The 71446-nt window shown below is 43.5% G+C and overlaps 1 protein-coding gene and 1 long non-coding RNA gene across 4 annotated transcripts; one reads left to right on the forward strand and one right to left on the reverse strand.

Annotated features, from left to right (window-relative positions):
• Positions 1–10803: 10803 nt before the first annotated feature.
• LOC119620504 (uncharacterized) lies at positions 10804–16955 on the reverse strand. 2 transcript variants are annotated; one of them, XR_005236996.2, is made up of 3 exons: positions 16856–16955; positions 15827–16111; positions 10804–11822 (listed from the first exon to the last, which is right to left on the reverse strand). It is a non-coding gene; the product is annotated as an uncharacterized lncRNA (long non-coding RNA). The 2 variants fall into 2 exon arrangements; XR_012089371.1 differs by having other exon boundaries at positions 15827–16955.
• Positions 16956–17146: 191 nt separating this feature from the next.
• Positions 17147–54857, forward strand: CYB5A (cytochrome b5 type A). Of its 2 annotated transcripts, XR_012089282.1 has the most exons (6): positions 17176–17424; positions 44943–45071; positions 47497–47526; positions 51579–51602; positions 52662–52696; positions 54488–54583. XR_012089282.1 is itself a non-coding variant. In XM_037988008.2 (5 exons), the coding sequence occupies exons 1-5, from the start codon at positions 17296–17298 to the stop codon at positions 54567–54569; spliced, it is 405 nt and encodes a 134-aa protein (XP_037843936.1). In that variant the 5' UTR covers positions 17147–17295; the 3' UTR covers positions 54570–54857. The 2 variants fall into 2 exon arrangements, 1 of the variants encoding a protein (XP_037843936.1); XM_037988008.2 differs by lacking the exon at positions 51579–51602 and having other exon boundaries at positions 17147–17424; positions 54488–54857.
• Positions 54858–71446: the final 16589 nt, after the last annotated feature.

Below are 71446 nucleotides of genomic sequence, written 5' to 3' on the forward strand. Positions count from 1 at the left end.
TAAATGTTTTATTTTAAAATGAATAAAAACTTTAAAAATTTAGTAAAGTTTGGGAATTACTGCTAATAGATAGGGAATTGTTTAGAAATCAACTAAATATGGTGTATCTACTAGAAATAGAAATATTTTTGGAAGGAAAAAATTAACCTGTGCTAACATGATATTTAAAAGACATGGATATACTACAGATGATCTGTGTAGATATTTAAAGATTTCATTTGCATAGAAGTGCTCATTTGCTGAAGGAACCAGCTCTCTATTGTTAATATAACTATTTGCCTATGGGCAGGAAAGATCTGCTCAAGTAGGTCTTGTGGATGAGTGACAGAAGGAATTAGAAAAAATAATTTAAAAAGTAACAATGCTACTTTTTGCTATTATAATAGAGGAGAATAATGAGTGCTTTTTACTTTATATTTTTACCTGAGGAACTTTAGGAGTAGTATTGATTTTCTAAATATGTATAAAACTGTCTTTACTGCAGGAAAAGTCAGGAGGAGTTTATAAATATTTGTGTTCCTTTCTCTGTTGTGTTTGTCTCTAAATTTGCCCCTAGATTAACTTCACATCGGACTAACTGCCAAATAGGATGCTTCTTCATCTTTGAGAATAAGGAAATCTTTTGAGTAATAATAATAATAGCACAAGCTAAAATTTATTTTTTAATGTTTCATTTTTAATTTTGGGGGGTACATAGAAGATGTATATATTTATGGGTTCCATGAGATATTTTGATACAGGCTTGTAATGCGTAATAATCACGTCAGGGTGAATGGGTGTCTGTCCCCTCAGGTATTTACATTTTGTGTTACAAACAATTCAATTACACTCTTTTAGTTATTTTTAAATGTACAATTAAATTATTTTTTACTATAGTCACCCTGTTATGCTAACACATACTAGGTCTTATTCATTCTTTCTATTGTTTTTGTACCCATTAACCATCCCCACTTTCCCCTACTCCCTGTTATTACCCTTTCCAGCCTCTGGTAACCATCATTATCCTATCTGTCTCCATGAATTCAATTGTTCTAAATTTTTAGCTCCCGCGATTAACTAAGAACATGTGAAGTTTGTCTTTCTGTGACTGGCTTATTTCACTTAAGGACCTCCATTTTCATCCATGTTATTGCAAATGACAGGATCTCATTCTTTTTGTGGCTGAACAATACTCCATTGTGTATATGCACCACATTTTCTTTATTCATCTGTTGATGGACACTTAGGTTTTGTTAGACCCTTATTAGTGGTTCTGCTTTTTGCCCTTTGAAGCATGTGATCTTTGTACCTACTCCCTGTTCTTACACCCCTTCCCCTTTTGAAATCCTTAATAAAAACTTGCTGGTCTGAGACTCAGGTGGGCGGCATGGTCCTACCGACATGTGATGTCACCCCTGGCGGCCCAGCTGTAAAACTCCTCTCTTTGTACTGTCTCTCTTTATTTCTCAGCCAGCCGACACTTATGGAAAATAGAAAGAACGTACGTTGAAATACTGGGGGCGGGTTCCCCCAATATCTGGCACGCCAACGTGGTTTTCTTTTTCCTAAGTGCTTGTGGGAACCCGATTCCCTTTGGTAGGTGCGTAGAAATGTGCATCGGTTGGGTCTACAGAAACGCTTGTTCAGCTCCCTAACGACTGGTGAGTTGTCTGTGTATTGTCTGGGGTAACTATGGGTCACATGGAGTCTAAACATTATGCCATCTCTGGTATATTAAACTCCTGTTAAAACAGGGAAGAGTTCGGGTGCCCATGGAAAATAGGGTCACCCTATTCAGGGCAGTGGAAGAACACTGTCCTTGGTTTCCTGAAAAGGGAACGTTTGATGTGGAACTATGGGATCATGTTGAAGAATCTCAAATCAATAATCTAAACTCCTACTTCAAGAAACTAGAGAAAAAGAGAAAAGTAAACCCAAAGCAAGCAGAAGGAAGGAAGTAATAAAGAAAAAAGCAGAAAGTTAATGAAATTGAAGAAAGAAAAACAATAGAAAAAATCAGTGAAATGAAAAACTGTCCCTTTTAAAAGATCAGTAAATCTCCGGAAATGTTGACAAAGAAATAAAAAGACAAAAGTCACAAATTAAAAATATCAGGAATTAAGCTGAAGATACCATTACAGACCCTGCAGACATGAAGAGGATAATAAAGGACTACTACAAACAACTCCACACACATAGACTTGAGAACTTCAATGAAGCAGACCAATTCTCTGAAAGAGTATCAACTGTTACAACACACCCTATATGAAATGGGTAATTTGAATAGTCCTGTAACTATTAAAGAAACTTAATTGATAGCTTAAAATCTCAAAAAGAAATCTCTAGACTCATATGGTCTCACTGGAGAATTCTACCAAACCTTTAAAGAAGTCTAACATTAATTTCACAAATTCTTTTTCAGAAAAACAGAAAAAATAGAAAAGAAGGTCCCAATTTATTCTATGAAGTCACTATTAATCTAACATCAAAACCAGACCATTACAGTACATAAAAAGAAAACTATACACCAATATCTCTCGTAAGTATAGACACAAAAATTCTTAACAAAACATTAAAAATGGAATTTGGCAATATATGAAAAGAATTATACACCATAAACAAGTGGGCTTTATTCAAGAGAGGCAAGGCTGTTTGAATATTTGAAAATCAATAAATGTATTCCATCATATGAAAGTCTAGAAGAAACAACATTGAGTGATACAGAAAAATAATTAGATAAAATTCACACCCATTTATGATAAAAACTCTCAGAAAACTGAGTACAGTGGAGAGCTTCCTCAGTTTCATAAACAGCATCTAGAAAGACATACAACATTATACTTAATGGTGAGAGACTGAATACTTTCTGTTTAAGAACAAGAATAAGACAAGGGTGTACATTCACCAGTGCTCTTTAACCTAGTATTGGATGGTCTAGCCTGTGTGAAAAGACAAGAAAAGTAAACAAAAGGCACACATCATTTATAGGTGACGTAACGATCTATGTAGAAAATGCCAAGAAATTTACAAAAAAACTGAGTTCAGCAAGATTGCAGGGTATAAGACAAACATAAAAATCAATTATATTTTTATATATTATCAGTGAACTCATAGAAACAAAAACTACAATACCATTTACAGTTACTCAAAAAAAAGAAATGTTTAGCTGGAAGCCTAACAAAACATGTACAGGACTTATATGCTGAAATTACAGAATGCAAATAAAAATATTAAGAGAGATTTCTAAATAAGTAGAGAGAGATTCTGTATGCATGGATTGGAAAAGTCAATGTAGTAATGACAGCAGTTCTTCCCAAACTGGCATACAAGTTTAAAGCAATTCCTATCAAAATCTCCAATGCATCATTAGATACAGACAAGATTATTCTAAAATGTATATGGAAAGACAAACTAGAATAGCTAAAACAATTCTGGACAAAAAGTGGAAAGCATCATTCTACCTTATTTCAGGACTTATTGCCTAGTTACGCTAATGAAGACTAGATGATATTGGTGGAAGGATAGATATATAGATCAATGGAGCAGAATAGAGAACTCGGAAATAGCTTCATACAAGTACAATGAACTAATTTTTGACAGAGGTGCAGAAGCAATTCAATGAAGGAAAGATAGTCTTTTTAAACAAATGGTGCTTGAGCAACTAGATACAAGAAAAATGAACCCCAATGTAAGTGACTCAAAATAAATTATAGAATTAATGTAATACTATAAAATTTTTAGAAGATAGCATAGGAGAAAATATAGGGCTTGGTAAAGTTCTTAGACACGACGCCAAAAACACGATGCATACAAGAAAAAAAAGTGATAAATTGGACCTCTTTAAAAACTTTTGCTTTGAGGAAGAGTAAGAGGATGAAAATACAAGCTACAAACTGGGATAAAATGTTCCCAAACCACATATCTAACAATGGATCCATATCTAGTATAAAAAAGAGCTCTCAAAATTCAACATTTTAAAAATTTTAAATGGGCAAATTTTAAAATGGGCAAAAGACATGGAAAGACCTTTCACCGAAGAGGATATCCAGGTAACAAGTAAGTACAGGTATATGAAAAGATGTCCCAAGTTAAAACCACAATAAGATATCACTGCATACCTATTAGAAAATCGAAAATAAAAAATAGTGACAATACCGATGTTGGTGAGGATATGGAAAAATTGGATCTCTCATACACTGCTGGTAGGAATATAAAATGATACAACCACTCTGGAAGACTGTTTAGCAGTTTCCAAAAAAACTAAACATACGCTTACCATATGTCCCAACAGTTACACTTCTGGGCATTTATCCTAGAGAAAATAAAAACTTATGTTCACACAAAAACCTATACACTAATTGTTCATAGCAGCTTTGCTGTAATAGCCAAACACTGGAAACAACCAAAATATCTCTCAATAGGGGAATGGCCAAATAAACTGTGATACTCTTGTGCATCCATACTATGCAATAATACTCAGTAATGAAAAGGCACTGACTATCGATACATTTAAAAACTTGGATGGATGTCAGAGGCATTATGTTAAGTGAAAAAAGCCAATCTAAAAGGTCATATTTTATATGGTTCCATTCATATAACATTTTTAAAATGACAAAATTATACAGATGGGAAACATTGCTGGTTATGAGGGGCTAGGGGTGGTATGGGAAAGGCAGTGGGTATAATTATAAGGGGGTAGCAACAGGGAGATCTTTGTGGTGATAGAACAGTCTGTATCTTGTTTGTGGTGGTTGCCACAAATCTACATAAGTCCTAAGACAGGATGGAACTAACATAGTCCTCCTTATCCACAGTTTCATTTTCCATGATGTCACTTACCAACTGTCAATCCCAGTCCAAAAATATTAAGTAAAAATTTCTAGAAATAAATAATTCTTAGGTTTAAAATGGCGCAACATTCTGAGCAACATGATTAAATCTAGCACGTTCCTGCTTTGTCCTCACATCCCAGCATATGAATCATCCCTTCATCCAGAATGCCCACACTGTAGGTATTCCACGCCCATTACTTCGCCACTTGGTGGCCTTCTTGGCTATCAGATTGACTGTTGTGGTATTACACTGTGTGTTCCAGTGAACTTTGTTTTACTTAATAATGGCCCCAAAGTGCAAGAGTAGTGATGCTGGCAATTCAGATATGCCAATGAGAAGCTGTGAAGTGCTTCCTTTAAGTGAAAAAAATGAAGGTTCTCAACTTAATAAGGAAAGAAAAAAATAGGTTGAGACTTCTAAGATCTAAAGTAAGAAAGATCTTCAACCTGTGCAATTGTGAAGAAAGAAAAATTCATGTTAGTTTTGCCATTGCACCTAAGACTGCAAAAGTTATGGCCACAGTGTGCGATAAGTGCTTAGTTAAGATGCAAAAGGCATTATGTTTCTCAGTGGAAGGCATGAACAGAAACATGTTTTTATTGATAATGTTGAAGTCAAAATATAGAGATGAATCTCTAAATTTAAAACACTTTATTTGGGAAGCAAAAATTGCAATTCTGGCCACACACAGAACATTTTATTTTAGTCTTCAGTCTTTAGGATGTCTGAAGAACAAAGAAGGTTGGAGGTTTTATAAAAAGGAGAACTGTTACGTGTTATTCTGAAAGTTCATTGGCACCAGAAAGTTTGGTGAGTGACAGTGGTGTGTAAAACTGGTCTTAGAGTTGCAGCAGTTTGTTTCAGTAGTTAATAGATAAAACTGATTTCAGATTACAACAGGCAATGTCTGAAGCCAGCCTGGCAGATAATTACATTCTTAGTGCAATGTCATTATATTATGTGCTCTGAGTGCTTTTTCCCCCGGACTATCAACTTTGTTTTTGTTGAATATAAGAAATGACCCAATTTGTATGATCACCTTTCACAGTTCCCTTTTCTGATCAAGATTTTTCTCTGAGAACATCAGGGAGCAGCCATTATGCAGTAAGGCTTAACTGCTCCTCAGTGACAGGATGAATCTATCTAATATGTCCAACTTATTAGATTTCTGTGAATTTATGTAATTTTTGAAACGTGATTATCATGACATACCCATAAATGTAACTAAAAGATCTAGTATCACTTATTTGACAATGTTTCCTACACAGTTTACCAAATAAGCCTAACTAATATCTCTACAAGATGACATATATCTTTTGAGGCTTTCCATGGGCTCAACTGAAAAATTCTAAAGTTAATTCTAGGTCAAAAAGACTTAATTTAGGATTTGGTTTTAGGGAAGTTTTTCAAAGATATTAAAAAGCTCAAAACACTAGATCAAAACAGAATAACAGGTCACTGTAAAATAATAGTTATTAATTTAAAAAGAATGATAGTCAAAAGACTCTACAAGCAGTCCAGAAAGTTACATAGATATAAAAACCTTAACCCTTTTAAAGCTTAGTTTTCCTAAGTAATAAAAAATCTAATAAAGGCAACATAGAAAGTTATCTTGACAAAATGTAAAATCTTTCTTTCTTGGACCCACTACCAAAAAGGCAGAGAAAAACCTTCTGCAGGGTGAGTGTTTCTCCTTATGGAAGCTCATTTAGATAACCTGGAAGTCAAACCTGATGCAGACATATGAGGACTATGTCCAAAGTTATGAACGTAACAATTCATATACATCAAGAAAAGCTAAGAGTACAGAATCAAGTTATACTGAAGGAAAATATTGCTTTTCTAGGCCTTTAAGATAAATATTTTGGTGTCAGGCCAAAAAAGAAGAGTTAGAACCAGAAAAAAAAAAAGTTATAGAAGCTAATAACAAAGTTGGAGAAGAGCATTGTTACCCCAGGCCTTCACAAGGGGAGGAAAAAGGTGAAGGCAGGGATGTCGGACCTACAAGTCATGTGTAGTGAGATATAGCAAAAGCTGAATCTCTGAGATGTGAATCTGAGAAATGTCAAAAGGAAAACTACCTCAGGAAATGAAATTACCATTTTCAATGAAAAGGACAGCATTTTAAACCTGAAACTAGAGAAATTAAATAGATCTCAGGAAGAAATGGCAGAGACAAAAATTGTGCAGTTCAGAACATGGCTGTTAAACAGATTCTAGAATTAAAAATCAAAACCTCTTGCAGTTTTATTAAGGACAGATCAGTACTTCAGGAAGTATTTGTTATTTTAAATACAGAGGACTACACTCTGGTCCGGTATCAGCAACTCCTGAACCAGTGTTTAATTTTTAGAAAAACACATAAACAATTTCTTTCTAATCCCAGCCAATCCGATCGCAAATAAAACTTCCTTCACAAAGCCCACCTTCTATAAATCCTCTTCCACTTGTTTAGAACTTACATTATTTTCCCAAGCCCCCATTCTTAGTTCTGTAGTTTTTCTTTTTTGTAAATTTTGGAATAACTAATTATTGTATCTCAGGACAAAAATGTATCACTTAAGATTTTTTCTCATACAAAATTATTTTTCCCTAAATTCATATTGTGATTAATAGACCTAAATATATTTAGTATTTTTTATAAAATTTAAGAAGCCAAGAAAGAACTTTTATGTATTTGCCAGTTTGGCTCAGTTTTGGATATAACTTGGTCATTTAATATTTATTACTTAATACAACTTTAAAATTTTAAATTGCATGGAAGCTTCATTTATAAATGTTAATTTCTCTTCCGATTACCTAATTTATTTTTAAGTAATTATACCTAGATTACTTATGAAAATTAAAATATTAGAGCTAGTCACTATTTTACTTTTTATTAACCAATTTCATAGCCTGTTAATATCAAGTGTTTACCTAAGGTAGAACCTTAAAGTTTAATACATGGGTATCCCACTGATAACTCAGAAAATACAGCTGTTTTTATTAAATCAACAATATTAAACCTTATCAATCAAAGAACTGCATACACAAACATTATTTTGTTTTAGGCTGGGTTTATAGCTTTATAACCTTAAGAACTCTAGCAGAGGCAGATATATGACCAGTAAACCCAGCCAAAAATGTTGACAATTTTGAAGACTTTTCTAATTTTTTTATCAACAATTTAAAAACCAATTAATTTATCAAGGATTTGTTTAAGTAAGGCAAAGTAAAAATATTTGGAGTTGTTACATATTTCATATGAGTACATATTTTATCTAAATAGAATTCCTTAAGGGATTTCTGGCCGACTACACCAGGTTTTATCATGTAGATGCAACACATCACACAATACATGTATATATGCATAAACACATCTAAACACATACACATACATGTAAATAAAGATCTTGCAGATTTTATTTTAGAATTGTAGTCATAAGATAGTGAAACATACATACTGGTTTCTTAAAAAGCAGTTGAATTGAAATTATTTTCTGACAAAATGAGAGAAGGCTAAGCTTTTAACTTTTTGTTTGTACTCCTATAAAGGCTGTGAAACCAATTTTTAGTAAAGCAGTTTGAGGCAGTTACCAACATAGTGGACTGGACAAAGAATAACTGTGGAAATGTGTCTGATTTACGTGAGGGGGGGTAGGAGATAAGAGTTACTCTAATGAGGTCTGTACAGTGTTTTCTTGTTCTCAAATATTTGTCCTTGAAGATAAGAATGCTGCCACTCCTTATAGTATAGTGTTTTACATGAGAATTTAATCTTTAGCTTTTAAGAAACAGCACGAAGGTCAAAACAATTTGATTTTATATCTGCTGGTTTCAAGTGTTTTTACTTAAATAATTAGTATGCCAGAATAACTTAGGTGTTTTAGAAAAAGAGAGTTTAAATTACAAAAGGGTGAAGAGGAGGAATTGTAAGAAGGGGAGGGGAAGCTCCAGAGAGGAAAGCCTCCCAGCTAGCTTTGAGACAGTATTTTGCAGTTAGACAATCTTTGAGTGCTGATTTTTTTTTTTTGCCTCAAGGTATCAATTGAAATCTACGTCTTATTTGTGGTGTATGATTTTATAGCTGTGGTCTTTTAGTTTAGACTGTTTGAATGATCTCTGTGATGTTTAAACATGTTACCAGGTGGAATTAAAAAAAAAATCTTGCCATGCCGTTGAACTTTGAGAGCCCATTTGTAACTAAATTTATCTAGGTGATTTAGCACTCACCAATTAGATGCAAGTGCTAATAAACAAAGGCCAAGTAAATGCAAGAACTGATAGAAAACAAAGTACATATTTACCAAGAAAGATGACTGCCTTCTCTAAATGAAGAGGAAAATTCCCTCCTCCAAACCTTGAAGCCAAGATGAGTTAGCTTTGGAATCCCACTTCTGATACCAAGTATGTCCAAGTCCAATACAATCCAGAGGTGAATCTAAAACATTTGGGAAGCAAGAATTGCAAGTCCAAGCATACACGAGTGGTCTTTGCTATGTCCAAGGAACAAAGAGAAAGTTTGAGGTTTTATAAAAAGGAGTCACATGTATTGTTCTGAAAGTTCACTAGCACTAGGAAAGTTTTGGGGAGCTGGCAAGTTCTGATTGGTGAGTGTTGATGGTGGGTAGAAAGTCTTATAGTAGAAGCAGGTTGTTTCAATAGCTATTAGATAAAACTGGTTTTAAGTGAACAGTAGCCAGTTTCTGTGGGTAGGGTTGCAGAGAACTACATTCTTAGGATAATATATGATGTTTCCTGGGTGCTTTTCCCCCGGCCTCTTGACTTTATTTTAATTGGGCATGATAGGAATGACCCAATTTATATGATCAAATTTCACAGTGGCAATCAGGTTTTGTACTATTGGTGGGTTCCAACATCAACTGGAGTCTTAGAACTATTCCCTGAGGATAAGAGGGGCCTACTGTGGGCTCATACATTGTACCAATGCCAATTTCCTGGTTTTGATATTGTACTGCAGTTACAAAAAGATGTAACCATTGGGGGAAACTGGGTGAAGGGTACACAGCACCTCTACTATATTTGCAACTTCCTGTGAACCTACAATTATTTCACAATTAAAGACTGGAAATCATTTCAATATATTTTTGTTGGTTAACATGAAATAAAATATTTCTATATTGTATAGGAACCATGACTGATTAGTATAATACAAATAATTTACTTTCTTAACACTACTTAGTCCTTAAAACTATTTCTGAATAACAAAATGTTACACTTGGAAATGTTTGCTTGATATGAAAAAAAATGTGATCATTTTGGAATACTTAAAAAATGTGTGTGTATGTTGTCACATGCGTCTGTGTGAAGAGACCACCAACAGGCTTTGTGTGAGCAATAAAGCTTTTTAATCATATGGGTGCAGGTGGCCTGAGTCCGAAAAGGGAGTCAGCAAAGGGAGTTAGGGCAGGGGCAGTTTTATAGGATTTGGGTAGGTAGTGGAAAATTACAGTCAAAGGGGGTTTTTCTCTTGCGGGCAGGGGCGGGGGTCACAAGGTGCTCAGTCGGGGAGCTTCTGAGCCAGGAGGAGGAATTTCACAAGGTCATGTCATCAGTTAAGGCAGGAATCAGCCATTTTCACTTCTTTAGTGATTCTTCAGTTGCTTCAGGCCATCTGGATGTGTATGTGCAGGCTTGGGTTCAGAGGCCTGACATTCCTGTCTTCTTACAGCAATAAGAGAAACAAAACAAGATAGTGGTGAAGTGTCGGCGAGGGGAAAATTTTGGGGGGGTGGTAAGGAGAGAGAATGGGCGATGTTTCTCGGGGCTGCTTCGAGCAGGATTAGGGGTGGCGCGGGAACCTAGAGTGGGAGAGATGAAGCAGAGGAAGATTTTATGGAAACGCGTGATATTCTGGGGTTGTCAGAAGGAGCATTTGTCGTATAGGATGGTTGGTGATGGCCTGGATACGGTTTCGTATGGACTGAGAAACTAAACGGAAGACACAAGGTCTGAATAAGAGGAGAAAAACAAGTATTAAGCGACTAAGAATTGGGAGAACCCAGGACTTCAAATTGGAGAGTGCCTAACAGGGTTCAGCATGATTATTTGCTTGGTTGGCCAGTTTTGGGGCTCTATCCTTGAGTTTTTTTGTTGTCATATACCAGGCCAGATTGATTTAGGTAAAAACAACAATCTTCATTTAAAAATATACGGAGTCTTCCTTTTTCAGCAGTGAGTAAGTCAAGGCCTATTCCTGTCTTCTTATATTAATAATAAGAAAAACAAAATAAAATACTAGTGAAGTGTTGGTGTCATGAGGGGAACAGGAAGCTGTTCAGTCTTATTTGCAAATTGATTTTTGGGGGTAAGGAAAACTAGTGTACATGTGCCTGTCTAATTAACAGGCAGACACATGTAGGTGGAGGAGCCACAAAGGAAGACGAGACCTTGTGTAAGGCAAAACTGGAAATGTAAAGTGGGTGAAAGAATTGGAGTGTGCTTTTCCAGCAGAGGTCATGTATCCATTCCAAGAGGGAGTTAAGAGTGGTGGTTAGGGGGTAAGACCAGGACCAGCTATGATGGTTTGGAGAAAAAGTATAAGCCGGCAGTGTAGACAAGGGCAGGGCATTTATGGATAGGTGAAAACGAAGAATAGGAGTATGACTAGACAGAAGATAGCAGGGATGAGAAGTTTTTGGGATGTAGTCTAAGTAGTGGGGGTGACTGCGTAAAGCCCTGTTGCAGTAAGGAAGAATAGACCTAACAAAATGAAAGGAGGTATTAGGCTCATAAGGGTTACTATGTTCTTCAGAAATGTGGGTGAGTTTAAGGGAAGTAGGGGTGAGTACTTGTGACTTCTAAGAGGAAGAGATCAGGCTGGCTGTCCAATGGACACGGCTTTATTCTGGAACGGTGAACCCAATGGGGAGGGTCCCGCAGGAGGACGGCAGTTGGGGTATTACAGATGACTAAGTAGAGTCCAGTCCATCGAGGTTGTAGAGTTTGACGGGTCAGATTCTTAACAAGAACTGATCATCCAGCTAGGGTGTCTTCATATGGCTGGGAATCTGGAGGAGGCAAGAGAAGATTAGCAGCCTGGCAAATTTCCTGTCTAGCCTGCTGGAGGACTGGAAGATAGTCACCTAGAGGGCTGGGGTCTGGGATGAGGTTGGGGCCGAGCAAGAAAGTGCATCCATATAAAAGTTCAAATGGACTGTACTCCATAGCATCTCGAGGACAGGCTTTAATTCTGAGAAGGGCAAGAGGTAAAAGTACTGTCCAGTCCTTTTTAAGTTGGAGGCTGAGCTTAGTGAGGTGTGTCTTTAAAAGACCATTAGTCCGTTCTACCTTTCCTGAAGATTGAGGATGATAAAGGGTATGAAGGTTCCACTGAATACCAAGAGCCTGAGAAACTGCTTGGGTGATTTGACCAATAAAGGCTGGTCCGCTATCAGACTGTATAGGGGTGGGAAGGCCAAACTGAGGAATTACATCTGACAGAAGAGATGACCATGGTGGCCTTCTCAGACCCCGTGGGAAAGGCCTCTACCTATCCAGTGAAAGTATCTTCTCAGACCAAGAGGTATTTTAGTTTCCTGACTCAGCGCATGTGAGTAAAGTCAATTTGCCAGTCCTGTGCAGAGGCAAATCCCCGAGCTTGATGTGTAGGGAAGGGAGGGGGCGTGAACAATCCCTGAGGAGTAGAATAGCAGATGGAGCACTGAGAATCGATTTCCTTGAGGATAGATTTCCACGATGGAAAGCAAATGAGGGGTTCTAAGAGACAGGCTAGCAGCTTGTAACCTACATGGAAGAGGTTATGAAGTGATGACAGAATAGAATGGGGCTGTGAGGCTGGAAGGAGATATTTTCCTTGGTCCAAAAACCATTTACCTTGAGTGGGGAGGGATTGATAGGGGGAAACTTTAGTGGGAGAGTAAGTAGCAGTGACTGATAAGGAGAAAAACTGGCCATAAGAGACAGAAGTAGGAATGCTGGCTGCTTCTTTAGCTACTTATCAGCATAAGCATTGCCCTGAGCAATGGGATCTGATGCCTTTTGATGGTCCTTGCAGTGAATGACTCCAGCTTCCTTTGGAAGTAAAGCAGCCTTGAGAAGAGTTTTTATTAGAGAGGCATTAATGATGGAGGACCCTTGCATAGTGAGGATACCTCTTTCAACCCATATAACAGCATGGTGGGTGGGATACGGAAGGTATATTTAGAGTCAGTGTAAATATTGACATGTAGTCCCTTTGCAAGAGTGAAGGCCTGGGTTAAGACAGTAAGTTTGGCTTGCTGAGAGGTAGTGGAGTGGGGCAGAGCGGTAGCTTCAGTAATAGATATGGAAGACACTATAGCATAGCCTGCCTTTGCCAGTGATTGGCAATTGGGCCTGGAAGAACTATCATCAATAAACCAAGTGTGGTCTGGGTGGGGAATAGGAAAGAGGTAAATATGGGGAAATGGGGAGAATGAATGGTTTAGTTAGGATGGCAAAACTAGGTATCTAAAGGTGAAAGTGTCTAACCATGCCTAGGAGGGAAAGTTGTTGTTTTGTAGAAGGGGTTGGGGTTTGGGAGATTAGCCGGACACGATTAGCAGGGAGAGCACATGTGTTTTTATGAAGAATTATGCTGAGATAGGTAACAGATAAGGAAGAAACTTGGGCTTGACTGAAGTAATAGGGGCTGTCCCTGAAGCCTTGTGGCAGTATAGCCCAGGTAAGTTGCTGAGGCTGATGGGTGTCAGGGTCAGTCTAAGTGAAAGCAAAGAGAGGCTGGGATGAAGGGTGCAAAGGAATAATAAAGAAAGCATCTTTGAGATCCAGAACAGATTAATGGGTTGTGGAGGGGTAAAATGGGGGAATTGTAAGAAGAGTTTATAGGCTTTATAAGGCCATGCTGTAACAGGTGAGTGAAAACAGGCTTTAATTCTTTTAAAGCGTGCTGTGGGATGGGATATTGGCATTGAGTGGGGTAAGGGTGATTAGGTTTTAATGGGATGGTAAGGGGTGCATGATCACTTGCCAAGGAGGGAGTAGAGGTGTCTCATACTTCTGGATTAAGGTGGGGAGATACAAGGGGAGGATGTGAAGGAGGCTTTGAACTGGGGAAAAGGGTAACAATGAGGTGTGGCTGTTGCCTAGGAATAGTCAGGGAAGCAGATAATTTAGTTAAAATGCCTCGACCTAATAAGGGAACTAGGCAGGCAGGGATAACTATAAAGAAGCGCATAAAAGAATATTGTCCCAGTTGGTACCAGAATTGGGAAGTTTTAAGAGGTTTAGAAACCCGGCCGTCAATAACCACAACTGTTACAGAGGCAAGGGAAAGAGGCCCCTGAAAAGAAGGTAATGTGGAGTGGGTAGCCTCTGTATTGATTAAGAACGGGACAGACTTACCCTCCACTGTAAGAGTTACCTAAAGCATCTGTGATGGTCCAGGAGTCTTCCAAGACAATCAGGCAGTGTCAGTCTTCAGCCACTAAGCCAAAAAGATCTGGGAAGGAGTCAGTCAGCAAGCCTTGGGCCAGAGTTCCAGGGACTCTGGGAATGGCTGCCAGGCTAGTTGGACAGTCCAATTTCCACTGGGGTCCCGCAAAGATGGGACCTTACTTAGGAGGAATCCCAGGCTGCAGGCATTCCTTGGCCCAGTGGCCAGATTTTCAGCATTTGAAGCAAGATCCTGGGGGAGGAGGTCTCGGAGGAATGCCTGGCCACTGTGGTTTAGGAGTTTTGAAGTTCTTGTGTGCTGGAGATGTGGCTGTTTCTCTCACAGTGAAGGCAAGTAATTGCCACTCTTCTCTATTATTGTACACCTTGAAGGCAAGGTTAATTAAGTCCTGTTGTAGGGTTTGAGGGCTGGAATCTGTTTTTTGGAGCTTTTTCTAATGTCGGGAGCGGGTTGGGTAATAAAATGCGTATTGAGAATAAGACGGCCTTCTGGCCACTCTGGGTCTAGGGCAGTAAAGCCTTTAAGTGTTGTTGCCAAATGGGCCATGAACTGGGCAGGGGTTTTATATTTGATGAAAAAGAGCCTAATTGTTTTGGGAGAGGTCAGATAAAGAAAAAAGGAGCATTAACCTTGACTATGCCTTTAGCTCCAGCCACCTCTTTTTGAGGAAATTGTTGGGCAGGTGGGGGAGGGCTCGTCATGGAATGAAACTGTAAGCCGGATTGGGTGTGAGAAGGGGAGGTGATAGAAGGATTATAGGGTGGGGGAGCAGAGGCTGAGGAAGAATTGGGACCTGGCTCAGCCTGGGGAGGAGGCAGAAGTCGGATGGGTCCGTAGAAAAGGAGCATTCAAAGTACTCAGAGCTTGGGGTGGAGACCGAAGGAACAGACAGGAGAGAAAGAAGAAAGATTTGGGATGAGTCGCATTGGGAGCAGAGACTAGGGGGGGACTGATGTGTAAAAGAATGCCTGGATATCAGGCACATCAGACCATTTGCCCATTTTATGACAAGAATTATCTAGATCTTGTAGGGTGGAGAAATTGAAAGTGCCATTTTCTGGCAATTTGGAACCTCTGTCAAGTTTGTATTGGGATCAGGTGGTATTGCAGAAGAAAATAAGGTGTTTACGTTTTAGGTCAGGTGAGAGTTGAAGAGGTTTTAAGTTCTTGAGAACACAGGCTAAGGGAGAAGGAGGAGGAATGGAGGGTGGAAGATTGCCCATAGTGAAGGAGGCAAGCTCAGAGAAAAGAGAGAGTAGAGACACAGAAGGTTGGAGTGGCACTTGCCACCCAAGGGAGGTGGTGCTTGCCACCAAGGTGAAGGACCAAGGCAGGTGTCCCTGTGGTGATCAGACACCTCTGAAATATGGGTGAATAATCAGGCAGGTACCCCTGCAGTGATTAAACACCAAGGGAACACTGTCTTCTTGAGTCTGTGACCAGTGCTGGAGTTTTGGGTTCACAGATAAAACGCATCTCCTCTGTCTCCACCAGAAAAGGAAAGGAACTGAAATTAAGGGATGTGATAGATTGAAGGGTGGTGCCAAAATTGAAAGGAGAAAGAGGTTGAGGGACAGTGAGAGAGGTTGGAGAAGAGAGTAAAAAGAAGCTGCTTACCCAATTTAAAATTGGTGAGATGTTCCTTGGGCTGGTTGGTCTGAGCACCGAGGTTGTAGGTGGATCTTTTTAACGGAGCAATGAGCAGGAGGACAGGGGATTGTCTTATCAGTTAAGACAGGAACCGGTCATTTTCACTTCTTTTGTGATTCTTCAGTTGCCTCAGCATTTTCACTTCTTTTGTGATTCTTCAGTTGCTTCAGGCCATCTGGATGTAAATATGCAGGCTTGGGCTCAAGAGGCCTGACGTGTGTGTTTTGTGTTTTTCTGGATAGGCATTCTTTCCTATGGAAGAGGTAAGCAGGGGGAAGGGAGCTCACGTTCATCAGATACCTACTATGTGTAGGAACCTTGTGTGTCCCTGGAAGGGTGGATGACCCCACATGTGAAACCTCTAGTGTGGTTCTTTTTGGAATTAACTACCATTGCTCAAAAGGGCCTAAATAAAATACCAAATTTTAACATGCTGGAATTTTTCTTTTTTTTTCCTCCTTCAAACATTTGTAGCTCTTTATATGTGGTATTTTCCCTGTGTCAGAAGGGAAAGAGGGTGCCCTTTGGGGAGGTTCTCTTCCAGACTCCTAGAAGAGAATCTGATTTAGCTTAAATGCACAAACAAGGCCTTGCCACGTCACTGGCCAACTGCAGCCAAACTACTTCAGTCACAGAAATAATTTGGACACTTCTGCTTTTTAAGGAAAAGATGATTTCCCTGGATTTTTTTCCTGTGAGGACGAGGGATTCCAAAACCCCAGGAAGTCAAGTACAGTTCACCAACTTTATTTTTTGGGGCGCAGCGCATTTGCTTCCCGTAGTCAGTTGCGAAACCGTTTTTTAGCGCGCAGGGGGCTTTCATCTCTTGCGTGCATGCGAAGTGCTACCGAGACGCCCCCTTTATGGACTTGGCCATGGCTACTTTTGTTACAAATTAACATCTGGGACTCGGGCTGCTGCGAATAGGAAACTCCCGCGATTCGCTGCCCAGGTCAGCTGCCCAGGTCGCCGCCCTCCCAAGAATGGACTCTGCACCTGTCATCCATGCCCGCTGGTACACCTCGCTCACTCGCACGCTTAACGCGCTGGGACGCCCCCGACCTCCCACCTCCACCCTAGCCACAGTTCGTCCCGCCCTTCCGCGCAGACTCCGTGGAGTCCTGTCCCGCCTTCTGCGCCCTGCGACGGTCGGGAGATTGTGAAGGGCACCTCCGGCAGCCAATTAACAGCCGCACACTGGGCGGGACCACACTTGGGCAGGCGGAGGGGGTCGACCTAAGGCGGGGACTTTTGAATGACAAGGATGACGGCCAACCGTCGGGGGTCCTTCTACTGCGCCCCGCCCCTGAGCCGGCCGCCCAGCCCCCGGAGCTGTGCCCGGCGCGGGGAATGTCCCGGGTGGAGCTGGCGGAGTCGCGCGCTCTGCTCCACCCGACGCGGCTGTGTGTGCTGGGCCTGGCTCGCGGCGAACCGAGATGGCAGAGCAGTCGGACGAGGCCGTGAAGTACTACACCCTAGAGGAGATTCAGAAGCACAACCACAGCAAGAGCACCTGGCTGATTCTGCACCACAAGGTGTACGATTTGACCAAATTTCTGGAAGAGGTGAGTTGGGGGTGAGCGGCTTGGGGCGCAGGGAGCGTGGGCCGGGTTTGGGGGTTCACCGGCATGACCTGTCTTTCGCGGCCCCGAGTCCGCATACGTACGCCTGGGCGCGCCCCTCCCCCGAGTTCGCTCACCTGCACGTGTACGCCTGGGCGCGCTTCCGAGTCCGCACACCTGCACGTGCACACCTGGGTGCCCCCCACCACCTCCAGTCCGTACACCTGCGCGCGCACACCTGGGAGCGCTCCCCGAGTCCGCACATCTGCTCGTGTATACCTGGGAGGTCTCCTTAAGTCCATACACCTGCGCGTGTACACCTGGGAGCGCTCCCCGAATCCGCACACCTGCGCGTGCACACCTGGGAGCGCTCCCCGAATCCGCACACCTGCGCGTGCACACCTGGGAGCGCCCGGGCACGGTGGCATCATCGCTACGTGGTCCGGGGGCGCACTAGGCAGGAGCTGGTGCACTAGGCAGGAGCTGGCGCTCGGGCCCTGTGGCGGTGCTGGAGCAGCCTTCCCGGGAGAGCGCGCAGCTATGCGGGGGATTTAAATGATCCCTTTCTTCCTTGAGTTTGAATAGAAGGATGTCCTTCCACGACCGGTGGCATCCTCGGAGTGGCCGGCTGGAGACCACCCACCCCGAGAGCCGCGGATCCCGCCGAAGGGGACCCCGAGTGCGGAGGTCGGGTGTGGCCCGGGCCCGCCCTTCCCTTGGCAGCCACTGGCCGACCTTGGGGCCCACATCCACTCGCATTCGCGTTCACCTGGAAGAGGCCCGGTGTTAATTGACCTTTTCCTGGCTTTGGCAGCCAGGTGCTGTGCTTGACTCCTGAGACCGCGGTGTGTGGCTCGAGCAAGAACTCAGGAAGAGGCCAGGCAGAGAAGCGTGCGTTCTGCTGTCGGACTCGCCCCTAACAGCTTTCGAAGGTGTAATAGGGAACGTTTGTTAACTTAAAGGAAGACATTCCTTTGATAAGATAATTTGCATTCGATTATAATTTTTGCCGCACACGCTAAGGGGCGTTTTTGGTGGTTGTCTTAGATCCTCTGAAGTGTTTTACCACTTTTGGGGAGTCTGAATCATGAATCTTAACGCGTGCTCACGCCCCTCTCCCAATAATGAGAAATAGTGATGGGAATTTTTTACGTAGTCCGGGAGCAGGGAGACAAAAACAGATGCCTGGTCTGAGCTGGATCACAGTTTACATCAGAGGACTTTGGTTTTGCAGAAAATGTTAAAATCAAAAGGCCTGGTTTAAAAAATGAGGCTGGGCCAAGCACGGTGGCTCACACCTGTAATCCCAGCACTTTGGGAGGCTGAGGTGGGTGGATCACTTGAATCTAGGAGTTCGAGACCAGCTTAACCAACATGGCGAAACCCCATCTCTAACCCCCAAAATACCAAAATTAGCCAGACCTGGCGGCGCTCGCCTGTAGTCCCAGCTACTTGGGAGACTGAGACAGGAGAATCCCTTGAACCTGGGAGAGGTTGCAGTTAGCAGAAATCGCACAACTTTACTCCAGCCTGGGGGATGGAGTGAGACCCTGTCTCTAAATAAATAAATAGAATTAAATACAAAATAAGGCTGGAGTTGATGTTTATTGGTAAGGTATTTCACTCTGGAGCAGTGCCCAAAGATAAAGTCGTGTTACCATTTAGTAAGGAGAGGTTTATGTTAGGGAATCAGAGCTGACCTGCCCTCTCCCTCCTGCCCGGCTGCAGATCCTGTCATGTAACAAACATCAGTTCTCATTAACTCTAAATGTGGAATTTTAAGACACAGTGTGTGCTTTGTCTGTTTGTGTTTATAAAAAAAGTAGCATAAGAGAATATTAGGATATTTTATGTTATGAAGCATTTTCTTCATTTCTTTTGTTTTCTTTTTTCCTAAAACGAGTTTTTTCAACCCTGGCACTGTTGACATTTTGGGCCAGCTGATCTTTGTTGTGGCGTCTGTCCTGGGCATTGTAGGATGTTGAGCCACCTCCCTGAGTTCTACCCACTAGATGACCGGTACCACCATCTCCCCTATTTTTTTTGTTTTTGAGATGGAGTTTTACTCTTGTGGCCCAGGCTGGAGTGCAATGGCTTGATGTCGACTCACTGCAACCTCTGCTTCCTGTGTTCAACCAATTCTCCTGCCTCAGCCTCTCAAGTAGCTGGGATTACAGGCGTGCACCACCACGCCCAGCTATTTTTTGTATTTTTAGTAAAGACAGGGTTTCACCATGTTGGCCAAGCTGGTCTCGAACTCCTGACCTCAGGTGATCCACCCACCTTGGCCTCCCAAAGTGCTGGGATTACAGACATGAGCCACCACTCCCGGCCCTACCTCCCCTATTTACAGCAACGAAAAATGTCTCCAGATATTGCCAGAGGTCCCCTAGGGCACATAATCTCTCCAATTTAAAATTTACTAAGGTTACTGTGCATGACTTTAGGGGTAGATTTTCAGAGAAGATAACAAGGAAGTGAAGATTATTGTTAAAATGTACCCCAAACCATTTACTTTCACATTTCATTCCTGTGAGTCGGGAAAGGAGGGATTGTGCAAAAATTTTCTGAGAAAAACTGAGAGATGAGAACAAGCTCTTGAGTGCGTAAATTAGCTGAAAACAAATTCCTTTATTTTTTCTTACTCAAAGTTTTTGTGGAGAATGCATCTCAAATAAAATGAACAGGAGGGTGGCTGACCCCGGGAACGGCTAGGAGGATGGCGTGAGTGAGGAGGCTGGGGTGTGGGAGAAACACAAGGAGTTTAGTTTTCGTCCTGTCGACTTTAAGGGGTTGGAGAGATCTTCAGGTGTTGGGAGAACTGCATGCGCTTCTGCCTCTGCTGTCTGCCAGCATGTGGTTCTGGGAAACAGCAAGGCCACTTAGCCTTTCGCTGGATTGTGGCTGCCCTCTCAGCACCTCCCGATTCGACCTTTTATGGACGTATTTTTCCATTTGCCGTCTTTATATTATTGCTTTGACTTTCTGTGACCATCTCTTGCTTATCCCTGTCGTTGGCTTCCCAGCCTCCGACAGGGCCTCAGGTTCTACCTGAGATTCTAACCAGGATTCCTTGCAGGTGACTTCCTGTGCTCCTGGGATTACATCTCAAATAAGCGCGCATCTTCTCGCTCAGAGCCCTTCAGCACACTGCCCTGCCAGGTAGTTCTTTTAGGAGGCCAGTGTGTTTGTCTCAAACCTACTTTTAAAACAGAAATGAGTGCAGAATGTCTCTGCCTGTCTTCCCCGCTTGCCCGGTCCTCCTTCCCGTCTTCTGTTGTTGAAAGGCTCCAGAATTTCATGCAGCCTTTGTGTGTTAACTAAAAAATACTTTATCTCACCTAATTTACCTAAATAGGAAAGATTTTTCTTCCCCTCCTAACTCTCAAATGAGCTTTCAGTCATTATGGGCTAGACCTTTGTCTACTGTGAGATTCCCCCATCCGTATGGACAAGATTTCTCATGACTGAGTGTTTCACATTCTTTCAGAACGTCCTAGATTTATGTGCACGTCCGCGTTCATGTTGAGAAGGTGTGTGGTGAGATGGTGGAGGGATCCTGCTCTGCTGGCAGGTACAAGCCAAGAACACAGGTTGAAGCTCAGCTGTGCAGTGTGCGCTCTGACCTCCTGAAATAATGGCCTCTAAAGCTGTTTCTGCTGTTCAGGAAGAGGGGTAGAAACCTAAGAGGGAAGACTGGTTTATTACTAATGGCAGTCTACATAGCAGCAGGTGCTTGCTTAGTTACTGTCTGATACTTAAAAGATTTTGAGCTTTATTGCCTACATATTTTGAACTATATTTTTTTTCAATCGTGAGTTATAGTTTTTGAGTTTATATTTGTGAAACTGAGTCTGCTTGATCATAGAACTTCAAGGGACAGTTCTTTGAAATGAAAACTTAGGCATTTAGGGCCGGGGGAGAAATGTTTGCATTTCCCTTTCTGCGATTTGGGCAGCAGCATCTATTCGGGTTTTAAAAGAGCTGTGGAAGGGAGAGAGAAAGGTATCCTGTAACTGACAACAGTTACATGGAAGGGATAGAGAACGGTATCGTGTAATTAACAACAGTTGCGTTAGATGTTGCTTTTGGTTCAAGTCAGTGGGTGTTTGATTTGTGAAATAGATGTTGTCCTGGAAAACTTTATAAAGCAGAATGTAATGTCTTTTTGTCAAGTTGTCTCCTCTCCCTTTACATCATAAAAATGGAAACTTGTTTCTGTAGAACATTTTCTAGTGATCCTGGGATTCTGATAGTCTTGGACCTGAGCCTTAAATGTTCTTTACAGCATTCTGCCTCGTAGAAGCTATTGGCTCCTGACTCACTTTGATTTTTGGAGTCTTAAGAGTATTCTTTCTAGCAGGTGTTGTTGTAGGGACTTGCTGTTTGATATTTTCCATTGAATATGGCTGCCTACGTTGCGTAGACCGGTGCTTCCAAAGCTTGGGGATCGCGGAAGAGAGTATGGGTGTTGAAATTCGTTTACCTTAATTCTGAAAAACATAGAACACGTGTCTTTACCCTTGTTAAAGCTACCATATTTAGGGCTAAAATGCTAAATGCCTTTGCTTTTTGCAAGAAAATTTGATAGTATTCTGAATCTCATGTTACTAAAAGGCTGCAGTTGGCAAATATGCCTTTGATGCATGTAAAATGGGAACATTGTTATTATTTAATATATACCGTTAAGTAAATAAAACTTAGAAATTATGGAGTCTGTAGGAGGGAAATATAAAGGTATTGTTGGTAGTGTTGGTGGCTTAGGCATCTTGGGTAAAGTGATAGCAAAACCACATCTTAGAAGGCCACCTGGGGAATGTGAACCCGTAAGTCTTTTATATATTTCTACGTATATCTCTATATTTTTTGGTAATCTGTTGCTACTTTTGAAAAGAGGTTCCAAGAGGCAACTTTGTTTTGAAACAGTAAAATAAAACAGTAAAAAAACACCAAATTAACTTTTGCTTTTTGATGATCTTAAAGGTAGTTGAAAATTGTAAATAAGGAAGGGAAAACACATGCAAGCCAGCTTTGGTAAATCAAGGAATAAATAATACGCACAATTCTACTGAACGTGAATGACTGGTATTCTGACAAGTCCTCCCGGTGAAGATGGCTGATAAGTGCCTTTGCAGTTGAGTGGAGTCTGAACAACCCTGTCCCGCTGGGCATTCACGGGAAAGCATTGGACTGGGGTGAGGAAAACTAGACCTGGTCTTAGACCTATCACGGAGGTGACCTTGGGCAAGTCAGGTAGTTCTTTCAGTCACTTTCCTTGTTCTGAAGTGGGGACTCTTCTGTCACTGGCATCTGCATCGGGAGAAATGATATGTGTGAAAACACTGGAAAAAGTATGTAAAGAGAAGGCATTTAAGTGACTATATTTTGATTGAATAAAAATTTTAAAATAAATTGTTTTTATGTGGAAGGTCCATTATTTAGTAGGAACATATCTCAGAAATTACAGAGTTTACTAGTAAACAAAATGACTCAAAATACAAATATTCACTTGAAACAATTTTTCAGGAATGTGTGCTTTGCATGATTGGAAATCATCCCATTTCGGGAGCTTTTAAATGTACAACTTTATTGTGTAAGGCAAAATAATGCATGATCATGTTAAGGAAGTGGACAGTGTGGAAAACTGCAAAGCAGAAAATCAAAGCTGCCTGGAGCTCTGCTGCCCGAAGGTGGCCAGCATGAGCAGTTTGCACACTCGCTACTACAATGTCCTGCTCGTGGATGTGCTTTGTGTCCATGGAAATGTGCTCTGCATGCTCTGTAATCTCCCTTTTTCTCCACTAGACTAGGTGTTGAGGGACCAGTCCTGAATTTAAGTAACTCCTATTCCCAGGCTGCCTCCTTATTGTATAGAGGGATCCTAACGTAAGGAATCCTCTCTCCTTCCACGTTTTTGGTTTCCCACCTGCAATTACCTCCTTATGGTAGATCTTTGTAAGTGGGATTCTTGGGTGAAAGGATGTACACTTCTACCTTTTTTTTTTTTTTTTTTTTTTGAGATGGAGTCTTGCTCTGTTACCCAGGCTGGAGGGCAGTGGTGCGATCTCAGCTCACTGCAGCCTCGACCTCCTGGGCTCAAGTGATCCTTCCTCTGGAATAGCTGGGGCCACAGGCGTGAGCCACCATGCCTAGCTAATTTTTGTATTTTTTGTAGAGATGGAGTCTGTTGTTGCCCAGGCTGTTCTCGAACTCCTGGGCTCAAGTACTTTGCCCCCTTTGGCCTCCCAAAGTGCTGGGATTACAGGCATGAGCCACTCTAAATTTGGATGGATGTTACCAGGGTGCCCTGGGGTGGCACACCAGTGTGTACGTTTCTCGGTTCTTAGGAGTGGAGGAACTTGGTTGCGCTTCATTCAGCTCCCTTCCTGAATTATTTGGCTGTGTACTTCTGTTGAAAAGGGAAATGTATGGAATACTTTTTTAGCCCCTTTAGCTTATAAATTCTCTTAAAAGTGCACCTGTGGCAAGTAATACCTTGTCTATTCTATGAAAGAATGTCATTGTCTGAAGGCTCAAAGCATCAGAAAAGTGACCAGAGGCAGCAGCTGACTACGTGGGAAGCTGAGTAGCAGGCTCAGAGCCATTTTTGGAGTCTCAAGAGAGTCCTTTCTAGCAGGTTTTGTTGTAGGGACTTGCTCTTTGTTATTTTCCATTGAACATGGCTGTCTGCATTGCATAGACCAGTGCTTCCAAGGCTCAGGGATCGGGGAAGAGAGTATGGGTGTTGAAATTCATTGCCCTTAATTCTGAAAAACGGAACATTTTAATCAAGTGTGCTTTCTTCCCTATTACCCTTGGACCTAGTTTTCTTGGGAACATGATCTTGAGTGTATATGGTAACTGGGTATCTGTGCCTTTTACTGAGTTCCAACATGGGGACCGGGAGGGTGAGATGAAGATCGGGTGGGGACAACTCAGTTCTTGCTGTTGGTAGAATCTGGCCTGTGCTGCCTGTTGGCTTAGAGCTGACATCTCTGTGGATGATGGCAAGAAGTTACTTTCTTAGATCCATAGAATTCTGTCTCTAGCAGGCCCATGCCCAAATGATGGCATCTGAGTCAGCACTGATGCTGGGGAGGTTCTGGAGGGGTGGAGGGATAAGGGATGTGGACTTAGGGGAAGGGGTGGGGTGATTCATAACCTCTAGGCTCAGTTAAGGGCCCCCTCTGCCTGGCTGGTGGCCACGGGAGCCTGTTTGAAATGGAATCACTTGAACTCTTCTGTAGTTGAGGGCCTGGGGAGTGTCCGTTTCTAGCTTGTTTCTTTCACTGCCTGCTATTGTTTATTCTTGGCAGACCTAGTCATCAAGCTTTGTGCAGCTGTGTCCAGAATTAACCAGGCCACAGAATATATCCAGCCTTCTTTCCCTGGTCTTCCTCAGAAAGTGTTAAGTAAATGCCATTCATTTACTCTCCCCAAGAAAATGCTATTCTTGAATCCTCCCCTCCCCAACAATCCCTAGTGAGCGAATAAGAAAAGTGATAGCAGCGGACGTTGGCTGAATGTTTATGGACATTCGGTATGTGCTAGGGAGTATGCCAAGTGCTTTTTGCACATAAAACCTTCTTTGCGTTTGTGCTTTTAATCTTTCTTTCTTTCTTTTTTTTTTTTTTTTTGAGATGGAGTTTTGCTCTTGTTGCCCAGGCTGGAGTTCTATCTTGGCTTACTGCAACCTTCTACCTCCCAGGTTCCAGCGATTCTCTTGCCTCAGCCTCCCACGTAGCTGGGATTTACAGGCATGCGCCACCGTGCTGACTAATTTTGTATTTTCAGTAGAGGTGGGGTTTCACCATGTTGGTCAGGTTGGTCTCGAACTCCTGACCTCAGGTGAGCCACTCGCCTCGGACTCCCAAAGTGTTAAGATTACTTTGGGAGGTAATCTCCCAAAGTGGTGTGAGCCACTGTGCCCAGCCTCTGCTTTTAATCTTCAAAACAACCCTATGGGGTCAGTGGTGATGGTGTCCTCCCTTTTAAAGGTAAGGTGCTGTGTCTTAGGGAGATTTTGCAACTTTCTAGCAAGTCCCACAGACAATAAGGGGCAAAGCCAGGGCTTCAGTCCAGGCTGCAGGCACTGCGGCCCAGTGTCTTCAGTGCTGAGTCTGCTGCTGAGGCTTGAGACCCAAGGAGTATTGAAGAGAACCTAGTGTAGCTTTAAAAGCAGAAGTCCATCCCACTGATACAGAGTTGCTATCATTTGCTGGAGACCTCCATCACTGGAGAGTTCTCTGTAGGAACCAGACAGAAAGCAAAGGGGATTTGTGATGCAAAGATCTGAACAAAGCCAAAACCCTTGGAAGGTCAATGGGCAAAAATATGCCTTTCTTTCCATCTGTTGTCAGTTTACTATGTTGCCTTCTAGGAGGTGAAGGAAACAGCCGTTCTTGTTTCTTGTAGAGGAGTTTTTAAATAGAGGGAGTGGGGTGGAGTCTTTACAACCTCAGTTTGTTTGTGACCCAGATGCTGCTCTCACCTGGCGGGGACTGAATCATCGGTGTGGTTTTGGTTCGGAGAGAGATCGTTTACACATGTGGTGGGTATGTGTGAGGAGGCATGTGTTGTTTGGGAAAAGGCCTCTTAAATAACTGCCCCGGGAAGGATTGTTTAAATGGAAATCCGAGGAGGTTCCTGCTCTGATAGATCCCTCAGTGGATCCAACTCTTCTCTCGCCTGCCCCTTCCGGGTCCGTATTCCCTCTGCATCTGCCACGCGGCTGGTTGCAGGGTGGTTAGAACATCTTCCTCTTCTAAGCTGAGAGCAGATGCCCCGCCGTGGCGTCTCTTGTATCTTTGCCACCTCTCATGGTGGCCACTGGGAAGTCAATTCTCAGGATTTCATTGGTTCCCTCAAATGAGTGGTGAGTTTATTAGTTTCCAGCTTGAGTAATAAATGCTATTTACTTCTTAAAAAGTATGATTTCTTCTAGAAACAAACAAACTTCATCTTTTGGAAACAGATTTTCGTTTCTCTGTTTATTTCCTTTCAACGGCTTCCTGTTGAGTTTAGAATAAAATCGTATCTCTTTGCCCTGGTTTGGAAAGCTCTGAGTGATCGGCCCTTATCTACCTCCCCCACCTCAGCAGATAACACCGTGTCCTCACTGCTAATGCCCACACCTGATCACATTGACTCTTTCTCTCTGTTTCTCAAACAAGGCAAACTTGTTTTTGCCTTAAAACCTTTGCTCTGTTTTCCCCTGTGTCAGTCTCCACCCTGTTCAGGTCTCAGCGTGGTGTCCCACCCGTTTTGCTTTGCGCCTCTGCTAGCAGTTAGACCCCCCCGGCTGTGATATGCTGCCTGTCTGCTGCTTTCTGCACACGATGAGGGCTCCTGCCTGTCTGGCTGCTGTGCACCTGGCCCATGTCCAGTGCCAGGAAGTCACTCTTCCCGAGATGGAAGAGGAGAGGAACAGACACAAGCCCCTGCCCTGTGACGATCTTTTTTTTCCTCCTTTTTCATACATAACACATACTAGTGTGATCCCTTCTTACTCTGCGGCCCTTGTCCGGTGCCAGGAAGTAACTTCCCAGGACGGAAGAGGAGAGCCTGGTGGAAGAGCAGACACAAGCCCCTGCTCTGTGATTGTCTTATTTTTTCCCCCTTTTTCCACGCAGGGCACGTACTAGTGTGATCTCTTCTTACTCTGTAGGCCTTGGCCTGGGATTTTGTCCCTGAGGATTGCGCACTTAGAAACTAGTGGGACTCTATTGTGAAAGTCTGGATTGTGACATAGTCACGGGGCATGGAACACAAGAATGACATCGAGGGAGGCTCCCATGCAGTCAGTAGAAAGGATGAGGAGAATTAAAGGTGAGGGGAGCACTTTGGTCTGCATTTTCCAGTCTCTTCCTGCCCAGAGCCTGGGCCTGCACCTGTGCCTGAAATCCTATTCCCCTTTGTACTCACAGACGTTCGCTAAACCACCCCACGTTCCCTGGTGTAAACCAGGCCCCTCTGGGCCGCACCCCGCTGGGTTATTCTCGTCAGTGTTCCTGCTGTTTTTTCTCCTTTCCTGCAAAACACACACACGGACACACACACACACACCCTCCTCTCCTGCAGAAACACACACACTCCCTTCTCCCCTGGAACACACACACACAAACACACACAAACACACAAACACACACACACACAAACACACACACACACGCAGAGCCTCCTTTGACTCTCCTGCCCCCTCCAGGATTTACTCATTTTTCTGCTCCCCTGAATAGTAGAACGCTCTGAAAGGGTTGTTAAGCCTGGTCTCCAATCCACCTCCTCCATTCCCTTTTAAACCACACCCGTTCACCGCAACTTCTCTTGCCAAGATCTCCCAGGGTGCCTCGTGTCAGCTCTCAGTTCTCCAACACAGTGGCTCAGCAGACTCTGACACAGATGCTCACCCCTCTGGGTTGCCATCTTCTCCTGGGTCCCTCCTCCCTCCACCTCGGGTCTCCTTTTCCTACTTCTCTTCTGTCTGACCTCCTTACTGGAGGACCCCCTGGGGCCTGGGCTTTTCCGCTTTGGCAGGCTCACACAGTAGCATGGCTTTAATGTGCTAATGAATCCTGGATTGTCACATCCTGGCCAGAAAGACCTCTGTCCTGAACTGGCTCTTGTATGCCTGAGGCTACATCACAGTTAGATGTCCAGTAGGCTTCTCACCCTAATGTGGGGAACACTGAAGTGGTTTCCTGTCCCACACCTGCTCCGTCCGCGTGTCCCCATCTTAGCAGATGGCAGTTCCATTCTCCCAGCTGCTCAGGCCAAAAGCCTGGGGGTCGTACTCCTCTCTTCCCTTCTCTCATACCCACATCCTGTCCACCAGGATGTTCTGTGGGCTTAACTTTCATAATGTCAGAATCTCACCCATTTTTTACCATCTCTACTGCTGTTCCCCTGGTTGGAGCCTCCATCTTCTCTCGCCTGGTCCCCTCTTGCCCCCAACAGTGTATTCTCACCATAATAGAGTGACATTTTAAAGTCAAATCGGGTCAGTATACTCTGTTTAAGCCCTTCAAGGACTGATTACACTGCCCGTTTTTAAGACTTAGGATATGGCTGCAGTCATCAGGAAAGTGTAGTTCTGGCAAAGGGACACATACATTTCCATGTAGCAGAATAGAGAGGCCAGAGATAGACTCACACAGAGATTTCCACGTCGTTGACAGAGATGGAAAAGCAATTCCATAGAGAAAGGATAGCCTTTTCAGCATGTAATTCTGGAACAATCGGACATCAGTAACCAAAAATATAAAACTTGACTTAAACCTCACACCTTATGCCAAAATTAACTCAGAATGGAGCATAGATCTAAATATAAAATGTAAAACGTTTGTTGTTGTTGTTGTTGTTGTTTTGAGATAGGATCCTACTCTGTCACTCAGGCTGGAGTCCAATGGCGTGATCACGGTTCACTGCAGCCTCCACCACCTGGACTCAACTCGGGTGATTCTCTAGCCTCTGCCTCCCAAGTAGCGAGGACTGCAGGCATGCACCACCACGCCCGGCTAATTTTCCCTTTTTTTTTTTTTTTTTTTTTTTTTGTAGACAGGTTTTGCCATGTTGCCCAGCTGCCAGCTGGTCTCAAACTCCTGAGGCTCAAGTGGTCTACCTGCCTTGACCTCCCAAAGTGCTGGGATTACAGGCGTGAGCCACTGTACCTAGCCAACAGGTAAAACTTTTTAAAGTGACTTAGGATTAGGCAAAGAATTCTTAGACGTAGTAGAACTGTGATCCATTTTCAGTTCTTTGCACTGGAAGGTTATTCCCCCCAAATAACATATGGCTCCCTCCCTCACCTCCTTTGAGTCCTCACTCACAGTCACCTCAACGAGGCGTATCCTGACCACCGTATTTAAGCCTGGATATGACCGCAGCCCCCTGCACTCCTGAGCCCAGCTATGCTGCTGAATTTTCCCCCGTAGCATGTATTACCTTGTAACATACAGTATAATTTACTCATTTATTAGTTTTTGCTTCTCTGTGCCCTTCCACTAGAAATGTATGCTCTGTGAATGCAGGACTTTTTCTCTTTTATTCACTGACAAATCCAGTTCTTAGAACAATGCTGGCACATAGAAAGGGCTAAATATTTATTGATTGAATGAAGAATTAAAAGTTTATAAATATAAAATACTAGAAAGCTGATGTGGAATGACCGTTGGGTGACATTGAATAATTTTCTGATACCTTATTTTATTTCTCCTTTGTCTCACCTGCATATTTCAACCCAGTTTATTATGATTAAACATGAAAGATAGGCCTAGTTATTTGTTATTGACAGGAAAAACAACAAAAGAGAGGGATGGGCACATGCCACTGTCAATCCTGCTTTCTTCCACCTCTGGGCTCAGCATAGACTATTCTGTTATCTCTTCTTTTGTTTTTATTTATTTTTATTTATTATTTATTTAAGTCTTACTTTGTCGCCCAGGCTGGATTTGGTTCCCAGTACGTTTTAGACCAAACATTTACTAATTCAGTTCTAAAAGTAATTAAGAAGAATTTTGCTTATCTTTTTCAAGAAGAGGAAATTCTAACAGCATTCTGCAGGATGGTTGCCAGCTCACAGTCTGTCTATGAGACCTGTCCACCCTTGGCCTAACTAACCTTTAAGAACCATCTCATGTAGAAATGTCTATTGTTCTTACCATGTTTCTATGAATGTGTGCCGTTTGGTTCTGTGGTTCAGTAGAATCCAGCCAGTTGATTAAATCCAGAGAAAACTTTTGAGGTTGAAGGAGAGGTGGTGAGAAGGGGGTCCCTTGGGTTTGGTGCTGGAATTGGCCTTCAGCAATTTACAAAGGCCAGGAACTGTGCCAGGGACTATACATAGTCTCTGTGGCAATATAAAATGGGGATGGGGAAGAAAGGAAAGTGAATTGATCTTTCTCGAACATCACTACTTGGCCAAAGAGTCTACTAATTAATTCACTTAATCCTGCAGATGGGTAGCTGCTAGATAGACTGTGCCCGAGGGACTCAGGAATTATCTGGACTTAGACCTCTGTTAGCAGATCTCAGGGAAGTGGCTCTCCTCTCAGTACACACAGTGGTTAGGAGACCTGGTGTGGAGTCATGCAGCCTAGGTTCATTTCCCGGGGCCTCCCCTAACTGACTCCGTCACCTGTGTCTGTAAAGTGGGGATAATAGTAATGGTAATGCCTGCCTCTTGGGCTTGTGAACTTTGGAAGGGTCCACACAAGTGCTCAGAGCACTTCCCTGTACACAGTGAGTGTTTGTTAAATGTTACCCACTGATATTTGCCATTATTTGTCCCTAGGCTTTTTCCCTGGCTGCTAAAGTGGAAAGGACAGAAGTTGAAGGCATTTTTTCAGGCTGTGAAATGCAGAGCTCTTCGGCAGAAACTCCAGGTGCTCTTTTCCAGTCTGGGCTAATTTCTCACTGGAGACCCAAGCCCTCACCTAAGCCATATAAAGTTACCCCTGTATCCTCCATGACACCATTGCGTTCTGCCTCAGGGCCTCCCTGTGTCTGTGTCACGGCCTTGGGATGCCTCCCCTTGCTCACCTGGTAAACTCCTGCTGAAATGTTCACACAGAGTCCAAGCGTTGCCTCCTGAGTGACCCCTCCTGGGCCCTTTATCTGCCTCACACTCCTGGGAGAGTTAATCCCTCCATCTTTTGTGCCATGACTACCACACCTGATGCTCACCACATTTAGCTGTTTGTCTACATAGCTGTTTCCTTACTAGACTCTAACTTCTTGAGGGTGGGGCCATGACTTTGCCATTTTGGTAGCAACAGAGCATGGCTTGGCATTCGTCAGATGTTTGAATGAGTTTGTGGGTCCCGTAGGCAAGCTGGGTGATGGCCAGAGTGGCCTCTTTAGTTTCATGCCGTGACCTTCAAGGTGAAATGGAAAGTAATTCCAACAATGCTTGTGGGGATTCAGTGAGAGGGCGGATATGAAGCCCCGAGTTGGTGCCCCATGCAGACGCTGGCCCCTCCACAGAGTCCAGAATGGAGCAGGACAGAAGTCTGATGAGCTCAAACCAACTTGGAGGCCATCACCTTTTCCCGTCTTAGAAAAACAGCATCCGGAAGTGATAGGAAATGTTTGGTCAGGGCATCTTGTTATCTTACTCTAAATCTTGCATCAATTGTTCATTCTCCAAAATCTTTCGAGTTGTTTTCATTTTTGGCTTAACTATTGCAGATAAGCTCTTTAAATAAGTGTATTTTTGCCTAGTCATTGTTTATGGACAATCTCTTTACCCCACCTTTTTTGGTAGTGTCAAGCATTTGGAATGAAGGATCCTGCTTAAAACTCCAGAGTGGATGGACTTTAGTCACTTAGCATTGCATTTAGGTGAAAAGGGTTTTTTGTTATGGTTGTCCTTTTCGAACATCTCTTACTTGCCAAGGAGTCTACTAATTAATTGTATGACTTAATCCTGCAGATGGGTAGCTGCCAGATAGACTGTGCCTGAGGGACGCAGGAACCATCTGGACTTAGACCCCTGTTAGCAGATCTCAGGGAAGTGGCTCTCCTCTCAGTACACACAGTGGGTAGGAGACCTGGTGCGGAGTCAGGCGGCCTGCGTTCATTCCCCCGGGTTCGTTTTTGCTTGGTTATGCAAACCCTCTGAAGGCATGACTTCGACCTGCTGCAGATTGTCATATTGTAGTGTCGTTTTGCATACACTTTTGACTGTTTAATAGGGACAACCTTGTAGTCAAGTGGAACCCTGACAGTAGGGTGTGTGTGCGTGCGCACGTGTGTGTGTGTTGTGAATCTTCTGTACATGTTGTCATCTGCCCTGCTTTTCTTACAGAAATTCTGTAAGGCCCAGAAAGGCAGGGCAGATGACAACATTTCTTGAGGTTTAGAAGTATGTGAAATTTTCTCCCAAATTCTCAAAAGGGAAATTTATGAAGAAACTTTATTTTTAAGACACCTTTTTATATGTAAAGACACTTTGTTCAGAAATGTAAAAATGGTCATTTTATTTGCATGTTCAAAAATAAAAGGTGGGGGGAACTGAACTCTCAAAGTCAGAAAGCAGGGTTCCCGTTCCACCTCCCTCGTGAGCCTTCAGGGTGGCACTGGGCTTCATTCCTCTGCGTCCCATTTTCTCTGTCTGAAAATTTAGGATGTTGAGCCTCTGAAGGTCCTTTGCACCTCTAAGCCTCTGGGATTTTTCACCTTCAGCCCACCGTTTTGAGTCCAGATCTCCAGCTCAGTTGCCTGGTTTTGATGCCGGGCTCACAGAGGAGGCGGAGGATAGTGGGCTGTGCAGGAAGCTGAGAGCAGTTAAGTATTAAGGCTGGAGCTTGTGATGGGTCGAGGGGGAGAGAGGGGGTTGGAGAAGCCGCCCAGCTGGGTCAGATCCCGGTGCTGCGCTGGTGTTGGGGTGTCTGATCTGCGCACCGCCAGGTCCTCCCCGGCCACCCTACTCTGTGGCGATGGCTCCTCCAGCATGTTCTGCAAGCCTCTCCTTTTCAGCTTCTTCATCTTTATTTATCTGCTCTGTTGATCCACATCCTAACTATTGTAAAAGGGCTGAGATTATTTTTTAATAGCTCCCACTTTTCCAGACTCTACTGTGTTCAGGCAACAATTCAGACGCCCCTTCATGTTCCTCTTGCTGCTTGGTGCATGTCAGTCCCTGACTGGTAGGAAGCTTCTCGAGGCTCCGGACTGTGTATTCATGAGTTTCAGATGCTTCTGCATGTTCACACAGGTCGCGTTTCTGGACTAAATGATTGATGTTGTAATAAGGATTAGGCTCAGGAGAACCCCTGATACTGGCTTAAGCAGGACAGGAGTTTATTTGCCCTAAAGAAGTGAGCTTTGCCACCAGAGCTGTGTGATAGCTGCGTCCCACTCCCTTCTTGGCCAGTCCTGGGGACAGCCTCATCCTGGTGCTCGGAGGCGGTATCTTCACTCCAGGCAGCAGGATGAAGGAAGACAGGGCACAGGGGATCCACCACTCCAGCGGGAAGATTTCTGGAAGGTTCTTCCATTCCATGAGCCAGAGTTTAACCACATGAGATATGTGGCTGCAAGGAGGCTGGGAAGTATTTCTATCATCTTTCTTTATTGGCCATTCCCAGCTCAGAGTTTTCAGTATTAGGGAGGAAAGGAGAAGCAGACATTGGAGCAATGAACAATTCCGCCCCCCTCCCCCTCACCTGATTTGTTCAACTAAGGGCAGCTCCTGTGCTGCGTAGGTGTTGACGCTCTCTTTGAGAAGTTCCAGAGGTGCTGGATTTAGCTGCAGAAATTCACCACCGTAGGTTTTTGAGGAGGGTACAAGTAATGGTGAAAACAATATTTGAGGTTGAGATCCCAGCAGCAATATCGCAAGGGACAAAAGTGGGATAAGGACTGGACTGAGGAAGAGCGGCTGGCAGCTGCAGCCGGAGGCCCTCCCTAGTTTCCCTTATCTGCTGTCAAGTGAGCCAGACTGTTAACCTTTGACTTGGAGATTTTATAACTTGTTTCTCCAAGGCCACTAAAATGTAGCAATTTTAGGAGTTAAGGGCAACATTAAACAAAAGTATTATTCTGTATCAAGCTTAAGACAATCTCGTTTGACCTAGTTACTTGAGGAATATAGCTGGCCAAGATAATTCCAAAAATATAGTTTATACCGTTTTTACTTTCCGGGTAGACTAAGGAACTATAAAATGGCCCTAGAAACAACAGGAATGAAGAAGAGGCCTGGTAATCGTTTTCACCCAGTGACCAGTTTCTGAATAAGTAACAGTTATAGACTGCACATTCAAACCTAGAGTGACTGATTTTACCCACAGCATTTTCTTTCTCCTTAAGGTTATTGCATTCACACTAAGAATTTATTATTTATTGAAATCATCTGTATCAAGTCACATCAAATTTATTTTATCTTGCCAGTTTTTATAGATCCACTTTTAGTGTACACTCTTAAGTAGAAAATATAATTTTCTTGCAGTTTTAAAAATCCTTTATACTGTGGAATCTCTAATAAGACATTTATTTAGCATTTCTCTTTGGACTCATTCTAAAAAGAAGTGGAAACATCACTCGTGTATATTTTCTCATTCTTGGCCTCTTAACATACGAAGTTATCTCAAGAGTATGTCTTTATTGATTGTACTTACTTTACAGCTGACTTGTGACATATTTGCACTATTGTGCTATTATAAATAACCTTCTGCTATTTTACTGTGATACTCATGTTTTCTTGTATGGGAAATTGGACTCCTTATTTTCATTTGGAAGCAGCCATGTGTGCACTCTCTCACTGTTACTTATTACTGAAGTACAGACCATTTGAGAACTGGAGAATGGTGTGCAAATGAGGAAGGCCTTCTAGGGACTGACTGTGCCATGTGAACAGTCCTGGGTGTGCCATCAATGGGGCCTGCCAATATTGCCCGGAAGGTTTGGGTCAGCTTCTTTTTTGTGTGACCTTGGTGGAAACCACTGAGCAACATGGCATTAAGCAGGCCACGTGTCTTCCCAGCGAGGTTCTTACAACGTAGGTATGAAGGAAGGAAGCCCTTTGATCCCTGGGGGAACTGTGAGTGTAGAGCTGGTCCTGATAGCCTTGGCATCTTTCCTGCAGGAAGAATCCCAGGAGCAGATGAATCCCACCTGCATTGAGCATCTTTCAGTTTAGAGCAAATCCTTACTGCTTAGAGTATATTTAGAAAGAGGCGGGGCAAGGGCCATGGCTAGGCCCGCTTCGTAGCTGATGAGCTGTATGTTGCCCAGCAGCCTTAAGTGTGTTGCTTTTGCACAGCAGGTCACTCAGCAGTGTTTCTCTGAAAATACTGGCTTGGTGCTATTAATGAAGGATGAAATGAAAAGCTTGTTTCTGTGTGTTAGCATTGTCCAAAGGACTGTAAATAGTGCTTAATTCATTATGGATATTTGGTGCCCAGTGAAGAATAATTAAAGTTTGTAAAAACAGTATTTTCTTCCTTTTTAAACTCTTTTATTTCTTAGGAAACCAAGGCTGTACCTCTTAGATCCTTGAATAGCACAGAGGTGCAGGAAGTGCTGTTCGTTGGGATGATGGTGTTGGGCAGAGGGGTGACCTTACCCTCCAGTCGGTCACTCAGCACACAAGAGCTTCTTCCCTTGACTGTCCTCATAGCTGAGATGACCTAGTCTTTCCTTGAAGTTATTGATACCATTCAGCTAGCTCTTCATTTTCTGCCATATTTGCATTCCTTTCATTTTTGTGCATACGTATTTGGTGGACCCTTGACCTTGATAAATCCTCAGCTTTACAAGTACAATTACAACTGTGTTTCTCACATTACGTGAAGTATAACTGAAAAGGTTAAGACACCAGATTTTTAGTGATTGTAAAAACAAGGACTAAAGCCGTAAAACTCTTTTTTTTGTTTTTTTGGTTTTTTTTGATTTTGTTTTTGAGATGGAGTCTCGCTTTTGTCGCTCAGGCTAGAGTGCAGTGGCATGATCTCAGCTCACTGCAACCTCTGCTTCCTGGGTTCAAGCAATTCTCTTGCCTCAGCCTCCCAAGTAGCTGAGATTACAAGCACCCACCACTTCACCTGTCTAATGTTTTTGTATTTTTAGTAGAGACAGGGTTTCACCATGTTGGCCAGGCTGGTCTTGAACTCCTGACCTCAGGTGATCCACCCACCTCAGCCTCCCAAAGTACTGGGATTACAGGCATGAGGCACTGTGCCTGGCCACCATAAAACTCTTAATTTATATTAAATTAATGTAAATAAAAGAAACGCTGCTGTGCAAGCCTTCTTTGCCTTGTCATTATCCAGACAGGAACTTCTTCACTTCACCTCTTATTAGAAATACCAAAATTGTTAGAAATAGATCATTGGTATTGCAAGGAAATGTCAGCATGGAGACAAAAGATCTCTCAGCAAAGCAGTCTTTACTTTCTGCAGAAAGGGTGCTCAATGGCAGATGGAACAATGGCGAGAGCACACCTGGACAAAGGAAAAGCAGACATATTTATCCCTTACACATTTGGTTCGTCCTTACTGCTATGTCCTGCATCCATTGGCTGGAGCAGGACCTCACACTCTTAAACTGATACCCAGTTTGCTAATAGCCTAAAACTTTCCTAAATAGGTAAGTGCAAAGAAGAACAAAGAAGTTGCTTAGGAAAGATTTAAGGAAGCAATAACAATTCCAAATGAGAAAGGGGCATAGGCTGTGAGCTGGAATGTGTCTGTGAGCATGTCCAACAATTACATAGGATAGGGCTTAACAAAGAGTTGTTAGCACAAAGCAAGGAGGCTTGAAGAAAGTTAGTCTTTAAAAGAATCTATTATTTCTAACACTTAGGATTTATTCTTTAACAAGAAGGGGAGATTTGAAGAGGAAACTTTTTACTTTCTGTAACTCTTTATGCCTTAGGGTTGGCAAGATGGTGAAACAGGTCCGGCTTGATCCTGAAACCTGCCACAGAGTCATAGGAGACTCATTTGGTCCTTGGCCATCTTCAGCTTTTATATTGGCCTCTCCTTGCATGAGTCAGTTGATAGCAGCGTATTTTGCCAGAGTAGTTCGGTTTGTGGCAAACTCTTGTTCTAGAGATAGTTTGCACACAAGGTAACTACAGTTAATGTATTGTGTAGTTGAAGATTGCTGGGAAAATCTTAAGTGATCTCACCACACACGCGCGCGCGCACACACACACACACACGGTAAGTACATGAGGTGGTGGATATGGTGATTAGCTTGATTGAATCATTTCACAATGTATATGTGTATCAAAGCCTTACACTGTATACCTTACATATATACAACTTTAATTTTTATTTCTTAAATATACCTTGATAAATCTGGGGAACATTTTTAAAAATTAAAAAAGAAGGTGAGAATCATCAAACTGCACTGTGGGATGAGGGCTGGAGAGTCAGAGAGGTACCCGTGGTAGCTATGGGGCTCGTTCATTCCTACCTTCAGGGAAAGTCACCCAAATCCACACTTCAGTGATATTTCAGCTACTGCGAGTTTAGGACCCATTGGGTCATCTGTAGACAGTCGGAACTATGAGGCTGTCTCAGGGAAGGCCAGAAGTCTCTTCTGTGCTATTTGTTTATCCCCAGGTGAACTGCGTGCTTCTTCAAGCTTGGATCACGTTGATGTTTCATATACTTTTTTCTGTCCCACACAATGCCTTGCACATAGTAGACAGTAAAATGTTTTGATGAACTGAATCAGACAGCAGTTAAGTATGAAATCATATGATTTGAATGGGAAGAACTGTTAGAGCTCAGGAAAAGTAGAGTGCTATGAAAGGAGGAGTTGGAATGAGAGGGAAAGTTCCCATCAGCCACTGAACTGGTTATATGTAATAATTACAAAACCAGTGTGTAAGAATGATCCGTGCTTATCTCATTTATTTATCCAATGAATACTTATGGGTATTGAACTAAGAGTTAGAGAAACAGTGATGAACAAGACAGATCCATGAATCTTAGAAACAAATTGATATGAAATGTCGCTGTCACTAGGTATGCTCTAGGGAGGAGCTCTGGGACCTCCCTCATACCAAACCCCAAGGGTGCTCAAGTTCCTGATCTAGAATGATGTAGTATTTGCATATAACCTATAGGCATCCTCCTGAATATTTTTAATCTAGGTTACTTATAATACCTAATGTAATGGAAATGTTAGCTAAACAGTTATTAGACTGTATGGTTTAGAAAGCATTGACAAGAAAAGAAGCCTGTTCATGTTCAGTACAGAAGCAGTTTTTTTTCCTGGATATTTTCCATCCATGGTTGGTTGAATCTACGGGTAAGGAACCCGTGGATATGAAGGCTGACAGTAATTGTAGGTAGTGACAAATACTGAGAGGGAAATACAGCAGTAAAGGATAAAGGCAATAGTGTGGGGACACAGGCAGGCTACGTTAATTAATTATTTAACTTAGTGAATGATGGGGTCTTGCTCTGTTGCCTAGGCTGGGGTGCAATGATGCAGTCATAGCTCACTGCGACGTTGAACTTCTTGCCTCAAGCAGTCCTCCCACATTGGTCTCCCAAAGTGTTGGGATTACCAGCGTGAGCCACCGCACCCAGGCAGGCTGCTTTAGATGGGGAAATCAGGGGAGGGCTCTGAGGTGTTGACATTTGAGCAGAGCATAAGTGAGGTGATGGATGAAATCTTGTAAAGGTCTGGGAGACCAGCATCCCAAGCAGAAGGCAGATGTTGGGTTCTGAGATGGGGACCGAGTGTGGCCAGCTGGAGGGCCTGCCAGAGGCTGTGTGGCCTTGTAGGACATGGCAAATACTGGATGTTTGTTAACAGCAGTGGGAACCTGTTACCATTAGAATATCACTGAAGGCATCTGTTTCATCTCTGAAACTCCCCTACTTTACCTTCTATCTCTGCACCACCATTACTGCCACCCCTCTAGACTACGGCAGCATGATCCTTTCCCAAGGTACCATAATCAGCTTCTAAGTCTTCATGGCATGGCAGTCTCAGGGGAACTGATGCTAGGGAGGATGGGAGACCAGCTCGGTGACAATTGCTGTTGTTCTGGGTGGTGGCAGGGGAAGTGGTGAGAGGTGGTTAGATTCTCAGTCTGTTTGGAAGATTGCCAGCTGGATTGGCTGATGGAGTAGATGAAGAAAGAAAGAGGAATAAAGCTTGACTCCTAGGCTTTTGGCTGCAGCATCCGGGTGTGTGGTGGCAGCATTTCCTGTGAATGAAAGACTGGAAGGAGTGTGTTTGGGGGGAGAAAGTGAGACATGCCGCTTGGTCCTGTTATGCTGGGGTGCGCGTTAGCTGTGGAGTGGAAGTGCTGAGTAGCTTCTGCGCGTGGGTGGGACCTGGGGCTCTTCCACTGCTTTCCTTGGCTGACAGATGATACTCTAAGTGGGGAGACTTGATAAGATCATCAGGACAGCACACGCAGATGGAGGAGGGATGAGGGCCAGGGACTGAGCCCAGGGTGTTCCTGTGTTTAGACACGTAGACATCAGGAGACTGTGGTGGCCGAGAAGGTTGGAAGAACACAAGCAGAGCCTGTTTCCCTGGAAGGCAAATAAAGAAGGCAACTCAAGGACAAGAGAACCGCTGTGCAGAATTCTGCTGCGAACGTTTATATGTGAGCTGTCTAAAGCCATGGAGCAACAGGAGCTGGGAGCCGACATTGCTGCTTACAATGCAGGGGTGTGCTGTGTCTTCCTGAGAGTCCTTTAGTATTGCATTGGGTAGGGGTGTGGCAGTTAATGTCTTCTGAGTTTAGACTGTGTCGACCTTCAATCTTTTAAAGCATATTTCCTGTTTATTTTCCCATAGCTAACCTTTAAATTATAGATGCAAAAAGCAAAAGCCATTTCCAGTTACTGGTATTCCCTGGGTTGTATCTGGGGATACTCATATGCCGTCAAGAACAAGGTATATTTGGGTAACTTACAAAGTGGAGATTTCACAAAAGCATGTGGGAGACATTCGGAGCCAGAAGATATGTGGGCGTGATGAGTGAGTTCCAGTAACCGGTTTCGCCCTAAACGTGGTCTCTCTCCCTGACACCTGTTCTCAGCGTTTGGCCCCATCTTCCATTCAGTTGTGCAAGCCAAACATTGGCTCCAGTGGCGTCATCCTTACTGTCCTGAAGCCCTCTCATCCACTCTGCCTCACACTGTGCACACCCTGGCACCTGCAACTGCCCCCCCCCCCCCCCGGAATGGCCGCAGAGAACAGCCTTCTCTCACCCTCTCTTGCCCTTTTGTCTGCTGTTCACTCTGAAGCCTGGGTTGTATTTTAAGATTAAATCTGATTGCGTTACCTCCTCAACTTAGATCCTTACCATGGCATCTCATTGCTCACAGGACAAAGATCAGAATCCTTTGAGAGGCCCAAAAGCAGCACACAGCCTGGCCCTTTCTCCTACCCTGGGACCCTGCAAGTCCTTCCCTTCCAGACCCTGAACTCGCCGTTCCCCGCCCCTGCAACACCTTCCCTGGACACCCCTTGGCCCTTGTCGACTGCTGCTCCCACCTTGCGGTGCAGCTCAGCAGGGCTAGTCCTGACCCCTTTGTGTGGGTGACATTCCTCTGTCATATTCTTCATGGCACTAAACTCGTTCATCTCAGGACGTTTCCTCTCACTTGCAGTGGCATCGTGGTAGTTACTCCTGTAGTTACTTCTGTTTCATCCCTCCGGCTGTGAACTCCCTGAGGCGGGAGCCATTGCTATCTTGGCTCCAACTGTGGCTGCCACATGGAGACCTTCACGCGTGTTTGTCGGGTGAATTAACTCAAGTGCATAATAACAAAAACAAATGGAACAAAAACAAGTGGAAACAGCTTTGCATCTCCATGCCCATCGCCACCTCTGGGTCCTCCTCACTGTCCCGCGACATCCTCTCCCCGGGTCCTGCAGCTGGTCGCTTCCCATGCATGGTCGCATGAGTAGAGGCTTAGCAAGGAGTGCGTTATGGAGGACAGATTTCTGCTACCCACTTCACCGAAGTGGAAGCACAGCTTCCATTAGGCTCAGGTTCTTTGGGAGAATTTCACCTCTTTTGTTACCTCTAATGTTACCTATGTGTAACCACACATTTTGGTCTTCTTCTTAAATCTTTTAGATAATCATCAGATAATTTTACTTACCTGTTATTCTACCACTTTCTACCTTGCCTTTTCTTCAGGCCACCTCCAAGGGCTATAACCCGCCTAAAGGTTAGGACATATACCGCTGCCACACATTGATCTCTGGGCACAGCCAAGATGGCAAAACCACCAGCATTCCCAATTTCTCTTTGTCTCTTCAGATTGCTGACAGACAAAGAAGAGCATTTTCTTTAGTCTCCAAATGTGTGGCTCACACCTGTAATCCCAACACTTTGTGAGGCTGAGGCAGGTGGATCACCTGAGGTCAGGAGTTCAAGACCAGCCTGACCAATGTGGTGAAATCCCGTCTCTACTAAAAATACAAAAATTAGCCGGGCGTGGTGGTGGGCGCCTGTAGTCCCAGCTACTCCAGAGACTGAGACAGAAGAATCGCTTGAACCTGGGAGGCGGAGGTTGCAGTGAGCTGAAATCGCGCCACTGCACTCCAGCCTGGGTGACAGAGCGAGACTCCGTCTCAAAAAAAAAAAAAAAAAAAAGATCAGAATTCTGTATCTAAAAGCTTGTCTAAGTCTGCGATTCTTTACTAATGGCCAAGTCCATGCTTTTAACCTCACTTGAAGTCATCCCTTGAACATCGGCTGTCCCTGGCAAACAATGATTGACTCTGGGAGATTTGTCTCCACTGACGTATCCTTAACAGGAATCAAAAGTTACGCAGCTCCTGGGTTAAGCAGTCCCCATGCGAGTAACGGCAGTCTGTGAGTTTACATAGTTGTGGGTGCTGGCTGAGTCGTTTTGTATCTCACCATGTGGCTTCTCTCTACTCAGTAGGTGAGTGGAAGTGCCCAACCTTAGGCAGACTTTTCCGGAATTAACAAAACCGTGTTTTTATTGCTGCAGCCTGGGAGAGGAATCCAGAAGCTTGAGGTTGGCTTGAGGTAGCCATTCTGTTGTCTGCACGTCTGGCGTGTATTCCCATGCCTGTTTAAGGTGGACTTTTAATCATCTAAAGGGCCCCAGTAGAAGACATTTTAATAAATTGGGGGAATGCCTATACAATGTGACAGCACGTAGCCATGTCAAGGTCCCATTGAGGAAGAATACTGAGTGACTGACATGGTTTGCACATGTTGCCTCCAAACCTCTGTTGAAATGTGGCCTCCAGGATTGGAGGTGGCCGAGCAGGAATGTTTGGGTCATGAGGACAGATCCCTTATGAATGGCTTTGTGCCGTCCTCGCAGTAGTGAGTGACTTCTCACTTTGTTAGTTCAGGCAGAGTTGGTTGTTTGAAAGAGCCTGGGACCACCTCCTCTCTCGCCATGAGGTGCGTGAGCTCCCCCGTGCCTTCCACCGTGCATAAAAGCTTCCCCAGGCCTCACCAGAGGCTGAGCAGATGACGGTGCCATGCTCATACAGGCTGCAGAACTGAGGGCCAAAGTAACCTCTTTTTTCTTTGTAAATGATCCAGTCTCAGGTATTTCTTTGTAAATGATCCAGTCTCAGGTACTATGTTAGTACAAAACAGACTAACGTAGTGACACTGCAAAGTGTTTAATAAAAATGCTGGGTAATAGTTATTGAGCATAAATGATGTGCCAGATACATACATTAATACATTTCATCCTCAAAAACTATATACGGATTTTCCCAAGTTCACAGAGTGAGTGGTAACCAGGAGGCACCCCTGCCTCTGTATCATGTATTACCTCCTTTTTATTTTCTAAAACAATGCACGGGATAATGATCACAGTTTCTATCAAACATTATATACACATACGTGTGAGTGTATGTCCAGCTCTCTGGAGGCAAGATGATAGGTGATTTTAATGTTTTTCTTTGTACTTCCCAATTTTTCTGCAGCATAGATGGATAAGTGTTATAAAAAGAAAAAAGAGTGGCTTTCCTTAGTACTAGGTATGTTTAGACAAAGTAGGAAGAGAAACAGTTTCAAAACAGAACAATGATCCACCTTCCTACAATGTTATGTGCCCTGATGTCTTCATTACTGGGAGAAATTAAGGACTGACCACAGTCAACTCTGCAAGGGAGACTGGTTTTTGTCCAGTTGTTGGACACTTGCAGGTGACTTGCCCAAGGTCAGGATGAATCTAAGATAACATTCAGTTATCTTAAAGAAGGTTTTTCTTAGGCCGGGCGCGGTGGCTCAAGCCTGTAATCCCAGCACTTTGGGAGGCCGAGACGGGCGGATCACGAGGTCAGGAGATCGAGACCATCCTGGCTAACACGGTGAAACCCCGTCTCTACTAAAAATACAAAAAACTAGCCGGGCGAGGCGGCGGGCGCCTGTAGTCCCAGCTACTCGGGAGGCTGAGACAGGAGAATGGCGGGAACCCGGGAGGCGGAGCTTGCAGTGAGCTGAGATCCGGCCACTGCACTCCAGCCTGGGCGGCAGACCGAGACTCCGTCTCAAAAAAAAAAAAAAAAAAAAAAAAGAAGGTTTTTCTTTTTCTTTCTACAAAAGTACATATTTAGGATGCCTTGCCCAAGCTCCACTTCCTTTTTTATTACTCTGAGAGCTGCTTCCCTTGCCCGAGAATCTTTAGACCTCCTTACCTCTGTCCTGTGACTAAGCCCCACTTGTCAATCATCTTGGAGAAAAAATTTCCCTCCCTGCATCATGACCATCTTGGTTCACTAATTAAAGCAGCCAAAAGCACTAAAACTCCTTTATTCCACAAGACGCTCTTCCCACCTCTCCCCAGTGCGGAGTCGAGCCCCTGCCTCCGTGCCTCCATTGTGTCCTGTCAGCACTGTGACCTGGTGGCAGCGTCTTCAGCAAGTTACTTGTTTTTTTTTTTTTTTTTTCTTTTTTCCTACCAGAAAGTGAGTTCTGCAAAGGCAGGGACTTATCTGTCTGACAGGCTGTGCTGTCTGTGCATTGCCGGCACGGGCACGCAGGGTGCTTTCCAGAGGGAAGTGACACACACGTGCCTCTTGTGAATCGCCATCTCAGGAGGCATGCCAGCTCTTGAGGCCACACTTAGACTAAGAAGCCTGAGTAGTCAGTCTCAGGTGCAGGAGTCAAGAAAAAATAGATTGGGTAGAGAATAAGAGCAATTTTGAGAGCTTTATGGAAAAACAAAACAGACGTTACCAAAGGGTGAAGGACACGAGCCTCATGCTTTTTCTAAGCTGTATGAATGACATGGGGAAGCAACATATGGTATTAGTGAAAGGTTCTTTCTTTCCTTCTTTCTCTCTCTTTTTTTTTTTTTTTGAGACAGTCTCGCTTTGTCGCCTAGGCTGGAATGCAGTGGCACAATCTCGGCTCACTGCAACCTCCGCCTCCAGGATTCAAGCGATTCTCAAGACTCAGCCTCCTGAATAGCTGGGACTACAGGTGCCCGCCACCACGGCTGGCTAATTTTTGTATTTTTTGGTAGACAGGGTTTCGCCACGTTGGCCAGGTTGGTCTCAAACTCCTGAACTCAAGTGATCTGCCTGGGATTATAGGCGTGAGCTACTGTGCCCAGCCAGAAAAGGTTGTTTTTAAAATTTTTTTTTTACTGCTATCTTTTTGAGGGTCTCCCTCTATTACCCAGGCTGGAGTACAGAGGTGCAGTCACTGTTCACTGAAGCCTCAGCCCCTTGAGCTTATGCCATCTTCCCACCTCGGCCTCTCATGTAGCTGGGACTGCAGGGGTGTGCCACCATGCCTGGCTAATTATTTTAAATTGTATTTTATAGTTATAGGGTTTCACAGTGTTGCCCAGGTTGGCCTTGAACTTGGGCCCAAGCAATTCTGCTGCCTAGGCCTATTGTACTTGCATGATAGAAATGGAATATAAAGGCCTGTGTTGTTTTAATCCATGTTTATGTATAAGTTACAGTCTCCTGTTGTCATCTGTGTCTTCTGAAGGAGTCACCTGTTTGGTTAAATAAATTCTGGCCATTTTCTCTTAATTCATTTACCTGAAAAAAAAAATGTGTTCTCCCTCTCCTTTGAACAGCATCCTGGTGGGGAAGAAGTCTTAAGGGAACAAGCTGGAGGTGACGCTACTGAGAACTTTGAGGATGTCGGGCACTCTACAGATGCCAGGGAAATGTCCAAGACATACATCATTGGGGAGCTCCATCCAGTAAGTACATTTTGGGGGCCTTTTCTTATTTATATTTAAGGCTATCAGATGACCTTCCCCAAGACTGTAAGCTTGCATGGATACACCTTTAAAAAGGAGCAAAGCAAAAACAACTCCTGATTTTAGGACACCATTTTTGTCACAAATAAATTGACCAGAAATGTCTTTGCATTTCACTGTTGTTGTTTTTTTTTTTTTTTGAGACAGGTCTTACTCTGTCACCCAGGCTGGAGTGCAGTGGCACGATCATGGCTCACTGCAGCCTCAACCTCCTGGGCTCAAGCCGTCCTCCTGCCTCAGCCTCTTGGTAGCTGGGACTCCAGGCGCACGCCACCACACCTGATAAATTTCATATTTTTTGTAGAGATGAGGTTTCACCATGTTGCCCAGGCTGGTCTCAAACTCCTGGGCTCAAGCCGTCTACCCACCTCAGCCTCTCAAAGTGCTGGGATTACAGGCGTGAGCCCCTGTGCCCAGCCTGGTTGCATTTTTTACTGGCACTTCGCTTTAATCAGCATGCCCCACCCCACAGCCACGCATGGCGGGTGGAGTGCTGCTCAGTCCTAGAAGTTCCGTGGGGCAGCACCTTTTACAGGGTGGGACAATCAACCCAGCATTGCTTTCTTTCCTTTTCCAACCGAAATATTTTTATTAAGAATCCCACTTCTACTTTCATCAGACCAAGGATATTTTAGTTCTAAAAAATGATTAAAAATATAAAAACGGAGCTATGTGAAATGAATAAGCTCTGCCTTCTGTAGAACTAGCGCATTGTCCGTATTCCGCTCACCGCACCCCAGACCTTCGAGGATGTCAGCTCTGGACCAGTCTGTTGACCAACTTTTGGAAAACACTGGCCTAATTTGGCTTTTCTTTTCTTTCTTTTTTTTTTTTTTGAGATAGAGTCTCGCTCTGTTGCCCAGGCTGGAGTGCAATGGTGCAATCTCAGCTCACTGCAACCTCCACCTCCCGGGTTCAAGCAATTCTCCTGCCTCAGCCTCCCAAGTAGCTGGGATTACAGGCTCCCACCACTGCGCCTGGCCAATTTTTTTTGTATTTTTAGTAGAGATGGGGTTTCGCCGTATTGGCCAAGTTGGTCTCGAACTCCTGACCTCAGGTAATCCACCCACCTCGGCCTCCTAAAGTGCTGGGATTACAGGTGTGAGTCACCGCGCCTGGTCCTAATTTGGCTTTTCTATGAACAAGGATGGGATCAGGCATGTTGGGCTGTGTTATGATTTTAGACCCTTCTGTGGCAGTTGTAAATGACCATGTTAAAATGTCACTAGTCTATCAACCTAAGTTATCAGGAAAATCGCTGAAAACTTGGAAAGAAGTCTCGAGCGCTCTGAGCATCTGGAGTGGATCCCAGGGCCACACACGCAGCTGCCCTGTCCACCTCTGGGAGTGCCTGGCTCCGTCCTGCCTTCCCACTTGTGCATAGTGAGCAGCCCACCGGAAGGGGACGGAGGCCTGCTAGGAACCAGCTCTGCTCCCTTAAGAAAAAAATGGAGAGGCAAATAGCTTCATTCGAAGTGAGCGAACTGAGAAACTCTTAAAAATATAGGAAAAGCCTTATCATATACCACTGATGCTTCCTGTAATGACTGTGAATGAAGGAAAAGTTACATTAGGTTCTTTGTAGAAGGCTCGAAAGTAGGAAATCCATTTGAGAACAGCTTCATTGAGTGGGGAGGTTCGTTTGATTTTGTTTTTGGTGGTAGGAGATACGTACTTTGAGGGAGGAAGCGTCATTTATCTGACAAGTGTATTTGCCCCTATATTTTCATCCCATACTTCACCAAGGCTAAGTTGTTTTGGCGTCATCGGGGAGGCCTACCCTTACACATGCCTGATCCCAGCCTTGTTTCCAGCTGTGGGTTAGGTTTCAGGCTCTGACTGTGGCATTTCTGCTTCATCTGCCCCCTGGGCTTCCCCCTGGCCAGCCTTTAAACACACTGTCTTTTTGACAGTTTGAGCCTGAAGTTGAAATAGTTTATGACTCTAAACCTGGGAGATTGCAGGGCTTCACTGAAGAGGTCACACACGTAAGAGACACATGCACAATCTCAAATGGAATTTGAAGAGGACAGAAGGGAAGAATTAGTCTTCAGCTGCTCCCTGAATTCTGTATCACAATCTGAGTCTAATAAAGGTGTGTGCACATCAACATGTGCAGAGGACTGTCATGGGCGCCGTTCTAAACTTTGGAGCTCTAGATAGAAAATATCTCTTGGCACTTAATCTGCTACTGATTTTTGCTGTTAAATCAGATGGATCAAACTTTGCATTTAATAGCTAAATGTTGAAACTGAAATGGTAATTACTGAATTGTAATTAAAAAAAAATCTCAAAGTCAACATTTTGGAAGTGGTACTTTTGTAGATTTTTAAATTCCATAATATGCCTTATTTTTTCCTTGCAGGATGACAGACCAAAGTTAAGCAAGCCTCCGGTGAGTGCGACCATCTCAGATATCTCTGGATGTTTTCATTGTATTTAATACTTGTCAAACTGAAGGCAGAGATGTTTTATTTACTTGACTGAGGCCAGCACTGGTCTTTCTAGATAAATGAATATGTAACCTACTGGCTCAGCAAATATTTTTTATTTATGGAAAACAGTATGATTTGTTAGGATGGCTCGTGTGTAATTTTTTTAAGCCTGTCAATACTTAAACTACTTTTTTCATCATAATTCTCAATATATACCCTTTGAAGAGCTACATTTTGTAGTAGCACTGTGCTTGTGATCTGAAAGATTTGACACAAGCCTTATTTTCAGAGAACTTAAAATCTGAACGGACAGTGGTTTTATTAATTAAATCTTTAAGGGTACGTCTCATGTCTTCATCTTTAAGTCTCTTGGCCCTAGTAGGTGTTCATAAATATTTGTCAGGTGAATTTAATGAAATTAAATAATACCCTTTTGACTTCCTTTTCCTTGGGAAAGGAAAATAACTTTGGCAATACTAGTTTTATGTTATGATTCACTAGCCTTTCTCTCTGAACTGCCCATCTCACTGATATTTGAAGATAAATGTAGGGTGACAATGGAAGAGCACAGCCTAAGTTCCTGAAAAGTACAAGTAGGCAAAGTAGTTTCTAGTGTCTAATTAAAGGACTATGGGGGAAAGTTTTGCTTAAAACACACGACAAATAAGAAAGTATAATTTTTTGTTTTGATGTAAATTCCTGGTTTTAATAGAGTAAGTGCAACAAGACCCCACTGAGCTTGTGTTGAGAACTGGTGAGCTGATTTTTTGAGTTGTTGCTGCCAAGACATCGTCTTTAATCTACAAAAGGATCAAAGCAGTTAATCCAATAATATAAGCTTAAAGGCCACATTTACCTCAACATCTCTGATAGTACAAGTCTTGTGTAATACTGTTTAGTACAAAGCAATTTTATTTGTATATTCTCTCCTTATTCAAGAAAGACTTAAGTTCAATGTTAATGAGTACTTCCAGAAGATAAAAAATTGACTTCAGAATTTGAATGGCCTCTGTGACAATTGCTCAGAACCCTTGCTGTGAGTTCATTTAACGTTAGCACCTTTTTTGAGGCTACTTTTTGGACAGCTGAAATTCTGTGATGCATGAATTTTCCTTTTTCTCTGAAGTCTTTTAAGGGAAGAATGTATATTTATTTTTTTATCATGTGTTCAGCATGGTAATCATTTTGGTATAAGTTAGTTAGCTATAGCAAAACAAAGGTTGAAGATTCATTAGATGAACTTAGATGACCGCAGGGCCAGCCGTTTCCCTAACCATAAAGCTTACAAGCAGAAAACACTTGTAGGTCTAAGATTGTACCCTTGTCTCCTGCCACACTGCTTTCAGTTTGAAGGATAAAGCCTTTCCTTCTTTGTTTGCTTTTAGAACACATGCATTACAACCTATACTGTTGGATTAATTGCCCGTTACTATTTATTGTTCCTATTTGCTGTTTTAAAGTGGCAATTACTTTGATACTGAGAAGATTTTGGGAACAGAGCAAGTTTATGGGGTAAATTCCGGGACTTTAGCTTTTAGCATCAAAGGCGGCTCTCCTGACAACACTGAGTGACAGCCCTTTGTGTGTGAAGACGTGGTTTACTTCCTTCCAGCATTAGCAGCTGATATTTGATCAGCTTGTTAGGTGTGGAAGGTCTCGCTGAAGTTTGAGAATCGCACTAACTTTTTAAAGTAGATTTTTGTTTGTTTGCTTGCTTGTGTTTGAGATGGAGTTTTGCTCTTGTCACCCTGGCTGGAGTGCAATGGCCTGATCTCGGCTCACTGCAACCTCCACCTGCCGGGTTCAAGCGATTCTCCTGCCTCAGCCTCCCAAGTAGCTGGAATTACAGACGCCTGCCACCACGCCTAGCTAATTTTTTATATTTTTAGTAGGGATGGGGTTTCACCATGTTGGCCAGGCTGGTCTTGAACTCCTGACCTCAGGCATTCACCCGCTTCAGCCTCCCAAAGTGCTGGGATTACAGGCGTGAGCCATGACACCCAGCCTAAAGTAGATGTTTTAATCTCTTCAGAGATTTTTACGGATTAACTAACTTCTGAGTATTTTTTTTAAAAAAAAACTCTTCTTTATTGTGACTTTGCTTCAGTGAGAGCAGAACCGGAAGAATGTGGGACAAGAGCTTGCTGGCCTTTTTGAGAGGCCATAAGCAGATGAAATGAAAGGAAATACATGAGCACTTTTCTGGATTTATCTTTCTTGTGCTTTTGGTTTAGCAGAAGTAAAGAGTGTCCTTAGGTATTTCTTTTGTCATATGTCTGTATAACCCATCCACCTATCTCCGAGAGGTTGAAGAATGTACACTGTGGTCTGAATTTTTGAAATGTTATCTGCTTAAAATATCTAGTTGAATAGTGAAATAAAATGCAGTAAAGATTATTAGCTTGAACTTGCCCTAAGGAAAGCATCGTGTTGAGTTACCAAATTAAGATGTTTGTAGACTTAGAAATCATGCATTTTAATCGAACATAAATGTTTCTATCACATTTGCTTACATAGAGAATATTAGTCGTAGCAATACCCCTTCTTGGTTATAGTTTTTAAAGCATTCTTATAGAAATTATTTGGTCCTCGCAGTATGTCCATGTTAGACCTGCCAAGGGAGGTGAGTACATTGCTGCTGAGAAATGTTAAGCACCCGACTCACAGACATGCTCCAGAACCGTCCAGCAGCCATCTCAGGCTGGTCAGTTGCAGTCCCTTAAGCTTCTTCTCTAGGTTCTGGGCTTGCTGTGTTAGACATCACTCTGTCAGTATTTGAAGAGAGATAGGCTTCCAACTAAAGAATGGGTTATGTTAGATGAACTTATAAATGAGATGACTCTGATACACAAAAGCTTGTTGGGCTTTGTATGCTTTTCATAATTTATGGAACTTATAATTTACATGGATTCACATGACTTTCATAAGTCATTATGCATGACATACTTGTTTTATTTTTTTGAGACGGGATCTCACTCTGTTGCCCAGCCTGGAGTGCAGTGGCATGGATCTCGATTCACTGCAACATCCACCTCCCTGGGTCAAGCAATTCTCCCACCTCAGCCTCCCGAGTAGCTGGACCATAGACACACAGCACTGTGCCCAGCTAATTTTTGTATTTGGGTTTCGCCATGTTGCCCAGACTGGTGTTGAACTGCTGGACTCAAGCAACCCGCCAGTCTTGGCCTCCCAAAGTGCTGGGATTACAGGCATGAGCCACCATGCTCAGACTTTGACACACTGATTTGATTGTTAACCTCTTTTTACTGAAGTTGAACCCTCAAAGTCATGGAGTGAACAGGTGGCAGAGCCAATCATAAAAACCATCATCTTTCTCCTTGTTCATTGCTGACATACTTTGATAGTCACGTCCCTAAACCCAAGTGAGGCCCTCAGAACATTGACCACTCAAGACCAATTACTTTTTCATCAAAGTGCAAAGTGGTAATTCAAACTTCCTCTAACTGTCAAGCATCCTGGGCTACAGAGCCAAGAAGATAATCAACAATCAAAAGATGATAGGATTATTTCAGGTTTCCGTCTTTAGAATTCATGGCTGTTGCTGGTGTTGCTGGTGCGAGAGTAGTGTTTTAACCTTAGCGCTCACCCATGGTAACCACGAAGGCAGCAGGACGGCAGGTGGGAGGTTCCAGAGTTGTCAGCAGTTGGTGAAATGCCTGTGCTCATTTTAACGATGCCATGGATGTTTGTGTTTGCCTTCTGTTGGTTGTTTCAAGCTTAACTTTCTAGTTTGACAATCATATTTTACCTTCAGTGATTCTTTTGTTTCAGAACTGATTGTGTCCTCTAATAGCTAACTAATATTTTTGTATATTTTGATTATTTCTAGTAATCTTTGTTAATTTTATTCATATATACAAAATTTGGAAAATCCTCTTGCTGTAGTTATGAATACTTTTTATAGATGCTAAGATTTTAAAATTGCTAGAATAGATAATAAATTTGCAATTTTTTTTTAAATGACTTACCTTTTTTTCCCTTACTGTGTCAGGAACCTTAAAGGCAATGTTTCAAGGTTGGTGGGTCTCATAACTGCTTTGCTTGCTTTTCCCTGAAAGGTGTCTGTCTTTTCACGGGAGTTTCTCTAACGTGCTTTGCAGAGTGATGCTTTGCCTTACTGCAGGCCGCTGATTGTTTTGCTAATGCTTTTTTATCTGTGCTTCGGGAAACTGCAGATCTGAAGCTGTCTTATTTATGGCAACTTCTGTTTGAGGCACTAATGCTTTTATTGGTGTGGAACATCAAAAGAATGCTTCTTAACCCATTTTCAAGCCCCAAAAAGTTTATATTTCAGTAGACCTTAGCTTTTCAGCTGTTTGGAGAAGTATGCGTTTTTCCAGAATCATTGTCCATTCACTTTAGTGCTACTCAAAAGAGCTGCTCCCAGAAAGCCCTGGAGGATAAAAACAGGGCTTTCTTGTTTGGGGATTTGCTGTTAGGCTGACAGTGACCAGCTGGTGACAAGTGTGACGCCAGCAGAGCAGTCCCGTGAGGCTGGTCTGGTGTCTTGCTGGTACCGTCTGGTGAGAATTAAAGCAGCCCCTGGGAAAAGTTGGCCTAGAGTGTAGAATTTAAAATGGCCATTCTTTTTGGTTCACGTGTATTTAATGTAATATAGGTATACTTTTTTACATCTGTCAGATTTGAATAAAATAACTGATTTTTTTATTGAACATTGTGTTGTTCATGCTTTTGAAGAATGAAACTGCTTTTTCTAAAGGTGACATGGGATTATGTGTATGTGAACATGAATGTCTGTTTTCGGTTTCTGCATTAAAGTATTTAGATGCCTAGCGTGTGCAAGATATTTTATGTAGCATACTAATTTTGAATGTTTTTAAATTATTGAGGTTATATCCTTAAGTAAATATAGATGATGATTAAAATGTTTTATTCTGGAAAAAAACAAAGTTAGGCATTTTAGTGAAAAGAAGTTTATAATTTTCCTTTTTGACATCTTCTGAAGAATGCATTTCATAAAATATTGTGTTCTTATTTTCAGACAGGATTTGAGTCAATGGAATAAGTTCAGCATTCCCTTGAACTTACTTTACTTTTTCCTCTCGTGTTTCAGGAAACTCTTATCACTACTGTTGATTCTAGTTCCAGGTATGTGGGAGCTTTCTTTTAAAGCAGTGGTGGATGGGAAGGCTCATGGGTCCAGGTTGGACGAGGTGCGTCCCCCACCTGCTGGGTTCCTGGACCTGACACTGTGCTGTCTCAGCAACTTTCCACTGAAGGCCAGACTGTTCAGAGCGCTCAGCCCCAAGCTTTCAGGCAGGGTACAGTGAACACCGTCCACAGCCACGTGATCTCGCCACGTGATCTCACCGGCTGGCTGCATCCACCCCAAGGAACAAACAGAACAACTGCATTTCCTTTTCCCCCCAGGGCAGCATCTTAGGCGGCCAGTCCCACAGCGCCTCCCTGGCTCATCCAGGCAGACATTCCATTTGCTTCCTTTCAATCCATGTCTGTTTCTTAAACTCTAGTGATTACATTTCCCTAAGCACAGGTCAGTTTTCCTTTGTCATTTTTGTTAGCTTTAAAGTTGAAGCTGGTAATCTGCGTGTAGCATGACTCAATTGTTCTAGGCACCAGATTTGTTTATGATAGTCCAAGTGCACATTCACATCTTTGGCAGCTCTACCATATTGACTTCCATAATAGCCACTTTTTTGGACCCAAGCTTAAAACCACACATTTGTATTTCATCCTGTCAAATTTAACTGCCTCAGTCTGTTGGTGTTTCGGAATATTCCCTGCCCACAGGCAGTGTTTCACCCTACTCTTCATTAACAAGCCAGTTTCTTTCTAAAGTGAAGTTGAAAAACCCCACCAAACCCCACTAAGACAAAAGTTATGCTTGTAATTCTTATGAAAGTTACACTTGTAATCCTTATGAAACGATTGCACTTACAATCCCTATGAAACACGTATGTAGACCTAGTCTTTCTGAAGCCTACACATTAATTTCCATTTTCTAACAAATTAAGTCAAAGATCGAAATCTAAAGATTCTAAACTAATTTAAATATTCAAATAGAAATTATAGCTCATCCCTCCTTTGTCTCTGATTTGATTTGTAATCTGTAAAATTTACAGATCGAACTTCTATGCATCAGGACTGTAAATTAGGCATTTTTTTGGTGGGGGTGTGAATTTAGACCTGTGGACCACACACGAAGTAGTTTGGCCATTCTGTTTCTTAACCTTTTAAATCCACTTCAGCACAGGTTGTAAAGATTAGATTTTCCAAACCTAAGCTCAAGCTGTGGTGATCATGGCAGCCTTAATAATCACAGGGCCCATATTCTTCAACTTTAAAGCTGGTGGGGCATTCGTTTTTTGGTTTGTTTATTTTTGTTAGTTTGTTTTTGAGACAGAGTCTCGCTCTATAGCCCAGGCTGGAATGCAGTGGGGCCATCTCAGCTCACTGCAACCTCTGCCTCCCAGGTTCAAGCGATTCTCCTGCCCCAGCCTCCTCCCCAGTAGCTGAGATTACAATTAGCTACTGCCACCACGCCCAGCTAATTTTTGTATTTTTTGGTAGAGGGTTTTACCATGTTGGCCAGGCTGGTCTCGAACTCCTGACCTCAAGTGATCTGTCCTCCTTGGCCTCCCAAAGTGCTGGGATTACAGGCATGAGCCACCGCTCCCGGCCAAGTGGGGCATGAGTTTTCTCATAAAGCCAGTAGGGCAGAGTGATTCCTGCCCTACATATAGCAGGGCATGCATTACACTCATGTCACTTTTAGCAAATCCAGGTTGCCTTTTCAGCAAAATTGGTTACAGAGTTAAGAAAAACATGCCGTAGTAATTTTCTGTTAGAAAGGGCAAAGATTTTGAGTTCACCACAGTGCACATGATGCCAGCATGATTGCTTTTTGTGTCTTTCTAGTTGGTGGACCAACTGGGTGATCCCTGCCATCTCTGCAGTGGCCGTCGCCTTCATGTATCGCCTATACATGGCGGAAGACTGAATACCTCCTCAGAAGCCAGCACAGGAAAAGCCTGCTTTGGACACAGGAGAAAAGAAGCCATTGCTAACTACTTCAACTGACAGAAACCTTCCCTTGAAAACAATGATTTTAATATATCTCTTTCTCTTTCTTCTGACATTAGAAACAAAACAAAAAGAACCGTCCTTTCTGCGCTCACATTTTTTGAGTGTGCCTTTTTATTCATCTACTTTATTTTGATGTTTCCTTAATATGTAATTTACTTATTGTAAGCATGATCTTTTAAAAATATATCTGGCTTTTAAAGTATGCACCGTGTTTGCCTGTTTGGTGTATAATTGTCTTTAATGTTTAGAATCTGATTATTTAGAGGAATCCTTCAGTGTGTTACTCATTCAGATCCAGGGAGGCCATAGGACTGGAGGGGGGGAAATAGGTTTGAGCGTCTCCTTTCACATCGTCACATCTCATTGAGTAACCATGTATTGTATGCTTCCGATGTAGTTTCTGTTTTCAAGGAAATTAAGAAAGGCCAGCAATTATAGTTTAAGGATTTCTAATAATTGTTCTACTTGAAATAGATCTTAAAAAGAAAGTAGTGGCCGGGCATCGTGGCTCACACCTGTTATCCCAGCACTTTGGGAGGCCAAGATGGGTAGATCACTTGAGGTCAGGAGTTCAAGACCAGCCTGACCAACATGGTGAAACCCTGTCTCTACTAAAAATACAAAATTAGCAGGGCATGGTGGTACATGCCTGTAATCCCAGCTACTTGGGAGGCTGAGGCAGGAGAATTGCTTGAACCCAGGAGGCTGAGGTTATAGTGGGCCGACATCACACCAGTGCACTCCATCTGGGCAACAAGAGCAAAACTCCGTCTCAAAAGAAAAAAAAGAAAAGAGAAAGTAGCGTACAGGGCCTATGAAAGAGACTTCTTATCTTCACTGACTGAAAACCTTCAGCAACTTAAAAACGCATGAACCAGGAGCAGGCATCGCAAGTGTCCGTTCTCTCAGCTTCCAGGTTTCATTGCAAAGACATTCCCAGCGTCGTAGGTTCTGAAGTCTTAAGAATTCTTCATTCAGAGGGGAGAGTTGTTTATAAACTCTTCTAAGGAAAGGCTGGTTTTCTGATTTGTAAGGAGATTATGGGACATTGGAATCTGATCTTTGAAGAAATTTAGCGGCTACTATTGAGCTCTGAAGAGTTCTAATGTGGCTCTGTCTCCTCCTTGGGGCTCTAAGGGGCTGATTCAGTGATCTTACTTCCCATTTATTATTCTCTTCCTTATGTGTTATTCTTTTAAATGTGGAAACTTGAAAGCTGAATTTGTTAGACCCCAGTACTTGTGTCGTTGGCTGTGACTGCGTTTGCACTGGTGTGAGCTGACAAACCACAAGCTTCTTCAGAAGTGACTGCACGCAGTGGAGAGGAACTGTGTTGTTCTTAGAGAGTACAACCTTTATAATCAAATAGCATGCACCGCCTTTGCCTTCTTCAGTCACTCAAGGTTGACAAGCAGTTTCCATTTCAAAATAAATTACAACACTTGCTAAGGGACTCGTGTAAACATTTCAATATTTTTGGTTGTGATTTTTAGCTATAAAGCTTCACATCTTAGTACTTTTTAAAACATTGCTCCTAAATCAACTAGGAGGTGAGTCAAAGTGGGTCTGTCATACCTTAGATGACATTAAAGGGTAAACTTGTAAATCATTTTTAAGATGTTGACTAATAGTATCTGTTTATCGTTAAGAAGCATAACAGTTGAATTTTGACATTTTTATCAGTGACTCAGCAATTTGCTGACGTGGCTGGCAATTTTTCTTCATGTGTTTTGGGAACAACATGTAGAGTAAAGGAGAGGAATTTACTTCCTATTTTTAACATTTACAGTTTGTGCAGCCCAGAATCTCAAAGAAAGATATTTGACATTTTTTTTCTCTGTTGCTTTCCCTTCAGAGAGGTGAGAGACTTCAGAGGCTGCCCTTCTCTTCTTCTGCTGGTTGTGAAAGGAAAACATCTTGGGCCTCCAAAATCACTAAGGAAAACTCAAGCTGGAAACTGCTTAGTTTCCATTCTGCCTCCTGTTCTACTCAGTCACCCCTCTGCTCACTGAGATAGAGGCATATCTGATTGCTTCCTTTGGAAAGGCTAATCAGAAACTCAGAAGAATGCAACCCTTTGTGTCTCACCTGTCTGTGACCTGGAAGCGCCCTCCCACTTTGAGTCTTCCTGCCTTTGGTTCAAGATGTCCCGCCTTTCCAAACAGAGCCAGTGTACTTCTTACATATATTGATCGATGTCTCATGTCTCCCTAAAATGCATAAAACCAAGCTGTGCCCAGACCACCTTGGACGTGTGTCGTTACAACCTCCTGATGCTTTGTCACGGGCATGTCCTCAACCTTGGCAAAGTAAACTTTTATTTATTTATTTATTTTTGAGATGGACTCTTGCTCTGTTGCCAGGCTGGAGTGCAGTGGCGTGATCTTGGCTCACTGCAACCTCCACCTCCCGGGTTCAAGTGATTCTTCTGCCCCAGCCTCCCGAGTAGCTGAGGCTACAGGCGTGTGCCACCACGCCTGGCTAATTTTTTTGTATTTTTAGTAGAGATGGGGTTTCGCCATGTTAGCCAGGCTGGTCTCGAGCTCCTGACCTCAGGCAATCCACTTGCCTCGGCTGGAATTATAGGCATGAGCCACTGCGTCCGGCCTATTCCTTGACTTTCTTAATAAAGTTGTTTTTACTTTGCACGGCGGACTTGCCCTGAATTCTTTCATGCGCGAGATCCAAGAACCCTCTCCTGGGGTCTGGATTGGGACCGCCTTCCTCTAACACGTGACATGTGTCGGTTGCTCACCTCCTGGGTTTGAGTCGATTAGGGCTCTGGTTGGAACAGGCATCTCCCTTCCTCTGGAGGTGTCTAGACGAAGGCAAGTGGAAGTTCTGGAAGCAGATTTTCCTTTGCAGCGTAGCCTTTCTAAGAGGTATGCAGACACAGATGGCGTCAGGGAACCAGTTTCCAGATCCTCAGCTTCTACCTAGATTGTGCGAGTTTCCTCAGGCTGCTGTAACCAAGTATATCACAGCTGCGTGGCTTAGAACAACAGAAATTTGTTCCCATAATTTAGAGGCCAGATATTATAAATGAAGGTTTCAGCCGGGCCACTTGCCCTCCGACACTCTGGGTAGAAGCCTTCCTCACCTCTTCCAGCTGCCACTGGTGGCCGGCGGTCCTCACCTGGCGGTCCTCACCTCACAGTCCTCACCTGGCAGTCCCCACCTTGTAGTCCTCATCTGGCAGTCTTCACCTCACAGTCCTTGGCTTGCGGCTGCATTGCCCAGGGCTCTGCCTCTATCACTGATGTTTTTCTCCCCTTGTGTCTCTGTCATAAGGACACGTTGGATTACCTACCCCAGCATGACCTCATCTTAACTAATTACATTTTCATGATCCTGTTTCCAAATAGTCACACTCTGAGGTGCTGGGGTTAGGACTTCAACATAGGTTTTTGGGGGACACAGGTCAACCCATAGCACATTCTTTTCTAAAAGTGACCTGATGTTCATGCCGGCGCTCCTTCCTTTACTCTGTTTCAACTCAATTCCTCTTCTCCCACTTTTCAGGAAAGAAGCGATCTTAGCTCAGGCCACTCCAACAAAATACCTTGGACTGGGTGGCTTAAAAAGCAAACATTTGTTTCTCACAGTTCTAGAGGCTGGACATCCAAGACCAAGGTGCCAGCAGGTTTGGCATACTCACATGGTAGGGAGAGGGAGCAAGCTGTCTCGGGACTCTTATGATGACACGATACTACCCCACCTCCTCACACCCACACATTAGGGGACAGGGATTCCATATGGGAATCTGGGGGGAGACATTTCGTCTGTGACAGAGACCTATTTCTCACCCATCCTGAATTTTAATATTGGATGCTAAAACTACTGTCAAATGTGGTACATAGTGGGGTCTGTGAGTCTCTGTAATCAAGACACTTCTTTAATCAAGGTACCCCACCCCAAGTCAGGCTCTGTGCTTTCCTTGTCTGGCATGTGCTCTGCTGACGGTGAATCACAGAATAGGAACAGGGCGATTCAGCCTTCTGGAGGGGGGTTGCCGTTCAGATGGACAGTCAGCAGCAGGGGTGATGACATTGCATCGAGCAGTATCTGTTTTACCATGCCTTCACTGTCTTCGATGAAGGCCTCCCTCCCTCAGGAGTGCCCTGGGAGACTGGTCAGACGAAATATGAAATCATCTTGTGATATAGGTCCACAGAAAATCAAAATCAAGTTTTTAATTTCACTGGTATGTGTACATTTCTATTATAGACAATGTGATTGGGAGGCAAAAGACTGTCATAACAATATTTTTCATTAGGATACAACTAGGAAGAAGAAATAGATCTATGAGGTCAAGGAGAAAAAGGAACAATGTACAATTTCTGCTAAGAAAGAGTGTTTCGGCATCTTTTACAAAAGGGTAATGATGGCAAATTGCATTGATATTTAAATTCCACTTAGCAACTTTTAAAGAGTGATATTTCATCTTTATTTTAAAATGTCAATCTTTCAAATGTTGCATAACGATGCCCTTTGTAAATATTTAAACTCATGATGAAATACTTTAAAGGGCAACTGAAAGTGTTTTTCAACATTCTTATAAGGGTAATTTAAGTAGAACGTGTAACGGTAATTTAAGTAGAACGTGTAACGGTAATTTAAGTAGAACATGTGAAGAGCACTGCCCTGCGGCAGGAGCTCATTCTCACTCACTGTCTCTCCCCAACACCACCTCACGCACCTGTCCCCACATCCTTTCTCCATGAGTTGGCCACACTGTGAAATCAAAACATAAGTTTCAAGCATTGATAGTGTACGTCGAGTGAGGTTATGCACTACATGCTTTAATTTTGACATCAGGCTGCCTGAATGTTTTTCTTGCAAAATATTTTAGAAATTGCTTTTTATTTGTAGTTAGCTCAACAGTCCAAGGCCTCAGCACATAGCCTGGCTCACAGAAACATTCGAGGTTTTGAAAATTGTTTTAATATTTTCCATGGCTTAGAAGTCTTTGATTTGATTTTTTAAGACCCTCTACTCCTAACTGTAAGTTGGAGTCACTAAATCTGAGTCTTGTTTTAAAACAAAGGTAAGGCATCTTTGATACTGTAAAGCAGGGACAAAATGCAAAACACCTTCTCTTTCAGGAAGACACCTGTTGTACTGAAATCTGAAGTCACTCTCGGGCGAAAGGAAGGCTTGGGAGGCTTGGAGACCGCGGTTGGAAACCTGGCCCTCCCGCTTGCTAGCTGCATCGCTTTAAGTAAGTTACTTATCCTTGTGGAATCTTACTTTCCCATTGATATAATTCATGAGCAATGCTTCCCTTAGACCTCGACTAGAGGTCCTGCCCACTTGAAGGACCCCATCTGGCTGTGGGCTTCCCCATGGGTCAAGGATGTGCCCACCTGGAGCCTGTTCCCCTCCAAACCCTAGTACCCTACACACACGGCTCAATCCTGCCTGTAGGTCTGGGTCTCCCCAGCTCATCCTCCCGAGGGTCACCAGACTGTGGGGGTGCACATCAGGGCCGAGAGTTGCTGAGGGCTGGTGGTCTGCAGAGAGGATGGACACCCTGGATGAGCAGGTGGGGTCTGCAGGTAGGATCTTCATGAGTGCACTTGGACTCTGCATGTTGGTGGACAAGCGCTGGGAAGGGAAGCGGGGAGCTGGGAGCTGACTCTTCCACTGCCACCACCATCTGGCACAGAACTTTGATGAATCTGAAAATCCTAACTTCAAACCTGACCTTTCTGGCCATTTGTCAAGGCAGGCGGATGGGGTGTATTTTAAAACTTGTCGGTGGCTGCACATTAAAACACTTGGACACACAATGTGTGCTCCTCCTGCCCCACAGATGCGAGGGGACGGTGGCTCTTCAGTGGGTGAAGGCTGAAACGACCACTGAGCAGCCCATGCAGCTAATGCAGGCTTGCACTTCCCCATCCGGATCTCTTAAAGATTCTTTATGTTAAGATGAGGTGTTTGGTGTATAAAATTTGAGCAAAACAAAGCTGATTGCAGTAATTGCAGCTAATAATCACATCAATGTACAGAAATCCCTAGAAGCCTAGGCTGGCCCAGTGTACCAAGCTCCCCTCTCTCTCTCCTGTGATCACTGTTGTCCACTCTGTCACCTTATCTGAAGGCACCATTTGGTTTGGCTCCATCTCAGGGTGGGGAGAACTGGCATTTGGGGTCGTGCTGTCACCCTGGAAGGTGAGTGTCACTCCTTGATCATCAGCATTACCAAGGGCAAGGGAAGAGGAATGGCAGGGCCCCTGCTGAGAGCTCTGCCATCTCCTGGGAGGAGTGGACACAGAAGCCAGGAGACAATGGGGGGACAATGGGAGGATGGGGAGATAGCGGGGGATGGGGAGATAGCAGGGGGATGGGGAGATAGTAGGGGTATGGGGAGATAGAGGGGGATGGGGAGATAGAGGGGGATGGGGAGATAGTGGGGGATGGGGAGATAGCGGGGGGATGGGGAGATAGCGGGGGGATGGGGAGATAGTGGTGGGATGGGGAGATAGTGGTGGGATGGGGAGATAGTGGGGGGATGGGGAGATAGTGGGGGATGGGGAGATAGTGGGGGGTGGGGAGATAGTGGGGGTATGGGGAGATAGTGGTGGGATGGGGAGATAGTGGTGGGATGGGGAGATAGCAGAGGATGGGGAGATACAGGGGGATGGGGACATAGTGGGGGATGGGGAGATAGTGGGGATATGGGGAGATAGTGGTGGGATGGGGAGATAGTGGGGGATGGGGAGATAGTGGGAGGATGGGGAGATGGGGTGTGGGGAGTTGGAGGATGGGGAGATAGTGGGGGATGGGGAGATGGGGTGTGGGGAGTTGGGGGATGGGGAAATAGTGGGGGGATGGGGAGATAGGAGGATGGGGAGATAGTGGGGGCTGGGGAGATAGTGGGGGGATGGGGAGATAGTGGGGGAAGGGGAGATAGTGGAAGGATGGGGAGTTGGGGTGTGGGGAGTTGGGGGATGGGGAGATAGTGGGGGATGGGGAGATAATGGGGATGGGAAGATAGCAGGAGGATGGGGAGATAGTGGGGGCTGGGGAGATAGTGGGGGCTGGGGAGATAGTGAGGGGATGGGGAGATAGTGGAGGATGGGGAGATAACAAGGGTCGGGGAGATAGCAGAAGGATGGGGAACTAGGGAGATGGGGAGGTAGTGGGGGGATGGGGAGACTATGGGGGGACATGGAGATAGTCGGGGAATGGGGAGACTATGGGGAGGTGGGAAGACAATGGGGGCACAGATTGATATCAAGTCTGATGCTCAGCTGCTTAGCAGAGGCATGGCCGGCAGAGGCCAGCAGGAAGTGTGCTGGGCACTCAGCACCTGCCAGGGAAGCTCAGAAGCAATAGAAAAGGGCACGAGGTTGTCCAATAGGGATGGGGGTGTTGAAGGGGTTCTGTGAGGAGTCATATTTTGTAATCAATCAACAATGTCTAACTATTAAGAGATCGCTAAATCATTACGTAGATCCTGAAACATAAATCACAGTCTTCCTTGTTTTTTGACTGAAATGCAAATATTTTCATCAAGATGGAAAAAACAACCCAAGTTGTGGGTGGGAAGGAGACATCTGTCACAAGAAGTCCTTAAAAATGAAGAAATAGTGAAGCTTCTTTCTCTGTTCTTCTCTCTAGCCCGGGTATCTTTCTGGTCACTCCTTCTTACTGAAGGCACAGAGTCCAATAGCCATGAAGTTGGACATGGGCCACAGCCTCTATGAAGACCAGCAGTATAATTTCTAGCTTGAGGGTGGCTGGGTGGTCCCAGGCGTGGTCTCTGTTGGCATGCAGCCAGCTCTGCATCTGGTTGTATCTGGAATCTGTAGGACCAGGCTGAATTTGACCAAGGGCTTCAGGACTGGCCTAGAAACAAACATACAACCAGAGGTGGGATGCTGTGGGCTCCACCATCTCCACTCCTTTTAAAGAAGAAAGAAGCAAGTGAAACAAATTTGCTTTTTGAAAACCTTAGGTCTCCCGAAAAAAAACAATGCAAAACATGCAATTACAAGAATGTTCCCTCTAGTCCAGAAAATTTAAGAAACCATTAAAATGCCATGTTGTCATTTTTAGATTAGAAAGTTTGACTTGTTTTTAATATTCTTGTAGCCATGAGGGAATTCTGGAAATAAAAGAACACTTTGAAGTTGTAGTAGAAAGAATTTGAAATTCACATGATAATTTTAAGTGACATCATATGGAGAATCTTCACCAACTTTGAGAATTATTATTTCATTATCTTAATATGCTATTGCTCAGCTGAATTTATTTTACCATTATGATTATGCTTGTCATTTTTATAAGTCAATAGCTGTTTAAGGAGAGATCATTTGAGAATTGTCACATGGAAACATTTAACATCAGCAGGGACAGTGGCTCATGCCTGTAATCCCAGCACTTTGGGAGGCCAAGGCAGGTGGATCACCTGAGGTCAAGAGTTCAAGACCAGCCTGACCAATATGGTGAAACCCCGTCTTTACTAAAAATACAAAAATTAGCCGGGTGTGGTGGTGCGTGCTGGTAATCCCAGCTACTCAGGAGAAGAATCTTGAACCTGGGAGGCAGAGGTTGCAGTGAGCCAAAATCGGGTAACTGCACTCCGGTCTGGGCAACAGGTGAGATTCATCTCAAAAAGAAAAAGAAACATTTAACCTTGTTATAAGTAGTGGTAGCATTACTTCACATTTCTTTTCTTAGTTTGCCAGTTCTTAAACATGCACACAAAAATCCATATTTGTCTTGGAAGAAAACATAGGCATAAATCTTAATGTCTTCCGATTAGGAAATGGTTTCTTAGATAACAAAAGCACACACAGCAAAAGAAGAAATAGATGAACTGAACTTCATCACAATTAAAAACTTTTGTTTCAAAGGACACCATCAAGTAACTGAAAAGATGATACAGGATGTGAGAAAATACTTACAAATCATGTATCTGAGAGACCTGTATCTAGAATATGTAAGGAACCCTGACAACTCAACAAAAGACAATTCAAGTTAAAAATGGGCAAAAGATCTGAATGGATAGTTCTCCAGATGAAAATGCGTGAATGGCTGATAAGCATGATTACATGCTCAGCATCATTAGTCATTAGGGAAATACAAATCAAAACCACAAGATGACACTTCACACCCATGGGGAAGGTTATAGTAAAAAAGTCAGACACTAACAAGTTTTGACAAAGAGGGAGAAATTGTAACCCTTGTGCATTGCTGGTGAGAATGTAAAATGGTTCAACCTCGGTGGAAAACAGCATGGCAGTTCCTCAAAAAGTTAAACAGAATTCCTACATGACTTACCAATTCCACTGCTAGGTATATATCGAAAAGAAGGAAAAACATGTGTTTAGACAAAAACTTGTTACGTGAATGCTCATAGCATTATTTATAATAGCCCCAAGCTGGAAATAACCCAAAAGTTCATCAGTGGATGAGTGGATAAACAAGTTGCATTATGCCTGTACAGTGGAATATTACTCTGCAGTAAAACGTACTATCCATGCTAGAACATGGCTGAACCTTTGAAGACATTTGCTAAATGAAAGAAGCCATTCATAACAGGCTCCATGTGGTATGGATTCAATTGATACGAAATGTTCAGAATAGGCAAACCCATAGAGACAGAAAGTGGTTACCTAGGGCTGGGAAGAAGGCTGAAGAAAATTGGCCAGTGGCTGATAATGGGTGCAGAATTTCTTTGGGGATTGATAAACATATTCTGCAATGGATTATAGTGATGGTTGCATAACTCTAAATGTACTAAAAACCATTGAACTGTACACTTTCCATGGGTGAACTGTGTGGTATGGGAATTATATTTCAACAAAGCTATTGTATAAAAAAATTCAACATAGTCAAGGTGAACTCATTCTCCATGCCCAAGAAATTGTCCCGTCCAGTCTTCCTTCCTTTCTTCCTTCCTTCCTTCCTTCCTTCCTTCCTTCCTTCCTTCCTTCCTTCCTTCCTTCCTTCCTTCCTTCCTTCTTTTTCTTTCTTTCTTTCTTTCCTTTTCTTTCTTTCTTTCTTTCTTTCTTTCTTTCTTTCTTTCTTTCTTTCTTTCTTTCTTTCTTTCTTTCTTTCTTTCTTTTCTCTTTCTCTCTCTTCTTTCTTTCTCTCTCTTTCTTTCTTTCTTTCTTTCTTTTCTCTTTCTCTCTCTTCTTTCTTTCTTTCTCTCTCTCTCTCTCTCTTTCTTTCTTTCTTCTTTTTTGAGATGGAATTTCGCTCTTGTTGCCCAGGCTGGAGTGCAATGGTGCAATCTCTGCTCACTGCAACCTCCGCCTCCCAGGTTCAAGTGATTCTCCTGCCTCAGCCTCTCAAGTAACTGGGATTACAGGTGCATGCCACCTGATCTGCCCACCTCAGCCTCCCTAAGTACTGGGATTACAGGTGTGAGCCATCGTGCCTGGCCTCAGCGTTTCTTATCTCGGGACCATCCACCCGGGTCGTGCCAGAAACAGGGTTTCTCCTTCACACCCCTCACGTTTGGCGTCGCTCCCTACAATCACCGCTTGGTTAAGAGTGGCCTCTTTTAAAGGGTGAGATGTGAAGCCAGAGGAGGGGCTTTTACTGTTTCACTCTATACTTTGTTCACTTACATATTGTTGGAATTAAATATATGACTTTTGCAGCTGAAGAGAAACTGATTGCTGATGTGTAGTGTTTGTTTCTAGACAGCCTCAGTGGCCGCTCTGTCTGCTCCCTTGCTAGCGTCCATCCCTCCTCTCCACCTCCAGTGCCACGGCCCTCGTCTGGGCTGCCGCTGGACTGCTCTGAGTTACTGCCACAAAAGCTCACTTCCTACTCTCATGTGGATCTGCCCAGGCCATTATTTCTATTCTGCACTGTATTCTCTGAGTCTCACCCAGTTCTCGAGACAAAGGAGGCGTTTGTTAACTGCTTAACTAAATAAATAGATGTCTGAAGTCCCCTAACTGGTCTCCCTCTTCCAGTCTCTATCTTCAATCTCTTGTGCCCATCATGATGAGATTATTCTTACTAAAACACCACTTTGATATCACTCTTGCCCCCCAGTGCCAGGCAGCTCTGACGCACCCTACAAACTGCTCCTCGGCCTTTAGAGGCAGTGACTTTTGAGACCTGCAGGATGTCTGGGCTGTGCATATTGGAGCACAGGAACATTCAGACTCCAACAGTTTGTCAGCGTGGCAAGAGGCAGAGACAGATGTTATCTGACAAAGTTCGTCATATTCTTGGTACACCAGATCCTGGAAGCTTGTGAAATACTCTGGAAGGTCAAGCTAGTGCCTAGATCTTGGTGTCAGCCCAAAAGACTGAGGGCGAGGGAGGGCGGAAGATTATCAACAGCAAACATGTAGGAGGGCAGGGCCGGCTCATTCTTGGAGGTCAGGGGAGTTCTGTGCTTTTGGACCTGAGTTTGATAACCTCAGTTCCTCCTTATCTCTGCTGAGCTGCAGTATCTCATAACTTCAGCATGCTTGCCCCCACCCTGAGTCTGTAGACTTCGGTGCTGATGAAGTTCACATGCTTGGCACTATGGCCAGTGCCTAACAGCCTTTCCTTTTAACTAAGAATCTATTGGCATTAGGTGCCCACAAGTGACACCCTCCTCCTGGGAAAATATGGATTATTTCAGCATCCAAGACTTACTACTGAGGCCTAGTGATAACTAAAGAAGGCACTTTTCTCTCTCCTCTTTGTGCCGGCTTGGTTACTGATTTACTCCTATACTCGCAGTAGCTTGCAGAACTCACAGATGCGATTTAGAGCGGCTAAATGTTTCTGGTTGAAGTTTTCATGTGTTAGAGAAAACAAAATCCTTTTAGGGAAACCATGGAGTCGATTTTTGCCCTTTTTCTCCAATGGTTCTTCATGTTTCCTTTAATATTTTTTTCAGAGCTATCTCTCCTGAGAATCATACCTTTTGTGGCTGGTTCCCTGTATGTTTCGAGTTCAAACTGGATTCCGTAACTTTCATTTCTGTCCTCGTGAAACCCTTCTCACCCAAGCAAACCTGTAACACATGCCTCTCTCCCTGTGTTCCTCTACAGCTTTAAAGCTCTCTGCTCTTTGGGATTACGGAGGATCTAGTATATGTCAGTTTCCTGAGCCATGACTTTGCAAAGAAAAAACAATACAGGTCTGATGGCATTACAACTTCATAAAGAATTAATTCAGTGGTGCTCATAGATTGCCTTAATTTCTTTCATGATTTCAGGTTGGCTGTCTCCTCTCCTCTCCCTAGTTTTAGAATGTAGTAGATAGAATGCTTTTAACTATATGGGTGGATGGTTGATTACTCAAAGTCAGGTAAAGTGGAAAATTATAATGGTTATATTCTAACTCATTTTAAGTTCATTTGCCAAGAGCTTTTTAAATTTATCTTTTGGGTCTGGATCCTCTGAGAGGAGTTCTGTAACCGTGATGTATCTAAAATGTCCCTTTCTCTTACTTTAATGTGAAATGAGAACATAAAGAGGCTTCCAAAGCTATCTCCACACCGTAGAATTCCTAGAGTCTTAGAATTTTTCTCCCTGGTCTTTTACAGCTGCCTTGCACATGCCTAATTAGTCATTTTAACAATCCCTTTATCAAAGCTTTTAATGGCATCCAACATAGTCTTTATGGGGACATCTCTCTGTTTGAACTTGTATTTTTCCTCAGGTTACATCATATTCAATTAGTGTAATTACATTTAAAGCTAATATAATGCCGGGCACGGTGGCTCATGCCTGTAATCCCAGCACTTTGGGAGGCCGAGGCAGGTGGATCACGAGATCAGGAGTTCGAGATCAGCCTGGTCAACATCCCTGTCTCTACTAAAAATACAAAAATTAGCTGAACATGGTGGTGGGTGCCTATAATCCCAGCTACTTGGGAGGCTAAGGCAGGAGAATTGCTTGAACTCAGGAGTTGGAGGTTGCAGTGAGCTGAGATCGTGCCACTGCACTCCAGCCTGGGTGACAGAGTGAGACTCCGTCTCTAAAAAAATAAAATAAGAAATAAAGCTCATATAAGCAGAGTGGGAACAAGTACACTGACAAGGGAGTTGGAGCAGGAGTGTGCAGGTCAGTACGCTGTGGGCATTGATTATTTGCATTTCAGAGGATGTGGAGAGAGGCAGGTAATCTGGTGAGTAGGCTGAGCTGAATTGATGAAGCTTCTTCTAAAGTTTATGCTGCTGAATCTAGACTATTGCTTTGTTCTCCCCTATCTCGAGCTCACATTATAAATTTCCATTTATAATTCTTGGTTCTCTGTGTATTCTCTCAGAAACAACTGCCATTGTATGAGTAGGAATTACCCGTCTGTCAGTGAGAGAAACCCAAAGCAAAGGTCTTTCTAGTAGCTTCTGGCCCAGCCGAATAACAATTAGGCTTAAACAAGTGGCACCTGAAATTCAGAGTAGCTGATCTCTACTTCAAAACGCAGCTCCAGGGAGTCCTTAGACCTCCAGAAATTACATGAAGCATTCTGTTCCTATGTGCATCTTTCTGAGAAGAAATAACTTTTCCAAAATCCTTAAGGGGTCTGTGATCCCCTAAAGATCAAGAATCAGTACTTACATGTGGCTTTGTCCACTCGGGGGAAGGAAAGTACTTGGTGATCTCAGCGAATGATATCTTTAACTGCTAAGCTGCTTTTTCCAACTGGCAGAAGCCCTTGAGAAGAGTTTATTAAGAATGAAGGAAAAAAAGATCCCTGTGTACTTTACACAACTGTTCCTAAAATTCATCCCCCACCCATGCACTGAGCAGGACCACGTGTCTCAGCCTGGGGGTACAGCCCTGAACAAGTGCCTACCATCCCGGCCCTTGGGAAGCTGCGTTCCATGGGGACATCTGCAAACCACGGGTAAGTAAAAGACATGCGTGGAACGCCAGTCAGTGGAAAGGTGTTGTGGAAAGAGTAAAGTAGAGCGGCTTGGAAAGCCATGTGATTTTAATTAGGGTGGTTAGAAGCTCATCTGTGAATTGGGAACATCCGGGTGGCCACCTGCATGAAGTGTAGGAAGGAGCTTGAAAATATTTGATGAAAGCATTCCCGAGAGAGGGAAATAAGTGTGCAAACGCTCTGAGGCAGCTGTGTGCCTGGCATATTTGAAGAACAAGGAGGCCAGCATGGCTGCAACAGACAGGATCTGATTTACATTTGGAGAGGTGCGTCAGAGACTATACGTGGCCAAGGGCAGGCGCAGGGAGGCCTCTGGGCCTCTTTATAAATACATGAATTTATGGATAGGTTTAGGAAGGCCACTTCCTAAGCCTATCAAAATGCATGTGTTTATGGAGAAATTTGTTTTTCAGGCATTTAAATTATTTAAATGGAATTTGCATTTAAATTATTAATTAAGAATTAATAATTATTATATATTCATTTATAAAAAACAAAAGAGGACATACAAATCAGAAATGTGTAAAAATAAATTTAAATCATAAGAGTAGCTTGGTGGCCACCTAAAAATAATGACAATAGCATTTTATTTTATATTTTTAATGTTTTATTTCAATAGTTTTTGGGATACAGGTGGTTTTTGGTTACATGGATAAGTTCTTCAGTGGTAATTTCTGAGATTTTGGTGCACCTGTCATCCAAACAGTGTACACTATACCCAGTGTGTAGTCTTTTATCCCTCACCCCCCTCCCACCCTTCCCCTGGAGTCTCCAAAGTCCATTATTTCATTCTTATGCTTTTGCATCCTCATAGCTTAGCTCCTACTTATAAGTGAGAATATGCAGTGTTTGCTTTTCCATTCCAGAGTTACTTCACTTAGAATAAGGGCCTCTAGCTCCATCCAAGTAGCTACAGAGGTCATTGTTTTGTTCCATTTTGTGGCTGAGTAGTATTTTATGGTGTATATATACCACATTTTCTTTATCTACTCATTGGTTGATGGGCACTTAGGTTGGTTCCGTATCTTTGCAATTGTGAATTGTGCTGCTGCAAACATGCGTGTGACAGTGTCTTTTTCATGTAATGTCTTCTTTTCCCCTGGGTAGATACCCAGCAGTGGGATTGCTGGATCAAATGGTAGTTCTACTTGTAGTTCTTTAAGGAATCTCCACACTGTTTCCCACAGTTGTTGTACTAGTTTACATTCCCACCAGCGGCGTAAAAGTGTTCCCTTTTCACCACATCCATGCCAACAGCTATTATTTTTTGACTTTTTAATTATGGCCATTCTTACAGGAGTAAGGTAGTATTTCATTGTGGTCTTAATTTGCAATTTCCTCATGATTAGTGATGTTGAACATTTTTCCATATGTTTGTTGGATGTCTGTATGTCTTATTTTGAGAACTGTCTATTCATGTCCTTTGCTCACTTTTTGATGGGGTTGTTTTTTTCTTGCTGATTTGTTTGAGTTCCTTGTAAATTCTGGATATTAGTCCTTTGTCAGATGCATAGTTTGCAAATATTTTCCCCCGCTCTGCGGGTTGTCTGTTTACTCTGCTGACTCTTTCTTTGGCTGTGCAGAAGCTTTTTAGTTTAAATAGGTTCCATTTATTTGATTTTGTTTTGGGGCAACTGGCATTTTAATGTATATCCTTTCAGAATTATTTCTCATATTCCCTTATAAAAATGGAATCCTATTGGAAAGACTGTTTTTCACCTAACAGTTTATTGCAGAAATCCATCCATATCAACAAGCAAAGGGCTACATTATTATTAAATGTAATCCATATGTACCATTTTTTTTTTATTGTAATAAAGTATACATGCATTTTTTTTTTTTTTTGATGGGAATTAGTGGCCTCTAAACTCCGGCTCCTCAGTGTGTCCTGGGAGACCCACAGCAGTGAGATCTCCAGCAGCTTTTGAGGGAGAGAGAATCGTGGACCCTGCCCTGAAGGAGGAGGAGCCCTGGCCCAACCAGAGTTTGCAGGAGGTCTGCAAGGCGGGAGGGCTGTTCCTCCCACCCCTCTGCTCGGGCTGCTCCTCAAGCCTCTGTATTCTCTTGTGCCATCTGCTTTTCTGCATTCACATTCCTTGGCCAAAATCGATTCCTGTTACAACTTCAAGCATGATCGTGTGACACTCTGCTTTCATTCCGAATCTCTTATCTATCCATCCCTCGGGACTGGGAGACACTTTCCTATGTCAGTTTTTGTAGAAAGCACTGGGGATACATAATGATCAAGGTGCTATGTCTTCCTCAGAGAATGTTCTGGAAGTGGATGAGGATGTCTGGGTGGGAGATATGGCTGGAGGGTCATCAGTTCATGGAAGTCACTGAGGCCACCTGAGTACTGCGGTCCTTGGGAAGAGTATGTGGGATGAGATCAAAGAGCCGGGGATGGGAGCCCATGGGAGACGCAGCCACAGATGGCAGCGTGTGCTGGGGAGTGCCCTGGGCTGTAGGGCCAGGGAGAGTGAGGCCACCATGATAGCATGTGTGCAGGGCTCACCAGGGCCCAGGCACCCTCAGAGGGTGTGACGTGGGTGACCTCATCTCCTCGTGGCACACACAGGAGTAGAAAGTGATCAGTATCTCCATTTTTAAAATGCGGCAGCCAAGATCCCAGAAAAGTGGGTGCTGGAGCGAGATTCAGCGGCTGTTGTTGGTCTCGAAGGTCCCTGTGCTTACCCCGTGATGCTGAGATTAGGACAGAATGTGTCCTCTGGGGGAGTAACACCAGCCTCCACCCACGGGCAGATCCAGGGCAGCCTCCAGGGCGGAGGAAGGCCAGGAGGGGCGCAGTGGACGAGAAGAACGGGGACTGCCGTTCAGGAACCCTGGCTGTGATCTGGGGAAAAGAGATGGGCAGGCAGTGGTGGCTCTTCATTTCATTTTCATTTGAAAGGTGGAAGATACTAA

The sequence above is a fragment of the Chlorocebus sabaeus genome, chromosome 18, assembly GCF_047675955.1.
Source record: "Chlorocebus sabaeus isolate Y175 chromosome 18, mChlSab1.0.hap1, whole genome shotgun sequence".
NCBI classification, from domain to species: domain Eukaryota; kingdom Metazoa; phylum Chordata; class Mammalia; order Primates; family Cercopithecidae; genus Chlorocebus; species Chlorocebus sabaeus.

Bases quoted from the DNA above. Each gene is read 5' to 3' on its own strand.
- CYB5A (XM_037988008.2), top strand. From the start codon at position 17,296: ATGGCAGAGCAGTCGGACGAGGCCGTGAAGTACTACACCCTAGAGGAG. The intron at 47,527-52,661 runs GTGAGTGCGACC...CTCGTGTTTCAG, and splicing joins CAAAGTTAAGCAAGCCTCCG to GAAACTCTTATCACTACTGT. The intron at 52,697-54,487 runs GTATGTGGGAGC...GTGTCTTTCTAG, and splicing joins ACTGTTGATTCTAGTTCCAG to TTGGTGGACCAACTGGGTGA.